Here is a 72,089-nt window from a genome sequence, read left to right on the forward strand (position 1 = left end):
AACTATTGAATATCCATTGAAGGATGGGAAGACTGGAAGAAGGTGTGATCTAGTTACAAATAAAGTTAGTTGTCATGCATTTATGGATGAGTTTAAGAGTGTGATCATACCAAAATATGTTAAACACTCTCAATATTCTACATGGATTGATGGAAAATTTTGCATATGTAAGAATACATTTCCAATTGGTACTATACTTTTAGCTGTTGACTTTGCAAAGAACTACACACTTGCACTGCAAGAAGAAGTACAACCACAATATTACAATTTAGTGCAAGTAACAATTTATGTTCATATAGTTTATAGGCATGCACCTGATAGTACATAGGAGGATCAAAAAATATTGAGAGAGTACCATTTTTATATAAGAGTATGAGTAAGAGTACATATGTAAGAGTACATTTCCAATGAGTTTAAGAGTGTGATCATACCAAAATATGTTAAACACTCTCAATATTCTACATGGCTTGATGGAAAATTTTGCATATGTAAGAATACATTTCCAATTGGTACTATACTTTTAGCTGTTGACTTTGCAAAGAACTACACACTTGCACTGCAAGAAGAAGTACAACCACAATATTACAATTTAGTGCAAGTAACAATTTATGTTCATATAGTTTATAGGCATGCACCTGATAGTACATAGGAGGATCAAAAAATATTGAGAGAGTATCATTTTTATATAAGAGTATGAGTAAGAGTACATATGTAAGAGTACATTTCCAATGAGTTTAAGAGTGTGATCATACCAAAATATGTTAAACACTCTCAATATTCTACATGGCTTGATGGAAAATTTTGCATATGTAAGAATACATTTCCAATTGGTACTATACTTTTAGCTGTTGACTTTGCAAAGAACTACACACTTGCACTGCAAGAAGAAGTACAACCGCAATATTACAATTTAGTGCAAGTAACAATTTATGTTCATATAGTTTATAGGCATGCACCTGATAGTACATAGGAGGATCAAAAAATATTGAGAGAGTACCATTTTTATATAAGTGATAATAAACTCCATTCATCTGAGTTTGTCCAATATTGTTTCAAGGTCTTTTATGATAATTTAAAAGAGAGAAAAATTCAAATGACATAACATTGGATATGGTCAAATAATTGTACAAGACAATTCAAGAATGCTAGAATGTTCTATTGATTGAGTAAGACACATAGGAAAACTAACATCCAACATGTGTGGAGTTCTTTTGAGGCTGGACATGGCAAAGGAGAACATGATGGTGCTGGTGCATGCATGAAGAGAGCCCTTAGTAGAGAGCAATTAAAATTTAAGGAAAAAGCTAAATTCAAAAATGCACATGAGATTGTTGAATGGTGTAACAAATATTTATACATAGGATCAAGTCAGAACTCTACAATCAAACGTTTCTTCTACCTAGTTGAAGAAAATAATATCCCTTCAAGATATGACTTTGATACAATTAGTGGGTCAGCTAAATGGCATTCATTTAGGAGTTCAAATTCTAACACTTGGACTATATGGACTAGGGAGCTTGCTTGTTTTTGTCAATTTTTTCTTGCAGGTGAATGGGAAGAATGTGATAATACAGAATGGGTTGAAGATTGGCAAAAAAGATCATTAGCACCAACTGACACACATTTTGAAGATGATATAGTAAATGAAGGCCAGAATGTTACTTTTGCATCAGAAGACTATGATCATATTTCAAATCTCATAGAACCTGGTATGCACAATTTAATTAGATTTTTTTGTGATCTCATGCTTCAATTTATATAATCTGCATATGTACACTCATGTGATTAAAGTGTTTTTGTACTTTATCTTATCTTGTATGACATGTTTATGCTATTATTGCACCTAGTGATAACGATGAATAGACTGAGTATTGGCTAGCTAGATGTGTGGAACCTAAGAAAAAATTGACATGTCATCAAGTAGACGATGATGGTTTTGAGTATCCAATTGGGTCTGTCATTGTAGCTGGCACCTGGCTACATAGATACCTAACAAGAAGAAATGGTTTGCCAACATTTGAAGACTACCAAACTGAAAAGAAGATTTTACACTATTCTCATTTGGTTGTGGCAAAAAATATCAAATTAGAAAGATACAAGGGGAGACCCACCAATAACGTATTATGGACAATTTCAATGGACAAGCACGAGACAATCATAGATGCATTACAAAAGAGAGAGGATGCAGATGGTACAATGGGATGACTACATTTAAATCAAACACATGTAAGTTTTCTCATTATTGTATTATTTTTATACATATGTACTTATATAATTTAATTACATGTATGTTTATGTTGTCAATACCAATTTGGAGAACTTATATATACCTCTTATTCAGGTCTCAATTACAATTTATGCAAATTTAAATGTTAAAGTGGATCGAACATCAACATCTTGTGCAATTTCACATAGTAAGTACATACAAATTACACATATATTTACATAGTTCAAATACCTTGAATATTAATTTATGTGTTTATTAACATGTGTTTTTGTTTTACAATTTTATTTTACAGGACCACGTTTGAAGAGATGTGTTGAACCAATTTTATGTTTTGAGTTCACTTCTACAAATATATCATTGACATTGTCTTACATATATTGTGAAATATGTTGTACAAACTAATTCAAAAATGAGAGTTTACTTCTATTTGAAAGTTAAAGGTATGCACTTGATAAATTATAAATTAATTATAAATTTAATTAATGACCTCCTATTTTGTTCCATTACTTATACGTTCAAGCATGTTTAAATTAATGTTTGTTTGAAGTTTCAAATTACTATTGATTGTAATATTAAAAGCAAGTCACTTGTACATGATAATTTAAATATCATTACTCATTGTATTGATTATATGTTAGATCATTACTCATTGTATTCATTGTATTGATTATATCTTACATTACCAATCAACAGATTAAGATCACTTATGATACATTGTTAGGTACGTTATCCATATATGTGTGTCTTAAGGGGACATGGGAGTCCTAATAGGTCATAATAATTTCTATATGTTTTAATAAGTGTTAATATTTTTACTAGCGCATAATAGGTATTATTAGGTGATAATGAGTATTGCATTACCAAACAACACATTAAGATCACTTATGGTACATTGTTAGGTATGTTATCCATGCATGTGTGTCTTAAGGGGACATAGGAGTCCTAATAGGTCATTATGTCTGTTATAGGTTATGATAGGTATTCATATGTTTACTACCACATAATAGGTCTTATTAGGTAATAATGACTCTTACATTACCAAACAACACATTAATATTACTTATGATACATTGTTAGGTACGTTATCCATACATGTGTGTCTTAAGGGGACATAGGAGTCCTAATTGGTCATTATGTCTATTATAAGTTATGATAGATATTCATATGTTTACTAGCACATAATAGGTCTTATTAGGTGATAATGAGTCTTACATTACCAAACAACACATTAAGATCACTTATGATACATTGTTAGGTATGTTATCCATACATGTGTGTCTTAAGGGGACATAGGAGTCCTAATAGGTCATTATGTCTGTTATAAGTTATGATAGGTATTCATATGTTTACTAGCACAAAACAGGTTTTATTAGGTGATAATGAGTCTTACATTACCAAACAACACATTAAGATCACTTATGATACATTTTTAGGTACGTTATCCATACATGTGTGTCTTAACAGGACATAAGAGTCCTAAGGTCATTATGTCTGTTACAGGTTATGATAGGTATTCATATGTTTACTACCACATAATAGGTCTTATTAGGTAATAATGACTCTTACATTACCAAAAAACACATTAATATCACTTATGATACATTATTAGGTGCGTTGTCCATACATGTGTGTCTTAAGGGGACATAGGAGTCCTAATAGGCCATTATGTCTATTATAGGTTATGATGGGTATTCATATGTTTACTACCACATAATAGGTCTTATTAGGTAATAATGACTCTTACATTACCAAACAACACATTAATATCACTTATGATACATTGTTAGGTACGTTATCCATACATGTGTGTCTTAAGGGGACATAGGAGTCCTAATAGGTCATTATGTCTGTTAAAAGTTATGATAGGTATTCATATGTTTACCAACACATAATAGGTATTGTTAGATGATAATGAGTATTACATTACCAAACAACACATTAAGATCACGTTTGATACATTGATAGGTACGTTATCAATACATTTTTTAATCTAGTAGGTCAATTTTATTTGTATGAATCTCAATGCATAAATTTGATGTGATATTTATCCAATAATGCTCTATAGATTGTTAAAATTATTGTTCATCTTGCATATATACTTACAAAATGTGTCATATGTTCATGAATAAAATATGTTAGAATAAAGAAAATGGTTTGAATATACTTAAAACATGATGAAACATAATAATATATACTACATACACAAGCATGATAATAAGTCATTAAAAAATAGTACATGGTCTAACATACATCATAACATGATCTATGAAGTGAAAAAATACATGGTCTAATATACAGTTTTAACTATCCTAACACAAAGTGTATACATCATAAAAACATAATCTATAGGTGCCAAAAAGACCTAATCTATCTGATTGAATTTCCTCTTTACTCCACATGAAGAGGACTTAGATGGATCATCATGTGTAATATGAACCGTCTCGTCATGTCGGACACCCTGTGAGGCAGATGGATCACCCTATGTAACATGAGGCACATCTCATCATGTACATGCTTAATTGAAATGGGTTTCAAAATATAGCTTGAAAATAAATTAAATATTCACTACATAATAAAATAAATACCACATGAGATGGGTGTCCCTCAGTAACGAGAGGAGGCGCTCTGTGAAAACTACCAAATGCAGCAGTGGTGAGGTCCTGTAATTTACAATACATACATTTTAAAAATTTGATTTTAGAGCATAATGAACTATACATTATGTACATAAATCACAATATTGACCTCAAAAGATGATGTAGGTACCTCCATCTGGCTAAGTCTTGTGCTCTTAGCAACATTCATGGTGACATAGTCTTAAAATTATGGATACATAGGCGTTTAGTCAAAATTAAATATACATGAATAATTACAAAGTACATAATTTGTACACTACATTTTTTATACACTATAAATTTAACATGTATATATATATATATATATATATATATATATATATATCATACCTAAGTGGTAGCCAATGTCACAGACGTATCTACAAGTATGCTAGCACGATAATCATAAGATGGAGTCAAAAATAGACTATACCAAGGCCTGTATGGATGAGTATGATATGGCTCCTACTCGTAAAATCAAAACACATAAAATGTATATACATGTGAGTCAAAATTGTTCAGATTATAAGTTAATAACAATGTACATACATAAAAATAATACCAATTATTTGTCTTCAGTCAAAAGTTCATACATCATGTATTTGAGGTTGTGCCTCAGTGGTAACTGGAGTAGGACCTGTACTAACATCAATCTGTGTAGATGCAAACAATCCCTACAAAATCAGATAAAAAGAACATATGAGCACATGTTATTAAATTCGAGTTCAAATGTACATTTTTATAGTGTAATTCAAAGTGCATACCATATAAGGGATGCCAACGTCTATAGGTCTCAAAAAAAGAGTATACTGCCTCCTAGTAGGAACAGTATCATCCATCTTCTGTTATTTCAAAAGTACAAATTAATATGGTTAATACAATTACACATGTATGTAGAAATTAAATAATTATGTGTACTTTATATTTATATTAAAATTAAAATTTTACCTACTGCTCTTGACTCTCTCCAAGCTCTCCCTACTACATGAGGTCAACAAATGATGACATGTCTATCTCGTCACTACCATCGCCATGGGCAACATATACATCATCATCAAAATCTGCACCCTCAACATAATGGCCATCGTGTGCTGCATCAGGATTGCTTCAGGGGCCCGTGCATATGCCTCCACAACTAGTACAAACATGTCCAAGTGGAGGAGCATGTACCGCCTACATCCACTGCTATAGTAAATTGCTCGAAAGGGCACTCAAATGGGTAAGAGCAGATGAAACTACTCGATGATGGTGAGGAGTAGGCACAACAAGCGTAGGAAGAGGTACAAGGGGCTCAACTCGCTTGTGGTTTCTCATTCTATCACTAAGATTTTCCCTAGGCCTATCTTGAGGAATTCCTCTACCAACCCCCTGAAATGCTTTCATATCAAAATAGTTGAGTTTCAAACCCAACTCAAAATTAGCCCATAAATTCCTAAGGAAGTACATGGGCACCTCATGGTTAGCGTGTGGTGGATGGTCAAATACCATCCACCATCGCTCCCAAAAATGTGCTGCTATACATGGATTTGTACACCACCTAATGGAAATGTGAGGCTTATTGTCATTAATTTCTTCACTCGTCTTAGGATTTACAAAATAATGTTTAAAATTCCCTTACCTATATGCAGCTTATAAACCTGTGTGTATGATAAGCAGTCAGAGTAGAAGGAACGCATGCTTTCCCTCCATGATCTAAATGAGTCAATGTCTAAATCAAAATGATGGATGGAGTCAATCATGCCTTGCATGTTATTTGCAAGATCTAGTAGGTGAGGGGGGGTGTCTCTCACATTAGATAGCCTCTATATCACACATGAGGTCATTGAGATTACACCTCATGCTCTCGCAGAGCTCATCTGCAGTGGGTGGTGGAGGTGGAGGTGGAGGTGGAGGTGGAGGTGGAGGTGGAGGTGGAGATGGAAGAGGTGGAGGCGAGGGTGTGGGAGGGGGAGGGGGTGGCAGTGGGTCCATCAAATATAATCTGCATATATGTTTAAACAACATAAAACATGACAAAATTACTATTTAATAAAATTTAAATCTAAAATTTATCAACTAGATATATATAAATGTGCATATATTTATTAAAATTAAATCAATTAAATAAATAAACTTAAATACTTAAGTCAAATTAAACATTAAATACTGAATTTTTAAATCTAATCCTAAAAATATACTCCAAAAAACTATATCTAGGTTAGTTCAAGGTTTCTTTTCTTAAAATAGGAGCCACCAAGCTAATTTTGCTTTCATGTACACTTATTTTGTGACACTGGGGGATTGTATGAACTCATTATGGATTATATGTTCATCTCAGGATGAAACAAAGTTAAGATTATGGCAAGGTTATGGTTTACAATTTTGTTATGTTAATGGTTTTCATGATGGCTAAGATTAAAATTATTATAATGATTATGGTCCTTTAATGTTAGGGAACTTACCTAGGATTATGGTTTTATTTAGAATTATATTTAGGTTTCGGATATTTATTATGGTCCTATTGTTTATAGGATATATAATAGATGGCATTAGGATGAGAGCTAAGGTTACAATTACAATGAAAGCCTAGAGATAGAATTATGATTTGATTAAAAATTATTTATGATTGTAGTTTGAATCCTAAATATTATCTACTTTTTAATGCAAACTATAAGTGTAGATCATGTCAAGTAATGAACTAATATATGTGAACCCTATCCCTAACCATATAATAATCCTAATTCTTATCATAATCCATAATTCATTACCTTATGAAGCTTTGGCTATCCATTTTATTTCCAGAGTAATCCCTTGAACTTTCTTAAAGTTTTCATTCCAACTTACTAATCTCCTTTCTTCATGTGAACTACTCCTGGTAGCACGATTCTCCATATTTCCTTTTCCATGTGACCACAAAATGTTCCTAATAGATTTATATAGAAGACCAAATTGATTTAAATAAAATAAGCAAGAAGAAGAGAAGTACACCCAATATGAGGAGAGAATCTTTTAACATGCTTGAATTCTACCAACCAAAGTGAGATAATTAGAGTTCTAGTTGTTGAGTTTTCCAAAGATTTTCCTGTTGATATAAAGACACATTTCATTTATATGTTAGGGTTTACTAAAAATGAAATCCCTAGGTACCTAACCACTTAATTATGACATCTCCATCCAATACCATATTTACTACACAAGGTAGGGGACTCAATATTTAGCCCCAAAAAGATAGATGTACAGACATAAATCTTACTACCCGATACAAAGAAAAGAGGTCCAATTTGATCATTAAATGACTCGTGTTGCACTCTTCTAGCTTAAAAAGAATACAAATATTATCAACAAACTATACGTTAGATACTTATTAATTATTTGGAGAGTAGATCCTCTAACTTTTAGAGACAAATAGTTATCTCTAAGGAGATAATGTAATGAGTCAACAACAATAAAAATTAAAGAGGATGCAAGAGGACATCCTTTCATAATTTATCTAGAGAGTCCTAAAAATTATGATCTAACCCCATTAATTTATCTACTAAAACCCTGACACCAATCATAAGAGAGGACACCATTTGACATAATATTGGATGGAATCCTGGGCTTGTAACATCATCATAGGGAAACTCCATTCCACCTTTTTGTAGATATTTTCATAATCAATTACTTGAGCATGCCTACACTCTACCTTGGAAATGTTTCCCAATCCAAAGTCTTCCAATAGGTTATCAAGTTCTCTAATATGTATAATTATCCTTAACAAAACACTTTTGTGTAGGGTTAATGATCTTGGGTAGGATATGTTCTAGTCTAGAGGCTAAGACCTTGGCAAGAATTTTGTATGATATGTATTTAGGAGTGTCTTGTCTCTAATTTTTAATGAGATTCTTATCTCCCCTTGGAAATCAATTTTATGAGCCCTCCATTGATTACTTGACCTAGGAATTTTATGAGCCCTCCATTGATCACTTGATCAATTTTATGAGCCCTCCATTAATTACTTGACCTAGGGATTTCTCATTACTAATTTTTTGGATGGAGGAGCTGATTTATGATAGAAATGAGTTTATCAAGGAATAATGCATCTTCATTAGGAATGATGGTTCTCATTTTATCCCTATCTTCTAAATCATTTTTCTATCATCATCTTCTAACCAAAAAATTGATAGTAAAATTAGGAAAAAGGTCTTACTATATATCACTAGGGGGTGGGTATTTCTTTTTATAGAATAAGGAAATATTTTCTTATGTGACATTCTATTTTGCAAAGGCAATAAACATTTAGGCTACCCATATAGGAAAATAGGAAACAAATAGGGGAATCTCTAGTCTCCAAAAAAAAAACTTTTAGGCACTTCCAACCCAAGACAAATAGAAATTAGTCCACACTAACGTAATTATCTAGTTAGGGATTGGGGTGTTAGAGTGCTTCAATACCCTCCTAATTAGATATTACATGATGAATACTCACTTAGGATATAAAAGTTTAGGCATCCAATGGAAAGACAAGTTATTCACTTCATTAGATATATTCTTAAGCATCCAAGGGTGTAGTCTGGGGAGGGTTACTTAATTAGATGCCTGATTCATTCAAGTCTCTTCTAATTTTTTTATGATGTATCATTTTGAGACCTTAATATCAATTTTTAATTAGTTTTAGGATTAGGGTTCAATTTGGTTTACTGTTTGATTAGGTTTACATGTTAGGTTTCAATTAAGACAAGAGTTAATAAATTGAATTAAGTTTTAAAGTGCTAAATTTGGTTTTAGATATAGAATTATAGTTAGAACTTTTAGATAAAAAACCAACATTAATTCAAAAAAGTAAGTTTGAATTTTGTTTTAAAGTGTTGAATATATTATTGAGTTCTAGTTTAGGGTGATTTGGTTTAGTCTTAAGGTCAATGTTTAACTTGGTTAGATCTTAGGGTAACGGTTCAATTTGGTTAATGGTTGGGGAAAGGATTCAAGGTTAAATTCAAGGTTTGCACCATTAAGTTGGCATATATAATTAGGTTTATGATCATGGTTTAATTTAATTTGGTTTATAAGTATAATATTAATTAGTTAAGGACCAGGGTTCCCTTTCAATCTAGTTTGATAAATTCAATTTGGTTTAGGGTTACCCGGGGGTTAGTTTATTTTAGTGTTAAATATTAAGATATAATGCTTCAATATCACTCATTTTTTGATATTTTGATTATATCACCCCTATACATTGATAGTATATGTGATGAATATTACAAATATTATTTGATCTCATTACATGTGTCATGGTAAATTTTTTTAGTTTATGTACATGAGATGCTTCTATATATGGTGTTTTTCTTTTCTTATAATATATAGTGTTATATATATAAATTTACCTAAGTACCCTTCTTGATTATCTATGATGGACATGTCGTAAATGACATATAGCTATATGATTCTTTTGATATGATATGCATGGATAATATATATAATGAAAATTTTTAATCCTTCCTAAGAAATAAATGATGTAATTAGATATGTACAAATGTTTTTAGATTCACATGTACATGACATGTAGATGTAGATATGATGCTCCTCTAGGATAATTTAGTTTATCATAAATAAGGTTACAATTTTAGGGTTTGACATTTATAAAATTAGTACTCAAGGTAAGATAGGAAAGTTATTTAATTATTTATATATTACCTGGTGTAGGTTTTAGCAAATTAAGATTAAGGTTAAGATGATAGTAAGGGTTATGATTAGAGTTACATTCAATACAAATTGACATTATAGTTAATCCTAAATGACGCTTAGCCAAGGGATCCAAAGAACTAATCAAAAGTTTTACTAAGCAAGAAATAACATACATACAATAATTTACATTTATAAAAAACATAAGAGATTGCATTCCTTAATGAGCACATTTACATTTCATTTTTAAATAATTATAAGTACTAAAAGTAAAATAAATAACACATCCACATGAAAAAATATTAACTACTTCAGTTCAATCCATTTAAATAATATATACATTTGTTCCGAATGCCACTTGGCAAATTAATTTGGAATGCACAATCATCCACTGTACATGTAATAGGGTATGAAAGGCTAAAAGAATATACATTTATAAAATAGTTTACATCATCCATTTTCAATCCATGAAACAAAGTACAATACAATTTAAGTAAAATCATTTTAAGTACTAAGTTTTTTGTTTGGATCCCTTGGCGGGGTGTTATGTGATTAAGTACTTAGTTATATATGTTTAGGGTTTTATTGTACATAACTATATGGTTAGGTCGAGATTATAGTTTAAACAATGAATTTAGGTCAAGGTTATAGTTTAAACAAGGTCGAGGTTATATGGTTCTAGGTTGAGCTTATATTTATTTGTAATTACATGTTTAAACAATGAATTTACATCTAATCTAATCATTCAACATTGTAATAAATACATAAATTAAATACGTTTCAAAACATCTATAATAATATTTTTTTGAATAAACATTTACAAAACTATATTTTAATTAACAGATACAAAAATTTAAACATTTACTCATTAACAATGTAAATTTACAATTTTACGTATATTAAAACTAAAAAAAACAATAAATTAACATACATATAAAATTGAAAATTGAAAAAAAAAAAGTAAAATAGTACAAAACATATTAATATACCTAGTATATTGAAAACTAGCAGCAAGGGGGTGGTTGGTAGGGCTGAAAATTGGGCTCCCATATGTGTCTCTAATTGGGCTCCCATTTTTGAAGTCATAAAAATGACTTCAAAAATGCCAAAAAATGGGTTTAATAAAGTCTTTCAAATCGGGTACCCGATTTTTAAAAAATCAGGTACCTGATTCTAAAAGCAATCAAGCACCCAATATTTGAGCGACTCAGGCACCCAATCTGCTTTTAAATATCAAGTATCCAATTTTTGAATTTTGGCTCGGGTGCCTGAAGCTTGATTTTAGAAATGGGTACCCGATTTTAGAAAAATCGAGTACCCATTTCTGAGATGTACAATTCTGTGGATTTGACTTCCATGAAATTGCGACCCAAATTCTTGCAGTCACCCCAAAGTTAAGAGCCTTCATTATTGAATTCTCTTCCCAATCTGATCACAAAAATAAAAGAAAACAAATGAATTGTTTCAACTATTCTCCACTATACATGCTAGGGACTGCCCACTTAGCCTTTTGTAAAATCTAATATGTTGGTTGTGGGGACATGTTGTATTGACTTCTAATATGTGTGTTAAGAGAGGTAGAAAAATGGGATGAGATGGAATGTGTGGAGATGCACATATCAAAGGTGATTATGAATGAATCCTATTGCCAATCTAAAATGGATTCCCTTAGCCTAGTGTGTACCTGTGTAAGAAAAGAATAACCATAGATAGGCTCACTTGGTGTTAGAAGAGTATATGTATATATTATTATCATTACAATATAGGGAGGGGAGGTTTTAGTTTCTTTTTTTATAGAGGAGGCAAGGTTTTCATTTTGGTTTTGGTTGTTGAACAACAATGGATGTCCTTACACAAGTTGTGTCACTGGTGGTTTTGCAACATTGAGACGTGCTACTCATATTTTCACACTTGAACAAGATTCTTTCCTTTCACACGTGGTCCTAGTTGAAAATTATTCGGTGTTTTTCTTTTCTTTTAAATGATGGCTCGTTATTGTCAAAAAATTATGATTAACATAATAAGTAGTTGGACATCTGATGACATCAAGGGGGATTTTTTTTAAATACCAATTTCACAAAATCTTCCCCTCTGTTGGAAATTAACATCAAAAATTGGGCCCAAATGTAGTAGCACTAGAAGATCCTCATCTGGTGAAGCTTGGAATACTTGTACAAAATCTATTACACTTGATAGAACAAAGTGGCTGGATTTTATTATCAAAGATAAAATCCTATTTAGAGAAAGTCAATTTTATATTCCAAGGAGTTCTATAAGGGAGAATCTCGTCAAGGAGAAGCATAGTATAGAATTGCCTAGATAGATTGGTTGAGATAAAATCATTGCTATGGTCAGTAAGAATTATTATTTGCCACATTTGTATCAATATGTCAAGAAGTGTATACAGATTTATGGGGTTTGTTGGATTACAAATGAGAAAAGCATAATACAAGGTTGTATCATCCACTACATGTACCAAATAAGTCACGAGAGGATATAGGTATGGACATTCTTCTTGGTTTACCAAGGACTCAACGAGGGCATGATTAAATTTTTGTGGTGGTTAATAGGTTTTGAAAGATGACATGTTATATTATGTACTAAAAGACTAATGATGTTGTTCATGTGGCAGCATTATTTCTCAAAGAAGTGGTGAGACTACATGGTCTACTAAAGAACATAATTTCAGATCAAGACACCGAGTTTGTTAAAGATTTTTTCCATACATTGTGGAAGAAATTGAAGAAATATTTGAAATTCATCTCATCACATCATCTACAAAAAGACGAATAGATAAAGGTTGTGAATAGGAGTTTGGAGAATTTTTTGAGATGTTTGGTTGGAGATAAGACAACAAGGTGGGATTTTATTTTACCATGGGGATAATTTGCATATGATAATTCTATCAAAAGGAGCACATATAAATCCCATTTCATATTGTATACGTGTAATCCTAGAAATGCTTCTAAATTGAGGAAGTTAGACAAAGGGGAGATCAGTAGTGTTGAAGATGAGTATTTCACAAAACACTTGAAAAACATCCTTGAGGAGGTGCGGAAGCACATCACAAATATGAGTACACAGTACATAGCTAAGGCAGATGAGAAAATGAGGCAGAATGAATTTTAGATCGAGGATAAAGTCATGTTTTACTTGATGAAGGAACAATTTCCAATAGGAACCTATAATAAGTTAAAAATGAAGAATTTTGAACTAGATGTAAGATAATGAAGAAGTATTATTCAGAAAATGCCTTTGAAGTAGAACTGTCGATTGAGTTGAATATTTCAATAGCATTTGAAATTTAAATCGGATAGAGTATCATGAAGGAGGTGTTGAAGTCACAAAAGCATAGTAAGGTATTCTAGCAACTACTTTAGCTACAAAGGATATATTGGATAATCATGTTGGCAAAAGCACAAGGAACATGACACATGAAGAATATCTAGTCAAATGGAAAGAATGACTTGTAGAAGATTCATTATAGATAACAAGGGAGGAGCTTAACCATCTTTATTTTCATCTAAACATGTGAGATGTGACAGGGTCACTTATGGGTGTAAGGGAAATCTTGCATCATCCAAAAATACTTATGCTTCTATCTTTTCAATAAAGGTAGTTCTATGCAGAGTTCTATTTGTGGAAACTTACTATTTTAGTTAGTTGGTGATACGAGTTCAAAATGTTTTGATTTCATAGGTAGAGGTTCATCTTAGATATGGCATTCCACTAGTTGAGCTTCATTGTCATATCTATGTATTGATGAAGTTATTAAACATTTTTGGTATAAAAATTTTGAGCTCCATTTTGAAGGCCTTAGAAGCTCTAAAATGTGGAAAAAACCACAATTGACGTACACTCTCGTAGTCAAGTGATGTAGATCAGAAGCTGTTGTTTCTAAAAAGTGGTTATAACAACCAATCAGGTCTATGGTTAAAAAGCTATGGTCTCCAAAAGTTGGGCTACCTAAAAATATAATTTGTAACTATTTTGAGTTGACTCTAATCTAATAATTATGATAACTTTAGGGTTGATCGGTCTTAATTTAGCTGACTAAACTAAATTGATTCATAACCTTGAAACAAATAGAATAATAAATTAAAATAACCTGACTAAACATTCAATGTAATTAAAATAAAGAAATTAATATAAAAAATTAACTTGTATTATTAATGATACATTTATTCAAATTTTAATTATTATTATTATTATATATATATATAAGAATAAAATTTTTAAAATTATATTTAATTAATATGCATATAATGTAAAATTAATAAAAAATAAATTATTAACCTTGTTTTCAAAATATTTAAGTATAACAATTATTGATATTTCAAAAATTTATTTCAATAATTAATAAGAAAATCTGTAATGTTATTGTAATTTTCTAATCAAACTCATTTTTCTAAAGGGTACAAGAAATGATACAAAATATTTAAATTAAAAATAATTAGATTTTTAAATTATTATTTAAATAATTAAATAAAAAAATAAAGTATTTACCTTGTAAATTAAAAAGTGCCTTTATATCTAATTTTTTTTGAAGTTGTGGTGGCCATAAAATAAGTTGAGAGATATGAAGACTTTCATTTTTTCATTATTATTGTATATATCAAAAATATAAACAAATAAATTATTTCTAAGCTTAGTTTATATAAATTGTTTAATATATATTTTTAGTTAGAGTTTTAATTATTAAAATTTATTAAAATATAGTTATTTAAGTTATATTTAATTAAAATAATGTCAATGTAATAAGAAATAAATTATTACTTTTTTCAGAATATTTTTTGTTTTTTTAATTATAAAAATTTATATAACTCATAATGTTCTTATTATTTTTTATTAAGATAATGTTCTTATTGTTATACTTTTTATAGGCTCATATTGAATACATAGAACTAAACATTATTGTCCTAAAACTCTACAAATTCCAAAATTTACTACACTGTGAAAACCTATGGCATATAGGTAGATAAGTTAGTCCATGTACAAAATATCCTATCAGTTTATTCCCTTGCACCTCCTATGGAAATGCTAGTTATAGTTTTCTAATCAAACTCATTTTTTCAAGATTTATGACTAGAGGCTTGCCTTCTAATGGAAATGATGCAAAATATTTAAATTGTCTTGTAAATTAACAAGTGTCTTTCTATCCTTTTCTTTTGGAGTTGTGTTGGTCCATAAAATAAGTTTTTTGAAAAAAGAGGGGTAAAAACTTTATTGAAAATTAGAACAACTGAATACAAAACATCAAAGGGCTAAAGCCCCAAGAAACACCAAGGTCCCCAAAACTAATACCACTAAAAATATCACTCCCCAACACCTCTATTATCATCTACCAAAATCCTCTCCCAAATCCTAACATAGCTCATATGGCATCTATCCCCAATCATCAATCTTCTGGCCATCTATAGCTTCTGATGCCCATTTTGCCAGACAATTGGCCACCCTATTCCACTCCCTTGGAATATGGACATAAGACACTGAATCCATTAAAGAACTAACTTGTAATATCTATTGCACTAACTTAGACAACTACTAGCTAACATCAGAAGTATTTCTCTCAAGAAGCATATTGACTAGTACCTGAGAGTCAGCCTCACATGTCACCTTCCACCATCCTAGAGCATAGCCTCACTTCAAAGCATATAGGATAGCCAAGCCTTCCATCTTGTGAACAGTTTGTATCCCTTTATTGGCCAAGAAAACAAACACCACAGATCTAGAATAGTCCCTTCCAATCCCTCCAATCCTAGCCAAACTTGGATTACCCCTAGAAGAACCATCTGTATTAACTTTCAAAACACCCTCTGGAGGGGGCAGCCATTTCCCCATCCTTTGAACTTTATGCTTCACGCGTCTCCCTCTTCTGACACAAGTTGAGGTTGGAGATATCTACTCTATGCCAAGCCTCCCAACAATCTTAGCATCTCCTTTCTCCAGAGGCAACACAATCTCGCTCTTGGCTTCAACAATTTCTTGGAGCATTCCCATAATTCTAGTCCAAACCTGTTGAATCCCCAATTCTTCGCCTTTAAAGATTCTACGATTCCTTTCCAACCAAACTTGCCATAACAGGAAGATAGGACCAGCATACCAAACATCATGCAAGAAGGGAGCCGATGAAGGGGGCCTTCCCATTCTCATCCAAAACTCTGCCAAGGAGGAGGCATGAATGCATGGGTATTTCCAAACATTCCACTAGAAATGCCATAATTGCAGGGTGAAGGGGCAATGGAAGAATAAATGTTGTACATCTTCCTCCCTGCCACCACAGAGAACACACCTTGAAGGACCATAAAAGCCCCTTTTCTAAATATTGTCCCAAGTTAGGCACCTATTCCAACCAAAGTCCAAATGAAGCAATTACACTTTGGCCAAGAGAATATATTTCAAACTTTCTTCCACCAGTGAACCTCGCCCCCAACCAATTGTTGAGAGAGCAGCTTTTGATACCCATAAGACACAATGTAGAAACCCTTAGGATTAGGGGACCAAGCTAGAACATCACTATCCATAAGGGCACTATAGTCACGACTAGCAAGAATGTGATAAAGCTCAGCACATTCTACTTCCAACCCAAGGATAGGCCACTCCCCTAGGTTCTTCCATCTTACTTCCACCAACTGTCCCTGAAGGAAGAAGGACTTAAAGTCACTCACCTTAGTCCATCTAGCTTCATAAAACCTCTGGGCCAATAACCACAAATGAGGATATTGGACGACTATGGGAGGATGGCCATCCCAAGAGTCATGCCAAAAATGTACCTCTAATCCCCTCTTATAGATCTAGAAAAGGCCTCCCTTTATGAGCCCAGCCCCCTTCTTAGGCGTAGTCCAAATCACCGAGCCTTTCCTTGTCAAGCTATACCGAGGGATATCCTTCTGTGGGATCCCAAAGAAATACTTATGATACAAAATTTTGGCCCACACTCGGTCCTATTCCACACACCATCGCCAATACAATTTAGCTGCCAGCGCAATACTAGACATCAATGATTGTCGAAGGCCAAGACCACCAAACCTTTTTGGACTACAAACAATCTCCCACTTGATAAGACTCCACTTTGTTGAAGATAAATTTCTAGCCCATAAAAATTGTCTAGCTAAGGAATCAAGGTCCCTAACAAAGCTCATCAGTGCCACCTGAATCATGCACCTAGAGAGGGGGAGAGCCTACACCACAGATTGAAGCAACTAGACCCGGCCAGCAAAAGATAGCCAACGATGGGTCTAATGATTCACTTTGTCCTAAAACTTATCCAAAATAACCTGCCATGATTCCTTAGACTGTCTGCCAACTAAGATAGGGATCCCAAGATATAGTAGTGGGAGGCTCCCAATTTGGAACTTGAGAATATGAGTAACTTTTTGCTGAATGGAAGGTGGAGCGTTGAAGAAACAAATGGAAGACTTACCCTCATTGATCAGCTGTCCTGAAGTAGCCAGATAAACATCCAACACCTTACGCATATTAGAAGCCTCCCTAATGGTAGCCATGCCCATCAATGCTATATCATCCACAAACTGGAGGTGAGATTGAACAGGAAGACCCCCTCCTCATTGCCAACCTTGAATGAAGCCCTCTTCAACATTCCTTTTAATCAACTGTCCCAAACCTTCCACCAAAAGAAGAAACAGGTAGGGAGAAAGAGGGTCCCCTTGCCAAAAACCACGAGAGGCCCCAAAGAGATTAGAATGTTCCCCATTGATTAAAACTAAAAAAGAAGTTGAATTAACACAACTCATAACCTAGTGAATCCATTCCTCCTCAAAACCAAAGGCACCCAAAACCTTCTAAAGAAAGGACCAGGGAACTCTATCATAAGCCTTGGCCATGTCCAACTTGATAAACATAGCCTTGTCTTTGGAACTAGCCATGGAATGAATAGTCTCAGTAGCCACAACCACCCCATCCAGAATCTAGCGGCCCTCTACAAAGCCACTTTGCTCTTCAGAGATTAGCACTACAAGACACTTTTTTAGCCTTTCTACAATAAACTTAGAAATAATTTTATAAGTTACATTGCATAGGGAAATAGGAAAAAATTGACTTAGCCAGTCAACCTTCTCCCCCTTGGGGATGAGAGAAAGAAAGGTAGAGTTCAGGGCCCGGAGCGTTTTCTTATTCTTCTGGGATTCTTGAACAACTGCCAGTAAATCTAATTTTATAATGTCCCAAAATTCCTGGAAGAATTCAATCGAGAACCCATCTAGACCAGGGGCCTTTCCTTTTTTCATCTTGAAAACAACCTTCTCTAACTCCCCTAAAGATACGACACTCATAAGATACTCTTTCATTTCTAAAGAGACTAAAGGCGGGATACAGGATAGGACTTGCACCTCAGCAACCAAGTTCCCATGCGATTCCTCCCTAAATAAAGAAGCAAAATACTGCATAGCTTCATTTAAAACATCTTGAGTAGAGGAAATAACCTCTCCCCTATCAGTAACCAAAGATGATATAGAATTACCATGTTGTCTGGCTTTCACTGAATTGAAGAAGAAGGCAGTGTTCTTGTCCCCCTCCTAGAGCCACTCAATCTTAGCTTTCTATTTCCAAAAGATTTCCTCTCTCAGCTCCCACTCCTCCAGATTCTTTAGAGCCTTGGCTTCCTCCCGCAACAAATTATCTAACACTCCATCCTCCCTAATTAACATGGTAATAGTATTCAACTCCACTTGAGCCTCATATTTTTCCTGGAAAATGTTCCCAAAGCACTGTTAGTTCCATCGTTTGAGCTTATACTTAACATATTGTAGGATCTTGGCAAAGGTATACATTGTTGTCCCAAAAGTAGGCCTACCATCCTTCCACCATTCGGCTACACAACCATAAAGATCTGGGTCCCTGAGCCACATGAGTTGAAACTTGAATGGTGTCCTCTAAGGCAAATAGGCTAATGAAATGACAAGCTTAATAGGCCAATGATCCGAACCTCTCCAATCTAATATCTCAAACTTGGAAGACCACAATCCTCCCACCCAAAAATAGGAAACCATAAAGCGGTCTAATCTTTTAGCAATGCATCTCTCACCCACCCTTCTATTGTTCCAAGTGAACTAACCATTGCTAGGCTTGATATCCACAAGATTGAGTGCTGACATATTATCCTGGAGCAAAATAGAAGAGGGCTCCAATCTTGCATTACCTCCCCATTTTTTAGATAAGTCAAGAATAGCATTAAAGTCCCCAACTATAATCCATGGCAGGTAAGGAAATAAACTACGAACCAAACGAATATTATTCCAGACCAGGAGCTTACCTTGAAATTCAATAGGAGCATAGAAATTAGAGAAAAGGACTAATTCTCTTGACTCAATGCACAAAGCTACCATGGATAAGGAGGATTTGAAAGAAATCCACAACACTAGTTGAATCTTCTGTGAATTCCAGAGACATGCCACACCCCCTAAAGATCCTTGGGCACCGATGCATTGGCATTGCCCACTTCTCCATAGTTTAGGTGCCATACTCATCATACATTCCACAAAAAATTTAGTCTCCTAGAGAAAAAGAACATCCGGAGGGTCATTTCTAACTAATTCTCAAACAACATTTTGTCTAGGGCCATTGTTCAAGCCCCTAACATTCCAAGAAATAATGATCATTTTAGAGGAGTTGAGAAGTGGGAATCCAAGGTCTTTACAGAACCTGACTCCACCAAAGTCTCCCCTATCATCTTAATCTCTTCCAAGTCCTTCTTACGTCTCATTTTAACATTTTTCTCTGAACAGCTCTTCTTACCATCCTTTTGGAGAGTGCCCAAATGAGAAGTAGATTTACCTCACTTATCTGTATCTGAAGTCGCAATCCTAGCAAGAAGAGCAGCATCCTCCACTCCCTTACTCAAATCAACATTTGGCTCTAGAATCATTTGAGTCCCTATCTGCCCTTCCATGACCATAGGCATGGCAGATTCCACATGAGAAACAAAAGGAGGCATGGAAGAACAAATCTCCAGTCCAGAATCTCTCACCAGTTGTTCTGCATTATTTAATCCAGGATTAACTTCTTGCTGATCCAATTCATCCAACACCTCAAAGTGTCCTCATCTTGTCTCTCCATCAGAGTCCTCTTTTGACCTCTATTACGATTTCAAGCCTTAACCTGGATGAACCCCTCAGCATCCTTGCCCTTTCCAGCAACAGGCTTCTTCCCCTTGTCAATACCCGTAGTGTTACGAGGAGGAGGTGTAGGTTGCTACTCCATTGACTTGGCCTTTGGACATCTTTGCACCAGGTGGCCATATTCGTGACAAAGGTGGCATCAAAAAGGAAGGGTCTCATAGTCTAGCTATTGCACCCAGGAATATGAGCCCGCACACATTTCCACTGCATCTAGCAATGGTTTACTCAAATCAAGTTCCACACAATTTTGAGGAAAAGTCATTATTTTCTTTCCCAAAGTCTGTGTAGAAGGGCCCATCAACTTTCCTATCATTGATGCAAGCATATGAATAACATCCTCTCTGCAACATTCTATTGGAAATCTGGGTAGTCGAACCCACACTGGAACCCGATTCGGGAGCTCCTCAAAAGGGTTAAATCCTGCATGCCATGGTTTGACAAAAAGACCAGTCTGGTTATAAAAGTAAGGCCCACCCTCAAAAACCCTATTACGATCAACTAGGCAAATGAATTTAATCATGAAGAAATTGTTTGCAAGCAGCGTGACCTCCATTTCACCTTTTGGTTCCCAAACTCTCTGAGCCCAATTCTCTAGAAATTGGAGAGAAACTCTCAATCCAAAAAACTTGCAATATAGTGAATGTTTGGAGTAATACTCGACATCCTCGACAATCATTTCAAAGGGGATAACCAATTTGGGTCTCTCTTTGCAGCGTTCAAGGCAACCATTAATCTTTGTGATCCATGATCCCCGCAGCGGGCACGAATTCGTAGCATCAGCATTCTGAGAAAAAAGGGTGTTCTCAAAAACCCTAGCCTCCTGCCCCACCATATTCAAATCCTCCATAACATGCGATACTTCAGCAGGCGATGCCCTAGAGGGCCCACCCATCGCCATACCCACACTTAGCCCTGGTCAATCCATAGAAATGGGATCCGATCAGGCTCTCCTATTGACCTGCACGATGTTAAACTCTCCCTCAATGATCACTCACAATTGGTGCACCAGTAAAAATGATGCCCAAAACTCCCCCACCCATGTAACAGCATCGTCTACCCTCCTGCACACACACAGTCCCAGCGATGAGGAGTTAGGGCACGGCTGCCCTGGCTCAGTGAAAAATTGCAGACACCTGACGCCATAGAAGTTCGTGATTTCACTAATTAAAAATTTGGCTCATAAAATAAGTTGAGAGATACGAAAACTCTCATTTTATAAATATTATATGATTTATCAAAATATAAAAATTAAATTAGAATATATATATATATATATATATATATATATATATATATATATAGAGAGAGAGAGAGAGAGAGAGAGAGAGAGTAATTAAATATATTTATTAAACTATAGTTGTTTAAGTCATATTTTATTAAATTATTGACATTTTTTTAAAATTATTTTAATATTTAAATAATAAATTATAATTAAATCTAATTGTAATAAATTATTATTTTATATAAATTATTACATAATAAAAATTATAAATATTTTTAAAATTATAAACATTTATATAACTAATAATGTTCTTATTATTTTTTATTAAGATAATGTTCTTATAAGGCCAAATTGAATCTATGAGTATTATTAGATTTTTAAATTATTATTTAAATAATTGAAAAGAAAAAATATTTACCTTCTAAATTAAAAAGTGCCTTTATGTCTAATTTTTTATGAAGTTGTGGTGGCCCATAAAATAAGTTGAGAGATATGAAGACTTTCACTTTTTCATTATTATTTGATTTATCAAAAACATAAAAAAAAAATTATTTCTAAGCTTAGTTTATATAAATTGTGATATATATATGGTTAGAGTTTTAATTATTAAAATATAGTTATTTAAGTTATATTTAATTAAAATAATATCAACGTAATAAGAAATTAATTATTACATTTTTTAGATTTTTTTTTTATAAATTATAAACATTTATATAATTCATAATGTTCTTATTATTTTTTATCAAGATAATGTTCTTATTGTTATAATTGTTATAAGGTCATTTTGAATCTATAGAACTAAACATTATTATTCTAAAATTCTACAAATTTCAAAATTTACTACATTGTGAAAACCTACAGCATATGGGTAGGTAAGTTAATTCATGTACAAAATATCCTATCAGTTATTCCCTTGCACCTCTTATGGAAGTGCTAGTTGTAGTTTTCTAATCAAACCCATTTTTCCAAGTTTAATAACTAGAGGCTCGCAAGACTCTAATGGAAAATAATGTAAAATATTTAAATTTAAAATAATTACATTTTAAAAATATTCTTTAAACAATTCAATAAAAAATAAAGTATTGGTCTTGTAAATTAAGAAGTGTATTTCTATCATTGTTCTTTTGGAGTTGTAGTGGCCCATAAAATAAGTTGAGAGATACCAAAACTTCCATTTTTAAAATATTATATGATTTATCAAAATATAAAAATTAAATGAGAATCTATATAGATATACAGTAAGTTAGTTAGTTAGAGTTTTAATTATTAAATATATTTATTAAAATATAGTTATTTAAGTTATATTTTATTAAATTATTCACTTTTTTTAAAATTAATATTTTAATAATAAATAAGAGCCAACACAATAATAAATTGTGAACTTGTCAATCTAAAAGATTTTTAATTCCTCTCTATTTGAATTAAATGAATAATAATTAAATCTAATTATAATAAATTATTATTTTATATAAATAATTACATAATAAAAATTATAAATATTTTTAAAATTGTAAACATTGATATAACTTATAATGTTCTTATTATTTTGTATTAAGATAATATTCTTATAAGGCCAAATTGAATCTATGAGTCTAATTAGATTGAAGTAAAACATCTAACTTAATAATAACTTGCTTATATAAGGCGTCTTTTTTCATAATCCCATATTTATGTGAGCCTAAGATCTACCTCATTCTTACTTCCATTTCCTCTCTGCAATTTAAATGATTTTAATTATAATTATATTTAGTCTATTTCTATTTTTTTTTTCTAACATGTAAAGGAACGTCAAAAAAAAAATTTAATGAAAAATGTTTACATTGAACATTGCTACCACTATAGAAAAGGAGATTAAAATAAATAAAAATCTTTGATAATTAATTAACAATAAAACATTAACTTAATTTTAAAAAATTGAAATGAAAAAAATGTTTTGAATAATTAATTAATTATACAACACGTGTTACCTATAAGAAAAACTAGAAAAAAAAGTTTAAATAATGACAATTAAATTGAACTCAACAATTACGTGTAAAGCTTTTGTCGAGATATATATGATTATATATTGATGTTAAATTTATTAATTAAAATATTACATGTACCTATCTTATGGGCATATATTTACCGTACCTATTTACGCGTGCGCTGGGGGACGTGATGAACAATTATAAACAAAACAATACAATCTTAATATTTTCAAACTCACTTCGTTTTCAAGTCGCTAGGAACCAAAGTTAAGATAGTAATGGGCCTATTATAAATTACGAGAATATCGGGAGGATGTGAAATCAATTAAATTAGGACAAGTTGAAGCGAGAATTTAATTTAAACAAATATAAAGTAGTTGCAGAGGAAAAGGATGCTTCAATTTCCTGATTTTTTTATGCTCAAATCACAGGATAAAAAGCGGGCATGTCGTTGGCAAAGCAGCCAAATATTTTCTTGGTGAGTTGCATTCACATCTCAAAGGAAACCCTACGTCTCAGTCCATTTTCACAATCATTTCAATGGAATCTCACAGATCAGGAGAAAAGAGTAACTCATTTCTGGATTTCAATAGCATGGTGGAATCCATGGAAGAAGATAGCGGACTTCTGTTCACAGATCTCGACTGTGTCGCAGAGCATGGCTGGACCTCCTTTGCCTCAGACGATTTGTGGACCTCTCAAGACTTGCCTGCAAAGCCGAATTTTGAGGCCACCGCCATTGAAAGCCCCTCCGAGCTTGCTCAATCGCAGCAGGCCTTCTATGTCTCCGGTTCGAGTCCTCGGGGAGGTAAAAGCAGTGGAGATAGGATCAAAAGTGGATATTCTTCCGAGGACACGGAGAATTTGAATGAGGAAGACAAAGGATCGGTTAAATCGAATCAGTCAGCTCGTTCTTCCGAGTGCAGGACTTTGATCTCCGAGAGAAAGCGACGCAGCCGTTTGGATGAGAGGCTTTACGCCCTGCGTTCTCTTGTTCCTAAAATCACCAAGGTATTTCATTGCAGGCCATAGGTTTTCACAGTATAGTAAATTTTGAATTTTTAGAGTTTTAGGACAATTATGTTTAGATCTATAGATTGAGACTCTCATTTTGTTCAATCTTTTGTCTGATGAGAGCACGACTATTTGCTCAACTCGGAATCGAATCTCAGCATCATTCTTTCTATGATGCATTCAGTGCTTTTGTATCTTGATAGATGATTTGACTGACTGATTACACTTAACGAATTGAACTGCACTCTTTCGACGTCAATATTTTGTGAAATACAAACTTATTGAAAGTAATAAATATTTAACATTTATCAGACATTTTTCCAAAATCATAGAGGACAGGTTATGAGTACCTGCTACATCTGTAAACCTGCTTGATAAATACGGCAACAAGAATGATCATAGCGAATGATGTCAAACGTAAGGGATTAAAATGCAATTTTATCCGAAAGCTTACAGATTTATTTTGATGTACTCATTTCTTTCACAAAAAATATTTTAAATTTTAAAAGTCAGAATACAATTTTTTTGGCTTTACAGATTTATTTTGTTGCATTTCATGATTTTCTTGAAATCTTATCAAATCGAGAGATCTAATTCAAAGTTTGTGACTTTTGTACTTAGATGGATAAGGCGTCAATAGTAGGGGACGCAATCAGCTATGTGCAGGACTTGCAGAAACAAGTGAAGGACATTCAGGCCGAGATCTCACCGCTTGAATCTGATGTCATGTATAAAGATTCTCCGTTTATTGACGGGAATTCAGTGGTGACTGATGTGGATCTTGAATTTGCCTCTTTTGAAATGAGTAGCACTAGTAGCCCCCTGAGCGAATCAGGCCCGAAATTAATCCTGGAAGTAAGCGGCCTTTCGTTTTTCCCCCTTTTCTTTCTCATTTTTCGTATTTGCGTTCTTCGATGAAAAAGGATCCATTTCCACTGCATTATCTAAAGAATTATGTCTATAATATGTATGATTTCAGCTGGATGTTGGCAAGGTGGAGGAGAGCATATTCCACATACGGATCTACTGCAAGAAAGGGCCAGGTGTCCTTGTTGATCTGACGAAAGCTCTTGAATCCCTTCACCTGGATTTTCAGAATGCCAATCTCACGTCATTTGATGGCCAGATTATCAAAACAGCCATTATTAAGGTACTGAAAATCCTGATCTAACTTGTTTGCTTCTTAATTTGACGGGCTATTCGTGAGTTTCTTACGGCTTGGATTTTTTCGATTGTGTCTACAGATGAATAAATTTGGGGCAAAAATGGAGACCGAAGAAGTGAAACAAATAATTTTGGGAGCCGCAGCAAACTACGGTTTTGAAACTGCATTTAACACATGAAATTCAAAAGCTTCTCTTTGATTTCGTTACCAAAAGCCGAAATTAATTTGTAACGAATCCTATTTCCTCAACAAGGAATCTATGAAATTGTAAAATTATATGTTCTTACATATCATGACATGCTTTTTATAGGGATTTAATTGTGTGATTGATCTTTTGACTAAAACTATGTATGACTCAATTTGAGTCGAATATTTTACAGACTTTGATTAGAGTTTCATCATATATGTTTTTAGATAGTAATGTTAATTATTTTTGTCATTTTGATAAGTCGTTATATGTTGAACTTATGAGATATCGACATGACAATTAAAATTGTGATTTCATTTATATGTTTATACTTGATGATGAATGTTGAATGTTTTAAAATTTTGTATTTAAGATATAATTTATTAATTATGATGATGACATTACGGATGCATTGGTTGATGTTGAGTTTGTGAGTGTGCAGATACTGAAGGTGAAAGGGTGGTTGAGGTAGAGGAGTTTAGCTCCTTGGCAAGGTTGGTCGAAATTTGTATGGTGTCGCTGCACACACACACTTAGTTGTTTTTATTTGAATTTAAATCATCTGCTTTGAATTTCAATTAATCTAGATGGGTTAAATGTTTTGTTTATGATAATGTGGCGTAAATGAAAAATAAAATAAAATGAATGATTAAATATTATTTCTTTAGAAATATTATAATTTAGGATATAAAATAAGTATTATACTTTCAATTTATTTTCCCTTAGTAATTACAAGCATGAATTTGAAATGGTAGTAGTTAGTCGAAAAAATTAAATGGCAATTAATAGTTTTATTTTAATTTTAAAAATGGTGGATTTAAATTAGATGGGGAAGCTTTAATAGAACTTATAGTTTATTTAAAGTTCTTGAGCCAAGTGGTAGCCGTAGATCCAAATAAGGAAAAATTAACTGATTACTAACAATTTTAAAATTGATGATCATGATGGGAATCACATATTAGATGGAAGTGATCTTGAGTGTTTAAAATTATATTTAATAGAAGAGTGAGTTTATTTATTTCAAAAGGCTAAGTGTAACTTTTAAAATTACGAGTCATTTGTTTGTTGCAAGCTGCATTGAAGGAGAGGGAGTCATTAAAATAAGGGGGAAAAAAATTTATTCGAGGACGGAGTGAACTGATTTGGGGAAGGAAATCAGCGTTTGCAAAAAAAAGTGGGGAGCTATTGTTTGAAAGGGAAGTCAGTTGGGACGTTTTTTGTGAGGAGAAGGGAAGATTTTACTTTCTTCTAACATAGACAGGGAAGCCGATTTCAGAGAGGAGGAGGCAACTGTTGTAAATTGTTGGGGTATTATTTTGATAAGGAAAAGTGGTTGAGTCAACGGTTTTTGGTAGAAAAGGACAAAGGAACCAGCATTTGTAAAGAAGAGTTGGATAAATGGCAAAGAACTCCATTGGATCTAAGTCATCAAACTTTTCAAAACAGGTTCCTTTTTCTATTTATTTATTAAATCCATATACATGCTATGCAATTTTTCTACTTATCTTAGATAGTGTTGAAACATAATTAGTTTTTCTGCCCTGTTAAAAGTAGTGAAAAATGCTATTAATAGAGATGAATACGTAGGAGTTATAGTTGTATCTTAACTTACATTTCTTTTTGTTTGGAAAAGAGACATGATAATTGTCCTCTTAAGACTCTGTTCTTGATACTCCATCTTAATACATAACTTTTTATTTGACTTATTCAATGGTGAAGGGAAAACATGAAATTGTGTTTCTATCATTCTTTAAATTAAAAATATAGACTTTTTGTAATGTGATTCTGTCCCATAATCTCATTGGAAAGTCGTATTTTTCCCAACTGTTGTATATTCCCACCATTTTTCACAGATTCTTTATCAAAGAATCTCTAATTTTTGTCCCTTTCAGAGGGAAGCCAGTTAGTCTACCTTGGAAGCACTGAGATTGTGGGTCGCTACAGATATGTTTGCCTCTCACATAAAAACTTCTGAATATCTTTATTCTCTCCGAGTCTTCCATTAATTAAAGGTTCATGCTCAAAAAAATCCAAGATGATTTAACTGTGAGTTAGAATATATTTTCATTTTATTTTATTCAAAAAGTAAAATCTTTGTTAGTTGGGCCAATTGAGTAAGCTGGAAGTAAATTTTTCACCATTCTTTATAAAACGTATGAGCTGGAAGTGAAATTTTTACAGTATTCCTTAGAAAACATATTTGTAGACTTATCATTTCTGACATTAGAAAAATTTCAGCGTTGAATGTCAAACTTTGAAAATGTATTTTACTTGTGTGATAGTTCTCTATTTTTATTAAATGAGTCCAAAACTGATACATCAATGGTTGCTGGAAAATAAGTCTCAGTTTCTACTGATGGACAAAAGTGCCTATCAACCTTTGAACCAGTACCTTTGAGCCAAAGAAACTCCACCTGTAATTTAATACATGTCCAGTAAAAACATTCATATGTGTAGAATCTTTCAGAATGATGAGTATAATATTATTACATACTTCAATTTTTGTTTGTCTTTTTTTTTTTTCAAAGAAGTGTGTTGTCTGTTCTGTTTTGGATGCCAACTAAGATTAAGTGTTTTATTTATTTATTTGTTTATTTATTTATTTATTGAATGACAATGTGCATATCAAATCACTATTCTGTGTCATGAAATTACTTGTGACAGTTAACAAATATTTTGATGCTAGTTATTTATTTATTTTATTTAATTAAAAGTAGAAAGGAAAGTATTGATTTCATCTTATCATTTAATTCTATTAGATATTATAAGAAGTATAGAGTTAATTGAGAATTGTCAAATTTTCTAATGATCATCCCCAATAAATCTAATAGATTTGTTTATATTTAAATCTCTATCGTTAAGTTATAATTAGAAATGGAATTTGGCTTTGGGATGGGTGTTGAATGTGGGATCAAAGAGGAGGGTAATTATTGGAAACTTGTGTTTGTGTTCCTTATATATTACCTGCCAGTCTTTACACGAAACTTGTTCATGATGCTTGGCCAATATGATTGAGATGTATTGGTTAGATTAAGTTGTTTTCCCTCTTCCATATCCTTGTGTATGTTTCTACTAGACATATGTGTAAGTAGATTAGGCACAAAGGCTACACCAGATCTTTCTGAACCAATTGTCTCGAGTTGTTAACCTTCTTGTGCAAGGTTTGAGTAGTTCTCCTTAACCGGAGAACCTCGGCAAGCTAACCACTCCATGGTTGGGCGGTAAAAGCACCTGGACCACTCTTCTGTCTCATGATAGCAGATGGACATTGTTCTGATGGCTTGGAGATGAGATTACATGTAGATGGACACTAAGGTCCAATGGCATGTTCTTTTATATATTTTATGTTATATATGCTTTATATCATATCATGTACTAAAGATACATTCATGTTCGACATGTAGGTCGACATAATTATGATAAAATATGTCATGTTTACTTGATTCATTTTCAGCATTCATACTTTGCATTGTGTATGGTATCGATATGTGGTCAACTTTGTATTGTCAAGTGTTTTTGGAAAAATTTGTAATATTTAATAATGATTGTGATTCCAATTATTCACAACTAATTTTCGACATGTATAGATCTCCATCTACAAATGGACAATGAGTTATATAGTTATGTGAATTAAATCGACTTTTGACTTTTCAAATCTATATATTTTTGCATTTTGAGGTTATTTTCTTATTTGGCAAATTGATGTGGATTTCAATCTTTACATGTGGTATCAGAGTTGTATTAAATACTAGGACCTAAGGTCTTACTGATGCTAATGGTTTGGTATAGGAGTGACCTATCATCATGTATTACCATAGAGGAAATAGGGGTAGTGACAACAATGGTCCTCAGGATGAGCCTAAAAGCCAAAGGCTTGGCCAAATTTTGGTGCTCCTCACTCAGTAGGGACAACACATAGATGACATGGAAAATGCCATAAGAGGATGATAGGCTGAGGAGGATGAGCGCAGAGAAAATTTGCATCAATAGGAAGAAGCATGAAAGGAGAGAGAGGAGGACCAAATGCTTGAGGCTCAAAGGAAATAGGAGGAATATTGAAGGATTGAAGAATAGAAGAAGGAAGAAGCTGACTGTAGGATGGCTGGACTAGTTCATGATAGGGTCCAAATAGCAGAAGATCTCAGCAAGGACATCAAGAAGGTCACACCTCCTACCTTTAATAGTAAGACTACAGGTGAAGAAGCAGAAGCTTGGATAGCCACCATGGAAAAATATTTTCATGTTCATAATTTCACCGAGAAGTCCAGAGTAGTATGGGCTACTTTTCAATTGGTTGGTGAAGCAGCAACATGGTGGGAAAATGTTATGGCAAAGAAGAAGCTACAGCATGGTGAGATATCATGGGAAGACTTCCTACAGTGTTTTTGTAAGCGATGGTTACCTCAGCTATTTTATGATAAGAAGACATTAGAGTTCTATAAGCTAATTCACAGAGTCATGTCAGTCACACAGTATCATGAATGATTTTTCCATCTGGTTAAATACGTTCCTCAATACCAAAATGATGAACTATTTAGGACTCGCAAGTTCATCATGGGGTTGTGCCCAAAAATCTATAATGAGGTGGAGATGCATGAGCCAGAGTCTATGGACTATGCACTGAGAAAGGCACTAAAATAGGAACAACAATTGAAAGATTCAGCTCCAATAAAAGGCTACAATAACTGATCTTTCAAAAAAAAAATTATGATAATAATAATAATAAGCAGGGTGGTCGACAAGAAATGTATAACATGAAAGGAAAGGGGCAAGAAGATTCTCAAAAGGGCAATAATAGGAATTTTCAAGGTTAGAATAGGGATAGAGGAGGTAACAACAACAGGAATAACAATGGTAACAATAACAGGAACTGGAACAGGAATGATAAATCAACAACTCAAATAGGACCTCGTGATGGTTGCTTTGTATGTGGAGGTAATCACTATGTGGCTAGATGCCCTCAAAGGAGTGCACTTAGGAATGGATCGAAGGTTCAACACAAAATTCATGTAGCTGTGGACCATAGGCATGCAGAGTTTCAAGCAACTCCTTTGCAGTTGACTAGTACGCTCTATGGTTGTGAAGTCTCTATTTTGATTGATACTAGTGCTACAGAGTCTTTTGTAGATCTTAGTTTAGTAGCTAAACTTCTAGTTAGAGCTGGCTACATGGAAAACCAATGGTTAGCTGAGTATGGAAATCGGACAGAGCATCAAGTAGAGCAATGTCTATCCTGCAGTGAGTTAGAACTTCCAACCTTTCATATGCAAGTAAATTTATATGTAGCTCCACGTGGGTCAGATGATGTCATACTTGGTATAAATTGGCTTACTAAGCATAAGGCTATAGTAAATTGTAAAGATAAGCTAGTTGAATTCCTAGATGACTTTGGAAATCCAGTAATAGTGAACAGGATTAAGAGGCCAATAGTGCTTAGGCATATCTCAGATATGCAATTGAAGAAGGCTAAGAGGAAGGGTTGTCAGCTTTTTTTTGCACATATTAAAGATCTTGAAGATCCTATACCTGCCATAGACAATTATCCAATATTGCAAGAGTTTCAGGATGTTTTTCCTGAAGATTTTCCTGAGTTACCACCTAAGAGAGAGTTTGATTTCTCCATTGATATTAAGCTAGGAGCTGAGCCACAATCTAAGGCACCTTATAGGATGACCACCAGCGAGATGTATGAACTCAAGGTTCAGTTGCAAGAGTTGCTGGACAAAGGGTTTATTTGTCCAAGCAGGTCACCATGGGGAGCACCAGTGATTTTTGTAAAGAAAAAGGATGGAACCTTGTGCCTATGCATTGATTGCAGGATGTTAAACAAGGTTACCATAAAGAATAGATATCCACTTCCACAGATAGATGAAGTTTTTGATCGGATGAAGGGAGCTAAGGTATTTTAAAAGATAGATCTATGATCTAGGTATCATCAACTATGGATTAAGGATGAAGACATAGCTAAGACAACTTTTAGAACATGGTATGGGCACTATGAGTTTGTAGTTTTATCTTTTGGTCTCACAAATGCACCTGCAGCATTCATGAATCTTATGAACAGTGTGTCCTGAGATTGTCTGGATAAGTTTGTTGAAATCTTCATTGATAACATTCTAATTAGTTCAAAATCTATGGAGGAGCATGAGGAGCACTTACATATTGTCTTGCAGTGCCTTCGTGATAGGAAGTTGTATGCCAAGCTTACCAAGTGCACATTTTATCAAAAAAAAATTCACTGCCTTGGGCACATCATCACTGCTGATGGAGTTTCAGTGGATCCTTCCAAGATTAGGGCTATTCTTGAACGGCCATTTCCTTAGAATGTGAGTGAAATTTGGAGCTTCATGGGTTTGGCAAGCTATTATCAGAAATTCATAGAGGGATTTTCAAAAATTGCACCACCTATTACCTCACTACAACAGAAAGGGAAGAGATATGTGTGGACTGATGAGTGTGATAGAGACTTTTAGTTGTTGAAATAGAAGCTCACCTCCACTCCTATTCTTGTGATTCCTGATCCCAATGGGCATTTCACCATGATAACCGATGCTTTAGGTGATGCTTTAGGTCGAGTTTTGATGCAAGAAGGTAGAGTTGTAGCTTATGAGTCCCATAACATGAGGTTAATTATGCGCATGCATTGCAAATGTGGAGGTATTACCTTATTGGTAAACCATTTGAGCTGAAAACAGATCATATGGGTTTGAGATACATCTTTACTCAACCAAATTTGAATGCCAGACAGAGGCATTTGCTCAAATTCCTTAGTGAGTATGATTTCAATATTGAATACATTAAGAGTAAAGAGAACAGTGTGGTTGATGCTCTCAGCAGAAGAAGACATATATTTGCTATATCTACTACTAAAACACGACTGAAAGAACATGTTATTGAAAACCTTGCAAGTGATGACCATTATGAGATGGTTAAAACTGCATTGCACATTGATCCATTTGATCACCATTTTGACAGATACAGTTTTGACACAGAGGGTCTTCTGAGATATCAAGGTTGTATGTATATTCCCAACTGTGCAGGGTTGAGAAAAATTGTGATGGAAGAAATGCATAGTACTCCTTATTCGGGTCACCCTAGAGTGACTAAGATGGTTGCAGATATGAGGCCACTTTATATTTGGTTAGGGTTAAAGCATGATGTAACCACTTTTGTTGCTCAGTGTTTAGAATGCCAGCAAGTATTGTCATCTGGCTGGGTTGTTGTATCCTCATGACATACGAGAGTACAAATGGCAAGTGATTTTTATGGATTTTATATAGGGTTAACCTATGACTAGGTGGAGGCATGATGTTATTTTAGTTGTGGTTGATAAGTTGACCAAGGTTGCACATTTTATACCAGGGAATTTGAAGGATGGATCATTGGCGTTGGCCAAGAAGTTTTTGCAAGATGTATTCAGGCTACATGGTGTACCTAAGACTATCATCTCTGATAGGGACACAAGAATGACATCAAGGTTCTGGACAACCTTGAATGCTTTATTGGGGACTCAGTTAAATTTCAGCACTACTTATCATCCGCAGACTAATGGTCAGACAGAGAGGGTGAATTAAGTTGTAGAAGATTTAATTTGTATGTATTGCATGGATCATTAGTATAAGTGGGAAGAATACCTACCTTTGGTTGAGTTCACATTTAGTAATTATTATCATGCATCTCTAGGAATGGCTCCATTTGAGGCACTTTATGGGTGTAAGTGTCATACACCTATCAGTTGGGATAAAGTGGAGTATTGAATTGTGATTGGTCCTGAGATGCTCAAGGAGATGGAAGAATAGATGGTTATGATTCGTGCTCACCTGAAGGAAGCTATAGATAGGCAAAAGAGCTATGTAGATAGGAAATGTACTTTTAGACAGTTTTAGGTTGGGGATAAGGTTTTCCTGCACATGCATCCGCATAAGAGTTCAATCTCTTTTGGCAAGTCTTCCAAGCTTGCGTCAAGATATGTTGGACCTTTTGATGTTTTGGAGGTCATAAGTCCTATGGCTTATCAACTTGCACTACCACCAGCTCTAGCTCGTATCCATAATATTTTTCATGTTTCATTGTTAAAGCCATATCATCCGGATGCATCTCATATTCTTGATTGGCATGCCTTGCAGGTTCAGGATCCGTGGGTGGTATAGGTGTTACCTACCCACCTCGTGGATGAGTGCACTATTTGAGTGCATGACAGAGACATGTTGCAATATAAGGTCCAATGGGACCAGTTCTCTATTGATAACGCTACATGGGATGATGTTGATGTTATGCATCAGTCCTTTCCACATCTTTTTACTTAGATTAGTACTTTTTGTTGCTATTGTAGTTCCTTTGTGTTATGTTGAACATTGGATATTGATGGACATCAGGTTGATGTCTCTTCCTAGTGGGGAGGGATGTCATGACTCAAATTTTGACATGGATTTTATACGGACTTAATTGTGTGATTGACCTTTTCACTAAGACTATGTATCACTCAACTTCAGTCAAATACTTTATAGACTTTGATTAGAGTTTCGTCATATATTTTATTAGATAGTAATGTTAATTATTTTTGTCATTTTGATAAGTTGTTATATGTTGAGCTTATGAGATATCCACATGATAGTTAAAATTGTGATTTGATTTATATTTTTATACCTAATGATGAATGTTGAATGTTTTAAAAAATTATATTTAAGATATTATTTATTAATTATGATGATGACATTACTGACGCATTGGTTGATGTCAAGTTTGTGAGTGTACAGATACTGAAGGTGGAAGGGTGGTTGAGGTAGAGGAGTTTACCTCCTTGGCAAGGTTAGTTCGGAATTTGTATGGTGTAGCCGCGCACACACACTTAGTTGTTTTTATTTGAATTTAAATGATTTTCTTTCAATTTTAATTAATCTAGATGGGTTAAATGTTTTGTTTATGATAATGTGGCGTAAATGAAAAATAAAATAAAATGAATGATTAAATATTATTTCTTTAGAAATATTATAATTTAGAATATAAAATAAGTATTATACTTTCAATTTATTTTCCCTTAGTAATTACAGGCATGAATTTAAAATGGTAGTAGTTAGTCGAAAAAATTAAATGGAAATTAATAGTTTTATTTTTATTTTGAAAATGGTGGATTTAAATTAGATATGGAAGCTTTAATAGAACTTATAGTTTGTTTAAAGTTCTTGAGCCAAGTGGTAGCCGTAGATCCAAATAAGGAAAAATTAACTGATTGCTAACAATTTTAAAGTTGATGATCATGATGGGAATCACATATTAGATGGAAGTGATCTTGAGTGTTTAAAATTATATTTTATAGAAGAGTGAGTTTATTTATTTCAAAAGGCTAAATGTAACTTTTAAAATTATGAGTCATCTGTTTGTTGCCGACTGCATGAAAGGAGGGGGAGTCATTAATATAAGGAGGGGGGGGGATCTATTTGAGGAGGACGGAGTGAACCAATTTGGGGAAGGAAATCAACATTTGGAAAAAAAGTGGGGAGCCATTGTTTGAAAGGGAAGTCAGTTGGGACATTTTTTGTGAGGAGAAGGGAAGATTTTACTTCCTTCTAACACAAACAGGCAAGACGATTTTAGAGAGAAGGAGGCAACTATTGTGAATTGCTGGGGTATTATTTTGATAAGGAAAAGTGGTTCAGTAAGTAGTTTTTGGTAGAAAAGGACAAAGGAACTAGCATTTGTAAAGAAGAGTTGGATAGATAGCAAAGAACTCCATTGGATCTAAGTCATCAAACTTTTCAAAACAGGTTCCTTTTTCTATTTATTTATTAAATCCATATACATGCTATGCAATTTTCCTACTTATCTTAGATAGTGCTAAAACATAATTAGTTTTTCTGCCTTGTTAAAAGTAGTGAAAAATGCTGTTAATAGAGATTAATACATAGAAGTTATAGTTGTATCTTAACTTACATTTCTTATTGTTTGGAAAAGAGACATGATAATTGTCCTCTTAAGACTCTGTTCTTGATATTCCATCTTAATACATAACTTTTTATTTGACTTATTCGATGGTGAAGGGAAAACATGAAATTGGGTTTCTATCATTCTTTAAATTAAAAATCTAGACTTTATGTAATGTGATTCTGTCCCATAATCTCATTGGAAAGTCATATTTTTCCCAACTGTTGTACATTCCCACCATTTGTCACAGATTCTTTATGAGAGAATCTCTAATTTTTTTCCCTTTCAAAGGGAAGCCAGTTAGTCTGCCTTGGAAGCCCTGAGATTATGGATCACTGCATATATGTTTGCCTCTCACATAAAAACTTCTGAATATCTTTATTCTCTCTGAGTCTTCCACTAATTAAAGGTTCATGCTTAGAAAAATCCAAGATGATTTAGCTGTGAGTTAGAATATACTTTTATTTTATTTTATTCAATAAGTAAAATCTTTGCTATTTGGACCAACTAAGTAAGCTGGAAGTAAATTTTTCACCATTCTTTATAAAGCGTATGAGTTGGAAGTGAAATTTTTACAATATTCCTTAGAAAACATATTTGTAGACTTATCATTTCTAACATCAGAAAAAGTTCAGCGTTGAATGTCAAACTTTGAAAATGTATTTTACTTGTGTGATAGTTCTCTATTTTTATTAAATGAGTCCAAAACTGATACATCAATGCTTGCTGGAAAATAAGTCTCAGTCCTGCTGATGGACAAAAGCGCCTATCAACCTTTGAACCAGTACCTTTGAGCCAAAGAAACTCCACCTGTAATTTAGTACATGTCCAGTAAAAACATTCATATGTGTAGAATCTTTGAGAATGATGAGTATAATATTATTATATAGTTCAATTTTTGTTTTTTGTTTTTTAAAAAGAAGTGTATTGCTTGTTCTGTTTTGGATGCCAACTAAGAGTAAGTTTTTTTCTTTTTTTTTGAATGACAATGTGCATATCAAATCATTATTTTGTGTCATGAAATTATTTGTGACAATTAACAAATATTTTGATGCTAGTTATTTATTTATTTTATTTCATTAAAAGTAGAAAGGAAAGTATTGATTTTGTCTTATCATTTAATTCTATTAGATATTATAAGAAGTATAGAGTTAATTGAGAATTGTCAAATTTTCTAATGATCATCCCTAATAAATCTAATAGATTTGTCTATATTTAAACGTCTATTGTTAAGTTATAATTAGAAATAGAATTTGGCATTGGGATGGGTGTTGAATGTGGGATCAAAGAGGAGGGTAATGATTGGAAACTTGTGTTAGTGTTCCTTATATATTACCTACCAATCTTTACACTAAACTAGTTCATGATGCTTGGCCAAGCTCGGTAAAAACATTTATGCATATGATTGAGATGCATTGGTTAGATTAACTTTTCTTCCCTCTTCCACATCCTTGTGTATGTTTCTACTAGACATATGTGTAAGTAGATTAAGGAAAAAGGTTGTACCAGATCTTTCCAATCCAATTGTACCGAGTTGCTAACCTTCTTGTGCCAGGGTTGGGTAGTTCTCCTTAACCGAAGAACCTCGAGGAGCTAAGCACTCCATGGTTGGGGGGTAAAAGTGCTTGGACCACTCTTTCGTCTCATGATAGCGGATGGACATTGTTCTGATGGCTTAGAGATGAGATTACATGAAAATGGACGCTAAGGTTTGATGGCATGTTCTTTTATATGTTTTATGTTATATATTCTTTATATCATATCATGTACTGAAGATACATTCATGTTCGACATGCAGGTCGACATAGTTATGATAAAAGATGTCATGTTCACCTGATTCATTTCCAAGATTCATACTTTGCATTGTGTATGGTATCGATATGTGGTCGACTTTGTATTGTCAAGTGTTTTAGAAAAATTTGTAATATATAATAATGATTGTGATTCCAATTATTCTTGACTAATTGTCAACATGTATAGATCTCCATCTAGAAATGGACAATGAGTTATATAGTTATGTGAATTAAATCAACTTTTAACTTTTCAAATTTATATATTTTCACATTTTGAGGTTATTTTCTTATGTGGCAAATTGATGTGGATTTCAGTCTATACATTACACCTTTTTTAAAGGACTGCTAAATGCAATGAACAAAAATTCACATCTTGTATTCCCTTCTTCACTGGCCATTTGATGGAGTATTTTAGTATAAGAATCTCTCACTTTTATGTATATATTTTATTAAGATTTAAATTGAATTAGAAACTATGTTTCATATTAAAAAGTCCAGAATGGATATGTTAATGGAGGCGGTTATCTTTCTTACAAATTGCACCATTGATAAATTTTCAAAAAAATGAAACATAATGATTTTTTTTGAAATATTCAACATTTAGTACATTTTGTTTGGAAATTATCCAACACCTATATTAATAGCAATGGTCAAAATATTAATTTAATCTAATACTTTAGCTTTCTAGACTTTGCTTATGTTACAACCTTTCATGGAGTGATTTCATATCCTCAGTTTTTTATTTTATTTATGTCCTTAATATTTTAATTTAATGTTAATGCCTAACTCATCAAAAAATTATTTCCTTTTTTTATCTTTTCATTATCATAAGATACAAGTTTATTTTATAACAATTCAAAACTCTCTTGCTCATCTTTACATTTTGAAAGTGTTTTGGTTTCTTTACCTTTTCACAATCATGAGATATAGTTACAAGTATCACTAGATATATATTTTTAATTATACATCAACTGTGATTTTTTATCTAATAAAAAGGTGATATATCCTAAGAAATATCTCTCCTTATATATCCTACTAAAATAGTTACACAGAGTGTAGTGACAAATGTAAACCTTTTTTGTTCAATTAATATTATGTCAATTCTACCTTTTAAAAAACCAACTCTTTGATTTGTCTATTTGTAAGAGTAGTTGGTTTGTATGTTCTTTATATTGATATTACAAGAATTATATATAGAATTTTTTCTTATTTTTAAATGTTCATCATATATATAATATATCAATAATTTGTACTAAAATTATTAGAGATCGAAGACAATTTTTATCAATAAATTAAAACATAAAATACACTTAAATAAGTCCTATAAAGATGAAATAAATTATTTCAATGATACAATTCTATTATATTGTTTTTGCACTTGGACACATTATCATTTGTACATGACATAGACCATGTGGATAATGCAATTTTATCATTGTTGTATAATGTATACGTTGTCTGCCATTTCCTCACAAGGAAACTGTAAATAATTAAGAACAGACGCAACTGGATATATTTCCAACGTGGCAACGTGCTCTAAATTTTCAACGTGATATATATCAATGGCCCACATTTTCCAAGTGCTTCACGCGCTAATGAGCAAAACATCTCTTATCTCTTACATGACCAATGTTGTATAAGACAGATTTTTTTAAATATATGAATGTTTATAAATTATAAATTATAATGGATCAAACTCTTCAAAAGTTGGATTTTCATGTGACAATTTTTCAACATTCGGAAATGTGCATTTTCCTTCCATTATTTGATTCCATGAATGGTGGTAGGTAATATGGCTGTATTAGTAATCGAATTCATATGGCTATGTTCATGGTTTTCTTAGAATAAATATATTGCAAATGACATTGAAGAATTTGTTTCCTATATATATAGCATGTGTATTTTGAAAATGTTGAAAACATTTTTATTGTTTGTATTGGTTAAATAAATTTTATTGTAATCATTATGATGTCTCTTTGTGATGAATTTCATGTGAAAGTCTAGATAATTGTTGGAAGATTCAAGTTGGTCTAAAACTTAAATAACACATTATGATCAAAATATTATTAGAAGAATAAATAGAATCTCAAATATATATTCATTAAAAAAAGAAAAGAAAAATGCATTGTGTATAATGTTGAGAGGGGCTTCCACCTTTCATAAGGACATGCTTTATTGGTCATAGTATTAGACTAAGAATCACTTCTTGAGTCTTGACAATTTAAAGCTTTGGTGTTTTTAAAAGAAGAAATATTTAGAAGTAGCTTTAGAAGTTTTTAATTTATTTTCAAATTGAAAGACCAATATAGAAAAACATATTTTGAACCAGATATATGAACAACAAAAATAAAATGCTAAAAACTTAAACTATGACTTTAGTAAACTAAACCTATATCTAGCTCAAGAAGGCTATGTTTCTTTTGTGATGTGATTACTTTAAGAAGAGGATGACAATCCCACCTCTAAAGGAGTGGAAAATGAAGAGACCATCAAGATGGAGAGCCACCACAATTCCATCTCACATTAAAGAAGACACAAAAAAGAGAAGCCCACATAAAGTTACAAACATTGTCCTTCACAAAGAATTTCTCTACCTCCATAAGAACTCTAGAAAAAGAGGAAGAAGAAAATTGAATGTGCCAAGCCCTCACTATGGCCATCAAAACACAAACCACCAAAACAAGGACAATGACAATCCTAAGACCTTTACGAATCCCTAACCATGAAAAATCATTGACCGGAATGAGCCCTTGAAAACTATCAGTAAAAGACTAGCCACCATAAAACTTAGTATTGGATAGCCCAATTGGGAAAAAACTACAACTTTGTAGTGTTAGAAACTTCCATCGCAACCCAAAAATGAAGAGAGAAAAAACTCAACACTAGAAATCAAAATAAGCATCATCTTCAAATTCATTACAAGGACAAGAGAACTACTACTAAATCATTTAAGTGTCATAGTTTACCCATAAGGTACCATCATTGAAGACCAACAAACCCATATAGGCTAATGAACAATTTCACACTTAGCCTATAGGCTCTCATTACTATGTGTCAATGCAATTATAGAATACATGAGAAAAAGAAATTTTATACCCCCATGAAAGAGTTGGAGGAAAGTCTTAGGAATAGCCTTTAAAGATAACACGAGATTTCTAACCATTAATGAGGATGGGTATGACCCATGCATCATTCAATATGTATAATGTTTTAGGATATAGTCCAAGGAAACCATAGAATGATAGGAGAGAAAAAAAATTGTTTCACAAGAACCACTCCCCATTAGGATTAAACCTTAGATAGAAATAACAATTACATGCAAATATAAACAATATCAAAAAATAATAGATCACACAGAGAAGAACACAAGACACCAAGATTTAATGTGGTTCACCCAATCCCTAGGCTATGTCCACCAAACAACAAGTCTGATATTATTACACTCTAGTGATCACAACTTGATTACAATCTGTAATCCCTTATAGCTCAATATTGCTACAAGAACCAATTTTTGCATCACCATAATGAAACAATCCCTAACCCTAAGCCCTTTTATACAAGTACTTTTACCGCTTTAGAGTTATAATTAATAATTACATCTCAGCCCAAAATTCTGATAAAATAGGGCCCTTTCCTGATCAGTCACCACAATCTAAGAATCTCCCATTTGGGGACTAATCAAGCTCCACACTAAACAACAATCTCCCACTTAGAGACTAATCTTGTAGCTATGTCGCTACTCCATGAGGTCCGCATTGGATCAAACCACCCTAGACTCTATTGTTCTTTGATTCATGTTTAGACTAGAAGACTAACCAAAACTGAAGAGGAGTTCAGCTTCTCCCTTGTTACTACCTTTCTAAACATATTTGCTAGATTGTCATTTGTATACATGTATCTTGTCTAGCTTTAACTATCCATCATCCAAAACTGACCAAATGAAATGGTATAGCAATTGTACGTGATTAGTCTTTGAATGTAGAGCTAAATTCTTCACAAGATTAATAGCACTCCGACTATCTATAAACAAATAATTATCCTTCTGAGGGTATCCCAATTCTTCCAAGAAGAACTGAAGCCATATCATCTCCTTGGCTACCTCTATAGCAGCAACATACTCTGCCTCTATAGTGGATAAAGTACTAACCTTATGTAACTTAGAAATCTAGCTCATAGCTACCCCACCAATAGTAAATACATAACCTATAGTTCTCTACCTAGTACAAATATCCCTTGCCAAATTTGAGTCAACATAGCTTTGTAAATTAGTAGTAAAACCCCCAAAGTGTAAACACTTACTAGATGTTCCTCTCAAATATCTAAGAATCCATTTGACTACATTCCAATGCTCAATTCCTGGATGACTCATATACCTTCTGACGACTCCCACTGTATATGCAATATATTGTCTTGTACATACCATAGCATACATCAAACTTCCTACAGCTAAAGCATAGGGTACCTTGGACATCTTATCCTCCTCTTCTTGTGTCTTGGGACACATCTCCTTAGTCAACTTCAAATGAACATGTAAAGGTGTGTTGATAGCTTTAGCATTCTCCATAGAGAAATATTGCAACACCTTCTCAACATAATCACCTTGGGATAGTGTCAATTTCATGTTCTTCCTATCTCTCCAAATCTTCAGACCAAGGATTTATTTTGTTGTCCCCAAATCCTTCATAAAAAATGCATGTGCTAACTGGAATTTCAGCCCCTTAATCTAATCCATGTTAGACCCAGCTACAAGCATATCATCAACATATAAACATAAAATAATTTAGCTATCAGCATCCAACCTTTTAAAGTAAACACAATGATTTGAATGACACCTTCTATATCCATGCTCATGCATAAAATTGTCAAATTTTAGATACCATTGCTAAGGTGCTTACTTCAAGCCATATAAACTTTTCTTCAATTTTTACACTAAGTTCTCCTTACCTTTGACCGCAAATCCCTATGGCTAAGCCATATATATCTCTTCATCCAAATCACCATGAAGGAAGGTTGTTTTAACATCAAGTTGCTCTAAATGAAAATATTTAGTAGCCACAATACTTAAAATAGTACAGCTAGAAGTCATCTTAACAACAGGAGAAAATATCTCATCAAAATCAATGCCCTTTTTCTATGCAAATCCTTTGACAACTAGCCTGGCTTTAAATATTTTCTTACCTCCATCCTCTTCTTCTAACTTGTAAATCCAATTATTCTGTAAAGCCCTTTTACTTGCAAGCAACTCGCATAAATCTCATGTCTTATTTTTCAGCAAAGAGTCCATTTCGTTTTTCATTGTAGACTCCCACTGAATCTTAGTATCTACCTACATAGCTTCATTATAACATTCAGGTTCACCAACATCAATAAGTAAAATAGAATACAAAGAGGGAGAAATTATTTCTAGAGGTCTAATTAGCCTTGTTGACTGTCTAACATTCACTAGTGTGTGTGGAATTTTTTGTTGTAGTTGCACATCATGAGGAATGGTCGGAACTGAAAGAATAGATTAATATCAATTCTACACAACCCAAGAAGAACCTGTTAGCCAATAACTTGTTACAAGAGAAGAAAAATGGATACAAAAGAAAAATTGCTCTCAAATGTGAAAAATGCATAAGAGATAATGAAAAAGTACAATGCTCAACCTTATAACTTGGGTGAGATAGAAACCCTAAAGGAAAAAACTAGGTTGTACATTATTAATTATTAATGCACCTAAATGAAGCTTAAGTACCTAGAGTAAAAGAAAATTATATAATTAAATCAATATAATTTAATTAATTAGCATTAATGAAAAATACTCTAATACCCCCCCTAAACTGAAAGCAAGGAGTAACCTTACCTAGCAAAGCTATGAAAGCAAAAAACAAATGGGTCCCAGCAACAATGCTTGGTCAGGTACCCAGTACAAGGAAATCTCTATAAACCAAAGTAAAGGAGAAAACCCCTCTACAAAAAGAGATGTAATGACTTCAAGAGACTCTCCCAAAGCCATAAGTACAATGCATCACTTCAACCCACCCCCCCCCCCCCCCCCCCCCCCCCCCCCCCCCCCCGCGTGAGAGAGGGTCAAGGCTCTAAAGCCCCCCCAAAACGAAAGAACCCCTAGATCTATGAACAAACCACTATGACTCCAATGCAGATGAGTGAAAGTTAGTGGACACTGTAGAGGGAACCTTAAAAGCTAAGGTGTCACTGGAAGGCTAAGCTGATGCTCAAAGGAGTAGACACAAGGATCTTGAAAGGGAATCCCCAATGTAAGTGGTATGATAGGTGTGTTGACACTATCATCAAAGAGGAGATGAATGTCCTCTGTAGAATCCTCAACAACTCCACTTGGTGGCTCAATGAATGGAGCTAGAGGATCAGGTAGTGCTGAAGAAGAACCCTACTAAATAGAAAAGATCTCAAGAGGAGGTGGCAAGGCAGTCACAACAATAGTCTTAGGAACCACATAGAGGTTCAAGCAACTTGACTATACCACATGATGCTCTCTCAGAGGAGGAGAGTCAAGCTCTAGAAAAGGTGGACCAAAGTGTGAAAAGGAGTAGAGATAGGTGGAAAGATCAACTATCCCTATAGCAACAATACCTCCTATCATACTATCCCTGATGAAAACTGAATCTAGAGTGAACTCAACTATCTTCTCAGACCCACTATGAGAAATCTGATAAACTGAGAGAAGGTTTGTAGATAGAGATGGAACATACAACACATCATTGAATGTGCCATCCTGAATGCACACAATGCCTTTCCCACATACTATCATAACAATGTTATTCCTAATGATAATATGGGGAATAGGAGAAGTCTCAAAAGAAGAGAAGATCTCTCGAGAAGATGTCATATGGTGAGAAGCACCTGAATCCAATATCCAAGGGACTTGTGAAGGTGATGCGAAAGAAGCCCATAATGCATGGTCCTTTCCAAGATCCTATCTAGCTCTAGGATAGATAGTGGAAGACTAATAAGCAGACCCTTGTGAGCTAGAAAAGGATGGAGAGGAAAGATTGCTCTTCTGAAGAAGAGCTTGCAAATCTGCTATCTATTTCTCATAACCATCAAACTTCTTCTAATAGAAAAGTGACTCATCATGTGTTCCCTTCTGACAATAGGAACATGTAGCTCTCTCAGTCTTCTATTTCTCCTTCTTAGAAGAAGATGGTGGGCCAGTAGAGTGCTGAGAAGAGGAATTTGATATTTGCTTCAGCTTCTGTGTACTTTGAGGTGGCTTGGCAAGCACTACTTGTGACTGTGAACCTATAAGAGAATCCACCTAAGTGAGCTTTGATTGCTCACGAGTCAACCGATCACAAAATGTCTCGAAAGAGGGCATAACATGTTGTGTACCTAGAGCATCCATAGTGGAGTAGAAGGTAGAAGTAAAAATATGATAAGGTCCTCAAAGCTTGGACAATATTAGGAAGATACACTCATCATCAAACTTTGTCTTTCCAACAACCTATAACATAGATCGAAGAGAATTGAATTTCATCAAGAAATCCTTGATGTTGGTGAATGATTTAGGAATTAAGGAGATAAACTCTACATCTATCTGTAGAACCCTGAACTGATTCATTGTGCCAAATAAGGTGGAAAACTTGTGCCACATAGCCTTGGGTGTATTCAAACAATCCAGATGAAATAGTAACCCATCTAAAATATTCATTGCAATGAGGCCCATTGCCTCATCAATCTTATTGTGCTACATAAGAATTTCATAAGGCCTCTGTAGAATTGGCTAAGCCACATCGAGACCTAACCATAACCCCTTTTCCATAAGCAATATGGTCATCTATCCTTTCCAAGTATGGTAGTTGTGTGGTGTAAGGCAAGCGACATAAGAGTCTGCCATTGAGAGAAGAAGACAGAAGTAGAAGGGTCTTATTCTATATTAAAGTACAAAAAAAAAAATGCCCCCCTCCCCCCGCACAATAGACAATGATGGATGATCCCACAATAATGGGTTTCACTTTTTGACCAATTTTGACACTGAAATCAATATTTTTGCAACAAATGTCGCGTTCAAGTGACTATATCTCCAAAACTATAAATAATTTCAAAATGACATAAACTAGTGATTTTGAGTACTTTGTTCCTACTTTGTAACCATATTTTTTAATCTAAAAAAAAAAATTATGTATGTCAATTTTTTTATCTCATCTAAAAAGTGGTACATAATAAAATTCAATATTTTAAAAAGTGACAGTCCGTTTGACACACAACTTTTTTTCTAGAAATGATAATGAAGTAATTCTTTTGACGTTAGATTTGTAACATCAATATCTAGAGGATGAATTTGGTTTGATTTATTTTGGTTGAATATTGTATAGTTTATGAAGTTTTGAAGTGACATGAACCGTAATTCAGACATACGTTCCATTTGACACAGATAATTTGAAGTCAATTTATCATAAACCAATTTTTTTTTTTTGAATAGAAAGGTATCTCAATAAGCCAGTTCCTCCATATTTTTCAAAAAAAATTTGACCTAATTTACTAATTTTCTTGAGGTGTCAAAGTCGGTTGATGGTCAATCGGTAATAAACCTATAATGAGTTAATCTCATATTTGAAAGTCTTAATTATTAAATTATGTAATAAAATTATAATCATTGGAAAGCTTGCTCTGAGCAGCACATTCTTGACATTTTTTATTTTACAGTAGGAGATCATTCTCCTGCAATTATGGAAGTCAAATGAGCAAAAAAAAAATGAAAAAAAAGTTAAATTTTTTGTGCGAACATGGCGTTTGCGCGAACACGTTTACCATGTTCCCGTGAACGTATGTTCGCATGAACATGCAAATCATGTTTGCACAAACATATTTATCGCATATGTTCGTGCGAACATACGAAATATGTTCGCACGAACATGATTAAAAAAAAGTTCGTGCGAACACAATAAGTGTGTTCACACGAACATATGGTAAACTCAATTTCTCATTTTGCAATTTTTTTCATTTTTGTTTGTCCCACTAAAGTGGAACCCATTATTGTGGGTTCACCGTGATATCCCTCAAATATAAAAGAAAAAAACTATAGGAAGCATAAATACTGAAAAAAAAACTTGGATTTCAGATGTAGAGAAGAGGGAAATAGAAGTCTCTACTTCAATACCAAAATTGGAAGCTCAAACAAACTCAACATCAAATGAAACCAACACCATTATCGCTATCTCTGAACTAGCTTTTTGGAGCTTCTTTCGGATCAAAAAAATACCTCTGTATGCCCAAGTTATGGGCAAAAAACCAACTACAGGTGCAAAAAAGGAGCTCTCTAGAAAAAAGTCATGGCAAATAAATTGACAGTCATTTTCTCGTCATATGAAACTTTGATGACATCATCACTAGCAGTATGCTGATGTGGCAGTTGACTGGGCACTGATGTCACTGGCTGACAGGATGCTAATGTAGTAATTGACTAGGCGCTGATGTGGCACCTCAAAATGCGTGCCCAAAATTGCAAATTTTGTTGGCATGTGCAAAGTGCCAAAATTTTTGCCAAATTTGGTGGATCTCCAAAAATCTTGCCAAAAAAGGCGGATCTTACCAAAAATGCCATCAAATGTGGCAAAGGAGAGAAAAGAAAAGTTTTTTTTTAATTAGAAAAAGAATGCCAAAAAAAAGTGAGCGTACCCTATTGTGCGTACAAGTGTACCCTCTGCTTGTGCAAGTGTGCCCTGTTGATGTAGGTTGTACAAGCACCTGCACAGGCATACTAGGCGTCAAATCAACTTTTTTAAAATTGATAAAAACCTTTTTTAAAACACATGGAACAACTTTTTTTTAAAGTTGTAATAACATCTATATTTCAACTTTTCCAAACATGTTGAAATTAATCTTTTTTTAATGCAATTTTTTTTTAATATTAAAAAATCTTTGCACATTTTTCAAAAAAAATACCTCAAAATGCATGCCAATGGCTAAATTTTTTTATAGATTTCTTTGGTAACCAAAATAAGTTGAATTTTATATGAAAATTCTCTGGATCAATCCTCTGAATCCATTGGTGAGGTTTGTTTTGGCTCAAGAGGCCTCCAACAAAAGTGTATCCCCAGATCTAACCAAAAAAACTTCTGAAAGATCAAATCCTTGAAGCTCAAAAAAAAATTTCAAATCAAGAACAAGTAGCCACATATCTAAGCTCTGATACCATGAAAGAATTGATTAATATCAATTCTACACAACCCAAGAAGAACCTGTTAGCCAATAACCTATTACAAGAGAACAAAAATGGAGATAGAAGAAAATTTTCTCTCAAATGTGAAAAATGCATAAGAGATAATGAAAAAGTACAATGCTCAACCTTATAAAAGTGAGGTAGAAACCCTAAAGGAAAAAACTAGGTTTTACATTATTAATTATTAATTAATTAATAATGCACCTAAATGAAGCTTAAGTACCTAGAGTAAAAGAAACTTATATAATTAAATCAATATGATGTAATTAATAACCATGAATGAAAAATACTCTAATAGGAACATCGTCTTTTGGACTATCATCTAGCACTACATAATCATCTTCCTTCTTCTCATGTTGCTGCAATAGATCTTTGTACAACACTTTCTCATTGAATATGACATCCCTGCTTCTTACAATTTTACAATTTTCAAAATATCAAAGCCTATAACCAAATTCATTAATGTTATATCAAACAAATATACATTTCTTTGATTTAGTTTCCAACTTGGTTCTATTTTCAAAATCTATATGAGCAAATGCTTCACAACCAAAGGTTTTGAGAAAAGAATAACTCAACTTCTTACCAGTCTATACTTTCTTTGGAATACCACAACCCAAAGGAGTAGAGGGACCTCTATTAATAAAATATATAGTAGTATTGACAACCTCCACCCACATGTGTAAGGGAAACCTAGCATGCAACCTCATGCTCCTTGCATGCTCCATTATAGTCATGTTCATGCCTTCAGTCACTCCATTTTCCTGTGGAGTCGTTGGAATAGTTTTTTGTCTATGAATACCATTAGTGGAGCAATAATCTTCAAATTCATGACTACAATACTCACCACCATTATCAAATTTGAGACATTTTAATTTCTTATCAATCTCATTTCCAACCAAGCATTTCCATTTCTTAAAAGTTTGAAATACATCAGATTTCTATCTAAGGAAATAAACCCATACTTTTCTACTTGCATCATCAATAAAGGTAACATAATAATGATAGCCACCAAGGAAAGATACCTGAGCTGGTCCCCATACATCTGCATGCACAAGCTCTAATTTCTCTCTTTTATTTTCCTTCCCAGTCTTCACAAAACTCACTCTCTTTTGTTTTCCATACACACAACTTTCACAAAAGTCCATATTAACACATTTTAGACCTAGTAAAGCATTCTTTGAATGAAGTACTTTCATACCTTTCTCACTCATGTGCCCAAGTCTGTTGTGTCACATGGTTGTATCAGAATCTACAGCAAGTATTTGTTCTCCCTGCTCAACTGTAGCAACTATTCCTGAACATTCATTTTTCTCTAAAACAATTAAAGTAAAAGGAACAATATGACTTGTTCAAAGATATAAGGTGTCTATTTTCATACTTTTTGCTACTACAAGAGAACCTTTTGAGACCTTCCAACTTTTATCATTAAAAGTAACTACACAACCCTCATCACTGAATTGCCCTGCTGAAATTAAATGCCTACTCAACCTTGGAACATGTCTTACCTCACATAGTAGCCAATGATTCCCATTCTACAACTTAATCTTAACTTTTCCCTTTCCAACAATCTAACAGGGTTCATTATCCCCTAAATAAACAAGTCCAAAATCCCCTTGGACATAATTAATGAAATAACCTCTATGAGATGTAGCATGAAATGAAGCACTAGAATCTAAAACCCATGAATCATCAACACTTTCTAAAGATAGAAGCAAAGCATCCTCTTCGGATTTGTTACTTACCACATTTTCCTTCTTGTCTCCATCTGGTTTATCTCCTTCATTTTTCTTTTGAGTCAAACAATCTTTCTTTTATCCCCTAGTTTCCCATAGTACTAGCACTCATTTAATCCTCTAGATTGAGACCTCCTCCCCTTTGACTTTCCTCTTGATTTCTCGTGATTTCCAAAATTACTTTCTCTCTCAATTGTTCTACCTCGACTTTGTACATTCAAAGCACTTCCTGATGTAGACCCACCTGAGGATTTTCTACAAGTTTCCTCACTCAAAATAACACTAATCACATCATCATATTTTAGAGTACTAGATCTAGGAACAGAATTACAACCATTACCAGGCCATTCCAACTTTTAGGCAAAGAACACAAAATTAAGAGAGCTCTAATTTCTTCATCAAAATTGATACCCACAAAAGATAACTGACTAGTACTAGTATTAAACTCATTTAAATGTTCTGCAACAGATCCACCTTCTATCATTTTCATGTATTAAATAAATGTTTCATGAGAAATACCTTGTTTGACGCAGGGGGCTTTTCATATAATTTTGCTAGGGTTTGAATCAACTCTTCTATTGTCTTCACTTTTGTAATATTAAATGCCACCAATGGTGCCAGGCATAATCGAATGCTTCCAAGTGTCTTTCTATCCAAAAGATCCCAGTCGTCATTTGACATAGATCACTAATTCTTGGTTTTTCCTTCCAACAACTTCCATAAATCCTTCTCATAAAGATAGTCTTCCATTTGCATCTTTCATAATTGAAAGTTCTACCCATTAAACTTGTCAACCCTCAGCTTACCCTCACCTTCCATCGCTCCCACTCAACCGTGAAACTTTCCTACAGAGGATAATTGAAATACAACCTCACTCTAATACCACTTGTTAGGATTAAACCTCAAACAAAAATAACAATTACATGAAAATATAAACAATTACTTAAAATAATAGATCACACAGAGAAGAACACAAGACACCAAGATTTAACATGGTTCATCCAATCCCTAGGCTACGTCCACCAAACAACAAGTCTAATATTATTATGATCCGATGATTACAACCTGATTACAATATGTAATCCCTTACAACTCAATACAGCTGCAAGAACCAAATTTTGCATCACTACAATGAAACAATCCTTAACCCTAAGCCCTTGTATACAGGTATTTTTATCGCTTTAGGGTTATAATTAATAATTACATGTTGGCCCAAATTTTTTATAGAATTTATGAAGTATGTACAGTACTTTCCTAATCAATCATCACAATCGAACATCCCCAACTACCATAGTTACACCAAGACTTTTATTCCTGCAAGGCCCAACAAACCCCACAAAGAATGTGCAGGACTTGTAGAAACAAGTGAAGGACATTCAGGCCGAGATCTCACATCTTGAATTTGATGTCATGTATAAAGATTCTTTGTTTATTGATGGGAACTAGTGGTGACTGATGTGGATCTTGAATTTTCCTTTTTTGAAATGAGTAACACTAGTAGCCCCTTGAGTGAACCAAGCTGGAAAATAATTTTGGAAGAGGCCTTTTGTTTTTCCCCCTTTTCTTTCTCATTTTTTGTATGTGTTCTTTGATGAAAAAGGATCCATTTCCACTACATTATCTAAAGAATTATGTCTATAATATATACAATTTCAGCTAGATGTTGGCAAGGTGGAGGAGAGCATATTCCACATACGAATCTACTGCAAGAAAGGGCCAGGTGTGCTTATTGATCTGATGAAAGCTCTTGAATCTCTTCACCTAGATTTTCAAAATGCTAATCTCACATCATTTGATGGCTAGATTATCAAAATAGCCATTATTAAGGTACTGAAAATCCTGAGCTAACTTGTTTGTTTCTTAAATTGACGAGTTATTCGTTAGTTTCTTACAGCTTGGATTTTTTTGATTGTGTCTACAGATGAATAAATTTGGGGCAAAAATGGAGACTGAAGAAGTGAAACAAATAATTTAGGAGCTATAGAAAACTGCAATTTTGAAGTAGCATTTAATACACAAAATTCAAAAGCTTCTCTTTGATTTCATTACCAAAAGCAAAAATTAATTTGTAATAAATCCTATTTCCTTAATAAGGAAACTGCGAAATTGTGAAATTATACGTTCTTCCACCTTTCTTAAAGGATTGATAAATGCAATGAACAAAAATTCATATCTCGTAGTCCCTTCTTCATTGGTCATTTGATGGAGTAATTTAGTATAAGAATCTCTCACTTTTATGTATATATTTTATTAAGATTTAAATTGAATTAAAACTATGTTTCATATTAAAAAGTACAAGATGGATATGTTAATGGACATGGCTATCTTTGTTACAAATTGCACCATTGACTAAATTTCATTTTTACAATGAAATTTTTAGTATTTGGTGCATTTTGTCTAGAAATTAGCAAGCACCTATATTAATTTTTGGATACAATTGTTCAATTGTGTGTTGTCTTTGATGTTACACAAATGTCATATTAGTTATCAGATAGAGTCTATCGAGCTCAGTTGGTTAGCAAAGCAAAAGACAAAGTCTACTAAGCTCAGATGGTTAGCAAAGTGAATTACAGAATCTACCAAGCATTCCTGATAATTACACTATGGAAATAGTTTCTATCAAGCTCACTCGGACGTCAAAGGATTTTGTGGCAAAAGTTAGTTCCTACCGATCTCACAAGGTTAGCGAAGGGAAGACAGTGTTTACCAAGTTCACTCAGTCTTGAAAGGATTTTGCAGAATTTGCAGTGTTTACCGAGCTCTAGTTGGTTAACATTGGAAATCATTTATGAAGCAGTGTTTACTGAGCAAGGTCAGCCAATGAAGGATTTCATTAATTCTGAAAATTAAGATTAATTATTTCATGTAATGTTTGTAGCCGACTGATGTAATGATTATCAGTAATTATAAATTGTAAATGAGCCAACTTGACAATTTGTAAGGTATAAATAAAAGTTCAAGTTGTGAATTCTAAATTGTAAGGAATGAATGAGCATGCAAGTGAGTTGATTGTGTGAAGAGGAAAGTGTGAGAAAATTTTGAAGAAGGATCAGATATCTTTAAGGAGCAACAAAGTTGTATTTGATCAGAGAGGATCTAGTGAAGTATAAAAGAAATCTGTATCAGCAAAGATCAGTTGCATCTCATTCAGGTCAACTCATTGTTACTTTCTCACAATTGTAGCAGTGATTTTTAAATCTCTTAACAGAGTTGGTTTAATAGACAATTTTGTAAATCCTCTAACAAGGTGGATAGTTCCATTGAATTATTCTTAAGTCCTCGAGCAAGGCCACTCCTAGTAGGGTGAATAAATCCTCTAACAAGGTCACACCTAACAGTGTGTTTTGTAACCTTTAACAGGGTTGGCTCCTAACAGAGCTCACTTCAGAAGAGTGAAAATCAGTAGCTAGTTACTTAGCACTGGTTTTTCCTATATTGGGTTTCCATGTTAAATCTGGCATCTCTTGTATTGATGTTATTTATTTTATGCATGCATGTTAAATCTTTGTGAATGCTTAAAGATCAGTAATAAGTTAATATACATCTACCGAGTTACAACATTTTTCTATGTGGCTACCGAGGGACAATAGTAACTAGTTTTATAAGACATCTAAGGGATCTATGGATTATTTTTTGTAGTAACTAATTCACCCCCCCTCTCGGTTACTCCATCTATATTTCCAACAGTTGGTATCAGAGCTTTTGGTGCTTGCATGAAGGATTTCAAGGATCTAAGCTAAATATATGGATGTCTTACAAGAGGGAAATTCCAAGGCTTAACAAGGATAACTTTTCAGCATGGCAAGGTCTCATGAGACTCCATCTGGAGCTTCCATTGGAGATACAGGATTGAAATATCTTGATGAAGCATATGTAACTCCTTGTGGTACACTATCTGTCAATGGTATTACTAAGAAGAAGACTCATAACACCATGATGATAGATATTGCATTTGCCTTAAGCTATGAATAATTTGATGATGTCAAGGACTACAAAACTACCTTTGAAATGTGAAACAAGCTAAAAGATATCTATGGAGATGATGATAATGTGAGGAGAGACAAAGCAGAAAGTCTAAGAGGACAATTTGATCAGATGAGGATGAGAAAGGATGAAAACATTTCCAAATATGTTAAAAGAGTCAAAGTAGTCGTCAGTGCAATCAAGGCTTCTGGAGGAGACATTAAGGAGGAAATAGTTGTAAGTAAAGTTCTTAAAACATTACTTCCTATTTATGCAATTAGAGTTTCTGCAATTCAAGAAAGAAGATGTGAAGCAAATCATAAGATAAATTTAGAGGCCATAGTAGGAAGATTGACTACATTTGAGCTAGATAACTATGACAACTATGTTTTAGCTTCTAAGAACATTGAGTCAGCATTTGAAGCCAAGCTTTCACTCAAAGAAAAAGGCAAGAAGATAAAGGATTTTCAGTTAGAAAGTGAAGAAGAATCAGAACAGAGTTCTGATAGTGATCTTGAGGCGGTTGAAGCTCTGCTTGCAAGGAAATATTCTAGAGGCAAAGAGAAATACAAAGGTAAGGTTCCTCTAATCTATTTTTCATGTGAGGAAATTGGTCATATTACTGCTAGGTGCCCAAACAAGAAAAATAAGGATGAGAAGAAAGGTCACAAGTGCAATGGCAAGAAATATTTCAAATCATTCAAGGACAAAGGTAAGAAAACATGTTTCATGGCCAAGGATTCTAATGATTTTGATGATGGTGAAGATGAAATTGTTTACATTGCTATGAAAGATGAATCTAATAATGATGAGGAAGATAAAATGGAACTTATCTCTCATGTGAGCAAAAATGATACATGGATCATAGACAATGGTTGCTCTCATCATATGACTGGTGACAAAACAAAGTTTGAATATTTTGAAGACTATGATGGTGGTAGTGTGAGATTTGGTAATAATGACCCTTGTTGCATAAAAGGAAGAGGAAGAATCTTGCTAACCAAAGAGCTTGTATGTGATAATGCATATTAGGTTGAAGGACTAAAACACAATCTGTTGGGTGTAGCATAGCTAATCAATATTGGATTCAAAGTGGAATTCATGCATGGAAAAGTAAGACTATTGGATGACAAAAGAAAGCTGATTGGATCAAGCATACAAACAAAAGGTAACTTGTTCTATCTTGAACTTGGTGAATGTTCATGCTTTATTGCTCAAGATGAAGAAAGTTAGTTATGGCACAGAAGGTTATGTCATGTGAACTTTGATAATCTAGTGAAAATAAGAAAATTTAAGAAAGTAAGAGGCATTCCTAGTATAAAGAAACTTGATGTTGGTCTATGCAAGGATTGTTAGATTGGTAAGATGGAAAAGACTAGCTTTAAAAGTAAGAACTATCAGTCTAAACAAGTTTTCAAAATTGTGCATACTGATTTGTGTGGACCTATTGGAATTGAGAGCTATACTGGAGAAAAGTTTTTCATTCTTTTTGTTGATGAGTACATTAGAATGATGACTATCATGTATCTAAGAGAGAAGTCAGAAACATTTGAGAAGTTCAAATGGTATTTGGCCAGAGTAGAGAAAGAAACAGGAAAAAGACTGAAATGTTTGAGGTCAAACACAGGTGGTGAATTCATCTCCCATGAATTCAATAACTTTTGCATTGAAAAGGGAATCAAAAGATAGGTATCAACCCCTGGAACTCCCAAAAAAAATGGAATAGCTAAAAGGAGGAATAGATCCATCATGGACTGTGCAAGAACTTTACTGATTGAAAAGAGCATTGCTATCAAATATTGGAAGGAAGCTATCAACACTACAGTTCATACCTTGAACCGAGTACAACTGAAGAAGGACTCATTCAAAACCCCCTATGAGTTATGGTATGGCTATAAAATTATTGTAAGTTACCTAAAAGTATTTAGAAGCAAATGTTACATTTTGAAAGAATCTAGAAAAGGTAAATTTGATGTGAAGGGTGATGAAGGAATATTTTCGAGATATTCTTGCAAGAGTGAAACATATAAATGTTTGAATTTTTCTACTCACAAAGTCATAGAAAGTGCACATGTGAAAGTTGATGAATTTGCAGAAAGGACTGAAGAAGAAAGTAAAAAGGAACCAAAAGATTACAGGAGATTTGTTTTCATAGAATTTGATACATTGCTCAATACATCTATCAATTAGGAAACTTCCACTCCTGAGTCTTCAGTCACGAAGTTGCAACAAGTTCAATCTGAGTTGCGAGAACCTGAGTCACATTCAGATGCTACTAAGCCAATACCTATCGAGTTTGAAGGACTCGAGCAATAGTTAGATCAGCCAAAACAGCCAGAACTTGAAGTCAAAGTGCAAGAGGATGACAATGCAACTCATTCAAAAGGTAAGGAACCTATATTAGCCAAGTATGTCAGGAGACAACGTGCACTAGATCAGATTACTAGAGAAAAATTTGAAGGTACTATGACAAGAATATAGTTAAAAGGTACTTGTTTACTTGCTGATTTTAAACCTAGAAATGTCAAAGATGCATTAGAAAATGAAAGTTAGATTGAGGCTATGAATGAAGAGATAGAGAAAATAGAGAAGAACAAAACATGGACTCTTGTACCTAGGCCTAAAGATAAAAATGTGATTGGAACTAATTGGGTATTTAGAAATAAGTTGAATGAAGATTGTAAGACCTATTAAGAAACAAAGCTAGACTGGTATGTAAAGGCTACTCTCAAGAAGAAGGAATAGACTATGGAGAGACTTTTTCTCATGTTGCAAGATTGGAAGGTGTGAGGACCCTACTTGCATATGTTGCATACAAGCCCCTAGAGCATGGTATGGTCTTAAACAAGCCCCTAGAGCATGGTATGAAAGATTGCATAACTATCTTATTCATATTGGTTTTCAAAGAACTAATAATAACAGTAGCTTGTATATCAAGGAAGGACTAGATAACATGATTGTTTTGGTAGAAATATTTGTGGATGATACTTTGTTTATAAGAAATGATAATCTATACAAAGAATTTTCAAAGCAAATGAACAAAGAATTTGAGATGTCTATGTTTGGTGAGATTAAATTCTTTGTTGGTCTTCAAATTCAGCAGAGTAAGAATGGTATCTACATCACTCAATCTAAATATATCAAGGAGATACTCAAAAAGTTTGGCATGGAAGATTGTAAACCAGTTCGAACTCCTATGTGCATTGGACTAAAGCTTGCCAAGGATGATGAATCAAAAGAGGTAGATCAAATATTATATAGATCAATGATTGGAAAGTTGCAATATGTAGTTCATACAAGGCCAAATATTGCTCTTGTAGTTGGTATTATAGCAAGATTTTCAACAAAACGAAGAGAAAATCACATGATGGCAATCAAAAGGATCATGAGATACTTGAAAGATACTAAAGATTATGGATTATGGTACAAATTTGGAGGTAATCTAGACTTGAAAGTGTTTATTGATGTAGATTGGGTAGGAAACATTGATGACAGAAAGAGTACAAGTGGAAGAACATTCTTTCTTAGAAAAAGGTTGGTTTCTTGGACAAATAAAAAGCAAAATTGCACATCCCAATCCATAGCAGAAGCAGAGTATGTTGCAGCAATAGTAAACTATTGTAATATTCTTTGGTTCAAACAATTATTGGAAGGCATGAAGATAGAAATCAAAGAACCTATTGTTATGTTTTGTGACAATACAAGTGCAATCAACATGTCTAAAAATCTAGTGATGCATTCACAAACCAAGCACATTGCAATGAAGTATCACTTTGTCAGAGAATTGGTACAGGATAAAGAGATTAGATTGGAATATGGGGTAAGTGCACCAAGTTTTGGTGCGAAAAGGAGGGTATAAGTGGACACCTTTTTCCTGAAATCACCAATTTCTGGACTTCAACAAGAATTTGAAGATAGTTATGCTCAAAATTTTAAGATATGACAAAAACAAAAGTCATAGTCCTCTGAATCTAGTTTCTAAACTACTAATTTTTTTTTTAAATGGTTTAGTTTTAGGTCCTCAAAAAAGGGGGCCACAAAAAGTGGTACTATTTATTCCAGAAAAATATAACATAGTACAAAGTGTGGCCCCCCTAAAATTTTAACCTTTTTTTTGAAAATCTTTAATTGCTCTAGTCAAAAGTTACTTAACACTATGTAGTTTATCCCAAATTTTTTGGGTAATTTTATAATGTGTATTTTTTTTTTATGAATTTTTTAATCAGACACATCCCAAAAACATGAAATATCTGTGTGCTCCCCCTAGAAATGATTGAAAACTAATCTAAAATCAAAACTTCTTTTTTTCAAAGTGTGTAGAATGGAGTCTAGTTTCTAAAAAACTAAGTTTTTGCAAAAATCGATGAATGAGCTAAAATCTACAGCCTAATTAGTACATGTTGGTTTTTGACAAAAAAATGGACATACATTCAAAAGAAATTATAGATGAAAGGCTTGAAATAGTTCAAATAAAAAACAAATTATATGGTTGTGTAGCTAACACAGAGACCTACAATGTCATGTAACCTGATTTTATCGATGCTCAACCATGAGGAAACTAGAAGGAGAGCACACAAGAAAAATAATCATTTTTTGTATGTTTGCAGCAAAACACGTCTCAGACCAGTTTATAGACTCCAAAGCTTTGGGTTGGATCCCCATGGCAAAGCCAAACATTAGGCTTAGTAGAATGTAAAGTTTTAAATAGCGCGTCCGCCCTATAGTGCGTGCGCACTATAGCACGCATGCGCTATTTAAAGCCTTTTAAATTTATTTTTAAATAGCGCGTACGCACTTTGTAAATTTTTTTGAAAAGTGTGCACGTGCTTTAATGCATACGCACTATAGTGCGTACACGCTATGGCTTGGAACACCCAAGCCATAGTGCGTGCGCACTATAGTGCGTACGCACTATAGCACGTGCACGCTTTGCAAAACTAGAATGAGAAAAAAAGGTGTCATCTTTTTGCCACCACAACTTGGTGCACTTACCCTATGTCCATACAAAAGAAAAAATTGCTAACATATTCATCAAGCCATTGCTTAAGGATGCATTCTTGTATCTAAGAGGTAAGCTAGAGGTCATTCCCCTATCTGAAGCTCACTAAAATGAAGTTTTAGTGATGTATCAAAAGGAACAAAGTTGAAGATAATTCAATTGATGCAACATAATCAAGGGAACATTGCATATGAATCAGTACTCAAGGTACATTGTTACTCATTTGGTTTTTGTTGTCTTTGGCATGTGTTGTCAAAGAGGGAGAGTATACTGTCATATCTTTTTGAAATTTGAATTTTTTTGTGAAAAGTTTTTTGTTTGAAAAGAAGCTATGTAATTTCTTCATAGAGGAAGATTACTATATTTGAGAAGTTTTTGACATATAATCTAAGAGGGAGAAATATACTATCAAGAAAAGACTTGTTCTCAAATTTCATTCTGCTATGACATGTTGTGTTGCCATCAATGCCAAAGAGGAAGATTGTTGGATACAATTGTTCAATTATGTGTTTTCTTTGATGTTACACAAATGTCATATCAGTTATCAGATAGAGTCTACTGAGCTCAGTTGGTCAGCAAAGAAAAAGACAGAGTCTACCAAGCTCAAATGGTTAGCAAAGTGAATTATAGAGTCTACCGAGATTTCTTGATAGTTAAACTGTGGAAACAATTTCTACCAAGCTCACTTGGGCGTCGAAGGATTTTGTAGCAGAAGTCAGTTCCTACCGAGCTCACAAGGTCAGTGAAGGGAAGACAGTGTTTACCAAGTTCACTCGGTCTCCAAAGGATTTTGTAGAATTCACAGTGTTTACTAAGCTTCATTTGGTTAACACTAGAAATCATTTCTAGAGTAGTTTTTACTAAGCATGGTTGGCCAATGAAAGATTTCATTGTTTTGAGAAATTAAGTTTAATTGTTTCATGTAATATTTGTAGCCGACTGATGTAATGATTATTGGTAATTGTAAATTGTAAATGAGCCAACTTGACAATTTGTAAGGTATAAATAAAAGGTCAAGTTGTGAATTCTAAATTGTAAGGAATGAACAAGCATGCAAGTGAGTTGATTGTGTTAAGAGGAAAGTGTGAGAAAATTTTGAAGAAGGATCAAATATCCTTGAGGAGCAACAAAGTTGTATTCAATCAGAGAGGATCTAGTGAAGTAGAATCGAGATTTTTATCAGCAAAGATCAGTTGCATCTCATTTAGGTCAACTCATTGTTACTTTCTCACAATTGTAGTAGTGATTTCTAAATCTCTTAATAGAGTTGGTTTAACAACCATTTTTGTAAATCCTCTAACAAGGTGGACAATTATATTGAATTGTTCTTAAGTCCTCTAGCAAGGCCACTCCTAGCAGGGTGAATAAATTCTCTAACAAGGTCACACCTAATAGTGTGTTTTGTAACCTTTAATAGGGTTGTCTCCTAACAAGGCTCACTTCAGAAGAGTGAAAATCAGTAGCTAGTTACTTGGTGGTTTTTCCCATATTGGGTTTCCACATTAAATTTGGTGTCTCTTGTGTTGATGTTATTTCTTTTATGCATGCATGCTAAATATTTGTGATTGCTTAAAGATTAGTAATAAGTTAACATACATCTATCGAGTTACAACATTTTTTTTGTGTGGCTATCGAGTTATAGTAGTAACTAGTTTTATGAGACATCTAAGGGATCTGTGGATTTGTTTTTATGGTAACTGATTCACCCCCCTCTTAGTTACTCCATCTATATTTCCAACAATTAATAGCAAGGATTAAAATATTAATTTAATCTAATCGTGTTCATTTCATAATAAATAATAAATAACTTTACATAAGTTACAATAAAAAATAAACTCATTTAACATTTTTTAAAATATCATATTCAAAAATAATGTTACATAAGTTACAATAAAAAATAAACTCATTTAACATTTTTAAAAGTATCATATTTGAAGAATTAGTTTTTATATTTAGAAGATTATTAAATTTTTAGAAGAGAATCAAATATTTCATAATATAATATATATGTATAATCATGACAATTATTTAAATTTATTTTCTAATAAATAAAATAAATCTAATCACTTTTTCTAGTTACATATCTATTAAAAAAAATTATGAAAAAAATAACAGGAAGTTCCATTTTTAATATATTGATTTCATATAGCTAATAAAATAAATCTAAAATAGATATTTTGAAAGTGGAAACTTCACATAGAATTTTTTTTTAAATAGATATATTAGAAGCTTCAATATCATGGAGAACGCATCATAGTTATTTTAAGAAATATACTATTTGCATCTCCTTAATAAAAATTGGATAACTTACATAAGAAAAATAATATTTCATTTAACATTCAAGAAAATGTATCATAACTTAAGACTGTTGATGTATTTGAGAATTTCCTTGATCCAAATATATCCCTTGAATGCTTATCAAAATGGCTTTAATTTCACCGTCAATGAATTCATAGTTTATTTTATAACAATTATAATATCTCTTGCTTAACTTTACATTTTGAAAGTTTTTTTCTTCATGTATTGTCAAAGAGCCCTACACTTGTGGGTATGGATTTATGACTCCTTTTGACCCTTATGTATAGAGCCATGAGATTCACCCAAATTTTCTTTCATGTATATACAAATATGGCATGCTTTCAAAATGAAAATTATCTTCAACCTATGGAAGGACATAAATGATGTGTTGTTTTCTTTCTTTTTTATTGATGTTCATATTTCATTATGTGCCAAAGCTTGTATATGTAATAATGTGTGTTGTAGATTTAGGTACAACATCGCAAAGTGGCTTTTGAAGTTTCCCACTTACAAGAGTTACTTCAACATTAAGGCAATTTACCTTGTATAATTACTTACAAGAGTTACATCAACATTAAGGCTATGCACCTTGTATAATTACTAGAGATATCTTATATATTTTTTATATTAAATACAATTGTTTTCCACCCTTCCACCCTATGGTTAGTGTTTCATCCAAGTTTCTCTTCTCACCATTCGTATATGTCTTGTTCCTATCCCTCTTGTCAACAGTTTTGTGGGGGAACAGATTCCCCATGTCATTAAGCAACGCTTTGCAACCTTGTGGTGACTCTACTTCTAGGTGGCCCTCTATTGATGCAAGCCATTGTTGGTGGCTCAGCTTAGTTAGGATTTGGTGGAGATATTGGGTGGACAACCTCTTCCAAGTGGCTCCCTCAATTTTCTTTGCCCTGGAAGAATAATAAAGAAGAAGAAAATGTCAAATATAAGTGCTCTCTTTTGGATCCCAGTTTTGACCGAATTGATGTATATGAGAAGAAAGATGATCTAATCTGCCACCTTTTTGTACCACTACTCTAACAACTTACTATTTTTTTTTTTTATTCTTATTGTAGGGTTATGCCCAAGTTTTGATACTTTAGCTTTGTAGACTTTGCTCGGGTTACAAACTTTCATGGAGTGATTTCATATCCTCTGTTTTTTATTTTATTTATGTACTTAATCTTTTAATTCAATGTTAATGCCTAACTCATCAAATTTTATTTTTTTTAATCTTTTATTTATTTATTTATTTATTTTGAAGCAAGGGGGTAAAAACTCTATTGAAGATCAGAAAACAACATTACAAAGAAAGCAAGGGACTAAGGTCCCAAGGAAAAACAAAAGCATCAAACCATTACCATCATTTGTCACCATCCTCAACCCTATCCTCATCAAGAATATTCATTAAGTCAAGATGGATCTCCTGTGGAACCAACTCCCATTCCTCAATTCTCCATCCCTCAGCATGCTCTGAAGCCCATTTTGCCAAACAATCAGTTGCCCTATTCCATTCCCTTGGAATATGAACAAAAGTCACCATTTCCATCAAAGAACTAACCCGTAAATTTTTTTGCACGGCCCTAGCCAATTGTTAGCTAACATCATCCACTTTCTATTCAATAAGCAAATTGATCAAAACTTGAGAATCAAACTCACAAACTATCCTTCACCACCCTAAAGCATGAGCTCTCTCAAGAGCAACCAGAATAGCCAACCCTTCCACCAGGTTGATGGTCTGTATTCCTTCATATATTTTTTCATCTTTTCATTATCATAAGATACAAGTTTATTTTATAACAATTCAAAACTCTCTTGCTCAACTTTACATTTTGAAAGTGTTTTGTTTTCTTTATCTTTTCACAATCATGAGATATAGTTACAAGTACCACCTCATATATATTTTTAACTGTACATCGATTATTATTTTTTATCTAATAAAAAGGTGATATATCCTAAGAAATATCTCTCATCATATATCCTACCAAAATATTTACATAGATTGTAGTTACAAATGTAAACTTTGTTTGTTCAATTTATATTATGTCAATTCTACCTTTTAAAAAAAAACTCTTTCATTTGTTTATTGATAAGAATAGTTGGTTTGTATGCTCTTTATATTGATATTATAAGAATTATATATAGATTTTCTTCTTATTTTTAAATATTCATCTTATATATAATAATTTGTACTAAAATTATTATTAGAAATCTAAGATAATTTTTTATTAATAAATAAAAACATAAAATACACTTAAATAAGCCATATATATAAACATGAAATAAACCATTTCAATGATACAGTTCTATAATATTGTTTTTGCACTTGAACATATTATCATTTGTACATGACATAAACCATGTCGATAATGCAATTTTATCAATGTTGTGATGTGTACGTTGTCTACCATTTCCTCACAAGGAAAGTAAGATTCGGTTTGTCCATCTTTATAAATCATGCATGCATGTCTGGAATTTGATGGTCGTATTGGCCGTTTTCCCACTTCTAAGCTGTATATGACGGGCTGAAAATTTGTTGGACCGTATTGATTGACATGTTAATTTTTTATAAAACCGTCAATATGATATTTAATTTTATTATTAAACTGTCAAAATTTGTTATAAGCAATAACAATTGAAATATTAGTATGCAAAATATAAACATAGAAACTTTCTTAAGTTAACATATATTACTAATTTATAATTGCTTTCTTATATTATTTTATATAACATATAAATTTAGAAATTTCCAGATACAAAAATTTTGTAAATATACCAATTTATACTTAGATGTTGATTAAATATTAAAATTTACAAGAACTATTAAATTATTAAAAATTTACAAGAACACGTTGGCGAGTTTTAAACTGCAAACATCATATCAGATGGCAAATACTTCCAACGTGGCCCTACGATATCTGAGAAGAGCAACGTGCCAAAAAGAACTGACTTTTCGAGGGCTCTAAATATTTGCAATGTAATCAACGTGACATATATTAATGGCCCACATTTGCCAAGTGCTCCACGTGCTAATGAGCAAAACAGCTCTCGTCTCTGACATGACCAATGTTGTATAAGACATTTTTTTTTAAATAAATGAATGTTTATTATAATTATAAATTATAATGGATCAAACTCTTTAGAAGTTGGATTTTCATGTGACAATTTTTCAACATTCGGAAATGTGCATCTTCCTTCCATTATTTGATTCCATGAATGGTGGTAGGTAATATGGCTGTATTAGTAATCGAATTCATTTCGCCATGTTCATGGTTTTGTTATAAAAAATTATATTGCAAATGACATTAAAGTATGTGTTTCTTATTGAAAACATTTTTATTGTTTGGATTGGATAATGTATGTTTTTGGATTAAATAAATTTTATTGTAATCATTATGATGAATTTCATGTGAAAGCTTAGTTAATTGTTGGAAGATTCAAGTTGGTCTAAAACTTTAAAAACACGTTGTGATCAGAATATTATTAGAAAAATAAATAGAATCTCAAATATATATTCATTAGAAAAAAAGAAAGAGGAAAAAAAAAGGCATTGTGTCTAATGTTGAGAGGGGCTTCCACCTTTCGTAAGGACATGCTTTATTGGTCATAGTATTAGACGAAGAATCACTCCTTGAGTCTTGACAATTTAAAGCTTTGGTGTTTTTTAAAAGAGGAAATATTTAGAAGTAGCTTTGCAAGTTTTTAATTTATTTTCAAATTGAAAGACCAAATAGAAAAAAATATATGTTTGAACCAAATTTATGAACATCGAAAATAAAATGCAAAAAACTTTAACTATTGACTTTAGTAAACTAAAACTATATCTAGCTCAAGAAGGCTATGTTTCTTTTGCAATGTGATTACTTTAAGAAGAGGATGAGAATCCCACCTCTAAAGGAGCGGAAAATGAAGACCATCAAGATGGAGAGCCAACCATAATTCCGTCTCACATTAAAGAAGACACAAAAAAGAAAAGCCCACATAAAGTTACACAAATTCTCCTTCACATTAAATTTATCTTCCTCCTACGAACTCTTGAAAAAGAGGAAGAAGAAAATTAAATGTGTCAAGCCCTCACTATGGCCATCAGAACACACACCACCAAAACAGGGACAATGACAATCCTAAGACCTATACGAATCCCTAACCATGAAAAATTATTGACTAGAATGAGCCCTTGAAAACTATCCGTAAAAGACTAGCCACCATAAAACATAGTACCATTGTCCTTACTAGCTAAATTTGATAGCCCAATTGTGAAAAAACTACAACTTTGTAGTGTTAGAAACTTCCATCACAACCCAAAAATGAAGAGAGAGAAAACTCAACACTGGAAATCAAAATAAGCATCATCTTCAAATTTATTACAAGGAGAAGAGAATTACTACTAAACCATTTTTAAGTGTCATAGTTTACCCTTAAGGTACCAGCATTAAAGACCAACAAAACCCATATAGACTAATGAGCAATTTCACACACTTAGCCTATAGGCTTTCATTACTATGTGTCAATGCCATTATAGAGTACATGAGAAAAAATATATTTAATACCCCCCTCTAAGAGTTGAAGGAAAATCTTAGGAATAGCCTTTAAAGATAACACGAGATTTGTAGCCACTGATGAGGATGGGAATGACCCATGCATCAGTCAACACGTATAATGTTTTAGGATATAGCCCAAGGAAACCATAGAATGATAAGAGAAAAAAAAATGTTTCACAAGCACCACTTCCCAACCACCATAGTTGTACCAAGACTTTTATTCCTACAAGGCCTAACAAGCCCCACAAAGAATATGCCACCAACATAGCCCACCATACCATTGATTACCACAAAAGAATGATTTCATCTGGCAAAATATCTAACACATAAGTCCAAATGAGTACTCAACACAAGTGTCATTAATATTTTATTTAGATTTTCTTAGGAAAATTCCCTAAAAACAAGCCCAAACAAGTGAGAAACTACTGAATCATCATTGTTAGCAAAAGGAAGAAAAAACCACACTATAAGATATCACAAAATAGTATGAAAATGTAAAAATTCTTATGCATCTCGACCATCCTCATCCAAAGGAAATGTGTGCCAAAGAAGAAGAACATGTTAGCTTGTGGTGGCTGATCAAGAGAGTATTGTGCACTGACCATGAATCCTCCCCAAGGTTTAGGGTTTGGGCTATGTTATCTTGTGGGTATTGATCAAGAAAAAAGTTAGGGGCTATTTTTCTAGCTATTTTTTTGAGGGCCGACATGTTATGATTATTCTAACCCTAATTTTGTAAGCAGTAAAAATATTACACTATAAAATGGCTTAAGGTTATAAATTTTAGAAGGCGTAATGAGATAGTAGTTTCTTGCAATAGTATTGATTCTAAGGAATTGTGGATTGTAATTAGATTTTTATCACTAAATAATAAGAATATTTAACTTATTATTTGGTGGACGTAGCCCATGGATTGGGTGAACCATGTTAAATATTTGTGTCTTGTGTTCTCTTCTATGTACTTCATTATTTTCTGATCTTGATTATATTTGCATGTAATTTTTATTTATATCCCTTTAGTCCTAAGAGTTTGATTCCTCAAAAAAAGGAATTCCAACCAAACAATGTGATACAAGAGCATCTTAGGTTCAAAGCAATCTTGCATCAACCAAAAAAAATTTATGTTTTCTATTGTTTTTTTTTTTTCTAGGTTGTACAACTTGACAAATCAATTCAGTGAGTCATCATATCTTTGAGTTAGCATTTGTAATCAATGTTGAAACTCCAAAATTATTGTGCATAAATCTGCTACTACATTTCTCTAGACACTTGATAAGATCTTCCTCCTTTAATTCCTCTATTGTATCAAAACTTACAGAGCTACTATTTTTGTTGTTACCCAACCTTTATGATAATTGAGGAAAATTATCACATGCTTTCCCATCGAGGAAATCCATACTACAACTATCATTTACTTTCATCTTCAAAGATAAGTAGCATCCTTTATATCCAAGCTCTCCCTTCTTATCCCATACATCTAAATTATTGAGATCTATAAAGCCACTTCGAAAAAGAAACCCTAAAATCCAAAACCTAACTCTAGATGAAAATGGTGGCAAGTAGAAATCATGAAGAAAAATCATAAAGTATTCTTTTAAAGCCCAATAAACACTTTGACTAAAGGTTGTTTATAACTACAATTTATCATTCAAACCCAATGCCCAGGTTCACATAAAAAGGAAAAAAAAATGAGTCACTTCGAAAAAAAATGCCTATAACATAGATGCTAGCAAGGTTCACTTTCAATAAGGGACATGAACATATAATCACTTGAAAACTAGGTACACATGACATGTGAGAACTAGATTACATGACATTCTCATGTACTAATGGAAATCCAAACCCTAACAAATTTAGCTAATTCAAGATTGGACTTGATTAACACAATCAATGGAAACCCCACCTAGAATAGCTATGTCAGCATGGTCATGGGTGAAAGACCACTTTACATCATGACCTTATATCAAGTTTTCTTAGCCTCGTTTCACTACCTGATACTTGACTATATGCCAAGTTGTAAGAGTTCATAAATGACTTCTTTTATATGGAATTTGTCCTCTCTGTGTTTTCAACAATGTTAGAGATAACAATAATGATGTCATTGACTGCTTTGTTAAATATTTATAGATTTGGTACAAATTTAGCCAAGCATCATTTAGTGAAGGAACCACAAATTAAGAGTCATTACACTGCAGTTTTGGAGAATCATGCTGATAGAGCTATTTTAGGTAGCTTTTCCAAATAAAATCTCATATTGGAACTTTTGAAATCTATCAGGCAACAATTTTAATTTTGGCAATTAAAACTATTAATAAAAAATTATATTTTTCTAATAATTAAAATAATCAATATTAATTGTCTATTTTATTAAATAAAAGTACAAAAAGTAGAATATATAATATAAGATTTGTTAATATCTAAAATAATAAATAAAATAAAATATCATCTTTTTTTTTATTAATTTAAATTTTCCTAAAAATTATGCATAAATCTTGTCATGTGTTAAACTTCTACCAATTAATATAGGGCAAGATATACAAATAACCATAAATTTGAGAAGACTCGCCTATTGATTAGTATTTGACATATTTGTATGAATGAAGTTCAAATTGGATTTTTAATTATCAGTATTTTGGTAGTTATCTATTTAGTAAGTGTCAAGTATCAATTTTCCATTCAATATATTGATTACTACTAAAAATGGAATAACTACTGCAAGTACTGATATTCAAGATTTATGAGTTTGTGTTTCAAGGCCCTTTGAATAGACCTAAGATATTTTGTTAGAAACAACTTGTCACCTAGTAATATCTACTTGTGCTTTAGATTGTGATAATTTTTTGATTTGCTATGTGGTATGATTTTAAGCTCAAATTAGTCCTCTGAAGAATCTTGTAACTATTTTGATTTCAATTTTAGAAAGTAATTGTTGCATCAATGGTTGGTTTTTTTAGGTGCACTAACCTTTAGTTTCCTTTCTTTCTAAACATTTTGATTAAGATTTAATGGCTTTGTATGCAGAATGTTTCATTACCATCTCTGTGATTGACATCAAAAGTGGATTATGATTGACACTTGGTTTATTTGAGCTAACTTTGACAAGAATTATGTTCTTACAAATTAGGGCCTTTAAGGAGTGTTACTCTAATTTTCTCTTCTTATTACATCTGTAGGTTTGCGATTATGTGGAGATATTATGGCAGTCAATCATCAAAATATTTTTTAGACCTTTTTTGGGATGAAGGAGTGTTTAATGTCCAAGATTGAATAGAAACATGTGGGAAGGGTTCACTCGACAATTCTCAAAATATTAAACCATCAACTAAGCAGCTAAAAAACATGAAAGGACACTTGGGGAAGTTAATTTTTTTTAAACTGATAGTTTGTCACTTGCAATCATTATGTTTCCTATGAACAAGGTAATGAGTGTTGAAGCTTTAAAAGGAAAATCATTCTTGCCTCAATACAACCATGACAAATGGAAAGGAAGACAAGAAGGTTTTGTCTTAGAGGCATTCTTCAATGTGACAATGAAGAATAATGGACTTGATACTACCTATAAAATTGAGAAGCAAGATAGTGCATGGTGGTTTTCCTTGAAATTTTCACCAGTCAAGAAATTTGAGATACCTTTCATTTTCTTGTTTCTTAAGTTATTGGACCCATCTACCATGACAAGAATTTTTGGTAATGTAATCTATCTATTGAGCAACTCTATTTTTTATGTCATGTCTATAGGAGCCAAGAAGGGCCTTTGATTGAGGCAAATGATGCACATAGTAAGAATTACTGGGATAATTTCTTCAATTTTATACAGTTGGGCATATAGGTATTTAAGTTAGTCCATGCACAAAATATCCTATAAGTTATTCTCTTGCACCTCCTATAGTGCAAGTGCTAGTTGTAGTGTTCTAATCAAACTCATTTTTCCAAGTTTTATGACTAGAGGCTCACAAGAGTCTAATGGAAATGATGCAAACTATTTAAATTTAAAATAATTAGATTTTAAAAATATTATTTAAACAATTCAATAAAAAATAAAGTATTTATCTTGTAAATTAATTAATAAGTGTCTTTCTATCCTTTTTCACTTGGAGTTGTAGCACGCCCATAGAATAAGTTGAGGGATATGAAGACTTTGAATTTTTAAATATTTTTTGATTTATCAAAAATATAAAAAATTAAATTAGAAGCCTTATATACATACATATGTAGATACATAGTTAGTTAGTTAGTTAGTAAGTTAATTAGTTAGGTAGTTAGTTAGTTAGAGTTTTAATTATTAAATATTTTTATTAAAATATTTTTATTTAAGTTATATGTGGTTAATCATTTAAATAACGTCAAAGTAATAAGAAATGAATTATTGACTTTGTTTTTAAAGTATTTTAACTTTTTAATAATATATGAGTCAACATACTAATAAATTGTGAACTTCTCAATCTAAAAGATTTTTAATTCCACTCTATTTGAAATTAATAAATAATAATTAAATCTAATTATAACAAATTATTATTTTATATAAATAATTAGAACAATTACATAATAAAAATTACAAATATTTTTTAAATTATAAAAATTTATATAACTTATAATGTTCTTATTATTTTTTATTAAGATAATATTCTTATAAGGCCACATTGAATCTATGAGTCTTATTAGATTGAAGTAAAACATCTAACTTAAGAGATTAAAATAAATAAAAATCTTTAATAATTAATTATTATAAAACATTAATTTAATAATTAAAAAATTGAAATGAAAAAAATGTTTTGAATAATTAATTAATTACACGTGTTAGCTATAACAAAAACTAGGAAAAGTATAAATAATGACAATTAAATTCAACTCAACAATTATGTGTAAAGTTTTTGTTAATATATATATATATATAATTTATTAATTTAAATATTAAATATACAGACATCTATCTTGTGTGCATATATTTACCGTTCCTATTTACGTCTGCGGTGGGGGACGTCATGAACAACAATTATAAACAAAACAATACGATCTTACTTTACCAAACTAACTTCGTTTTGAAGTCGCAAAGAACCGAAGATAAGATAATAATGGGGCTGTTATTATTAACTACGAGAAAATCGGGAGGATGTGAGATGTATTAAACTAAGACAAGTTGAAGCGAGAATTTAATTTAAACAAATATGAATTAGTTGCAGAGGAAAAGGATGTTTCATCCCACCAAGTCCAATGACAAATTTCCTGATTTTTTAATGCTCAAATCACAGGATAAAAAGCGGGTATGTTGTTGGCAAAGCAGCCAAATATTTTCTTGGTGAGTTGTTTTCACATCTCAAAGGAAACCCTACGTCTCAGTCCATTTTCACAATCATTTCAATGGAATCTCACAGATCAGGAGAAAATAGTAACTCATTTCTGGATTTCGATAGCATGGTGGAATCCATGGAAGAAGATAGCGGACTTCTGTTCACAGATCTTGACTGTGTCGCAGAGCATGGCTGGACCTCCTTTGCCTCAGACGATTTGTGGACCTCTCAAGACTTGCCTGCAAAGCCGAATCTTGAGACCCCAGCCACTGAAAGCCCCTCCGAGCAGGCCTATTATGCCTTCGGTTCGAGTCCTGGGGGAGGTAAAAGCAGTGGCGATAGGGTCAAATGTGGATATTCTTCCGAGGACACGGAGAATTTGAATGAGGCCGAAGACAAAGGATCGGTCAAATCGAATCAGTCTGCTCGTTCTTCCGAGTGCAGGACTTTGATCTCCGAGAGAAGGCGGCGCGGCCGTTTGAACGAGCGGCTTTACGCTCTGCGATCTCTTGTTCCTAAAATCACTAAGGTATTTCATTACAGGCCATAGGTTTTCACAGTCTGGTAAATTGTCAAATTTTTAAGAGTTTTTGGACAATTATGTTTAGTTTTATAGATTGTGACTCTCATTTTGTTCAATCTTTTGTCTGATGAGATCCCGAATATTTGCTGAACTCGGAATAGAATCACAGCATCATTCTTTCTATGATACATTCAGTGGTTTTTTATCTTAATAGATGATTTAGCTGACTGATTACACTTTAACGAATTGAATTGCAATCTTTCGATGTCAGTATTTTGTCAAATACAAACTTATTGAAAGTAATAAATATTTAAACTTTATCGGATAATTTTCCAAAATCATAAAGGACAGGTAACGAGTACCTGCTACGTCTATAAAGTATAAACCTGTTTGATAAATACGAAAACAAGAATGATGTCAAACGTAAAGGATTAAAATACAATTTTATCCCAAAGCTTTACAGATTTATTTTGATGTACTCATTTTCACAAAAAAAATATTTTAAATTTTAGAAGTTAGAATACAAATTTTTTGGCTTTACAGATTTATTTTGTTGCATTTCATTTTCTTGAAATCTTATCAAATCGAGAGATCTAATTCAAAGTTTGTTATTTTTGTGCTTAGATGGATAAGGCGTCAATAGTAGGGGACGCAATCAGCTATGTGCAGGA

General features: G+C 32.9%; 3 protein-coding genes across 3 annotated transcripts in view; all 3 read left to right on the forward strand.

The window, feature by feature from the left end:
* The first annotated feature begins 24,039 nt into the window (after positions 1-24,039).
* On the forward strand, positions 24,040-26,434 carry LOC149566246 (transcription factor bHLH35-like). The gene is made up of 4 exons (XM_089817369.1): positions 24,040-24,818; positions 25,443-25,676; positions 25,801-25,971; positions 26,066-26,434. Exons 1-4 carry the CDS (start codon positions 24,348-24,350, stop codon positions 26,162-26,164), a joined length of 975 nt encoding a protein of 324 aa, XP_089673495.1. The 5' UTR covers positions 24,040-24,347; the 3' UTR covers positions 26,165-26,434.
* A 3,837-nt stretch (positions 26,435-30,271) lies between these two features.
* Positions 30,272-33,747, forward strand: LOC149566247 (uncharacterized). Its single transcript, XM_089816445.1, has 5 exons — positions 30,272-30,633; positions 31,041-32,073; positions 32,659-32,764; positions 32,869-33,313; positions 33,471-33,747. The coding sequence occupies exons 1-5, from the start codon at positions 30,272-30,274 to the stop codon at positions 33,745-33,747; spliced, it is 2,223 nt and encodes a 740-aa protein (XP_089672571.1).
* Positions 33,748-70,632: 36,885 nt separating this feature from the next.
* The window catches only part of LOC149566248 (transcription factor bHLH35-like), a 2,301-nt gene continuing 844 nt past the window's right edge, over positions 70,633-72,089 (forward strand). Inside the window, exons 1-2 of the mRNA XM_089817370.1 lie at positions 70,633-71,424; positions 72,043-72,089. The exon at positions 72,043-72,089 is cut by the window's right edge and continues 187 nt beyond it. Coding sequence (XP_089673496.1) covers positions 70,966-71,424; positions 72,043-72,089 — 506 coding nt within the window. The 5' untranslated portion in view covers positions 70,633-70,965. The remainder of the gene's footprint in view (positions 71,425-72,042) is intronic.

This window comes from Cupressus sempervirens, chromosome 3, assembly GCF_028749045.1.
Source record: "Cupressus sempervirens isolate cs-2001-9-10 chromosome 3, ASM2874904v1, whole genome shotgun sequence".
Classification (NCBI taxonomy): domain Eukaryota; kingdom Viridiplantae; phylum Streptophyta; class Pinopsida; order Cupressales; family Cupressaceae; genus Cupressus; species Cupressus sempervirens.

Bases quoted from the DNA above. Each gene is read 5' to 3' on its own strand.
- LOC149566247 (XM_089816445.1), top strand. From the start codon at position 30,272: ATGGCTGGACTAGTTCATGATAGGGTCCAAATAGCAGAAGATCTCAGC. The intron at 32,765-32,868 runs GTAGAGTTGTAG...AGCTGAAAACAG, and splicing joins TCGAGTTTTGATGCAAGAAG to ATCATATGGGTTTGAGATAC. The intron at 33,314-33,470 runs GTTAGGGTTAAA...ACCTATGACTAG, and splicing joins ATGAGGCCACTTTATATTTG to GTGGAGGCATGATGTTATTT.
- LOC149566246 (XM_089817369.1), top strand. From the start codon at position 24,348: ATGGAATCTCACAGATCAGGAGAAAAGAGTAACTCATTTCTGGATTTC. The intron at 24,819-25,442 runs GTATTTCATTGC...TTTTGTACTTAG, and splicing joins TTGTTCCTAAAATCACCAAG to ATGGATAAGGCGTCAATAGT. The intron at 25,677-25,800 runs GTAAGCGGCCTT...GTATGATTTCAG, and splicing joins GCCCGAAATTAATCCTGGAA to CTGGATGTTGGCAAGGTGGA.